This window comes from Haliotis cracherodii, unplaced genomic scaffold (assembly GCF_022045235.1).
Source record: "Haliotis cracherodii isolate W230 unplaced genomic scaffold, xgHalCrac1.p SCAF_4, whole genome shotgun sequence".
Classification (NCBI taxonomy): domain Eukaryota; kingdom Metazoa; phylum Mollusca; class Gastropoda; order Lepetellida; family Haliotidae; genus Haliotis; species Haliotis cracherodii.
In genome coordinates this window covers 58,610,076-58,679,190 of record NW_027266297.1, presented here as the reverse complement: position 1 = coordinate 58,679,190, position 69,115 = coordinate 58,610,076, and the positions used below count along the sequence as shown (strand labels likewise).

The following is a 69,115-nucleotide window of genomic DNA, read 5'->3' as shown; positions in this document are numbered from 1 at the left end:
CCACTGTTTTATTGGATCACATTCTTACATTCTACCTTGCCCAGTGTATTAATGTTGTAGAATCACTCAGATCCCACTGTTTTATTGGATCACATTCTTACATTCTACCTTGCCCAGTGTATTAATGTTGTAGAATCACTGAGCTCCCACTGTTTTATTGGATCACATTCTTACATTCTACCTTGCCCAGTGTATTAATGTTGTAGAATCACTGAGCTCCCACTGTTTTATTGGATCACATTCTTACATTCTACCTTGCCCAGTGTATTAATGTTGTAGAATCACTGAGCTCATACTGTTTTCTTTTGGATCACATTCTTACATTCTACCTTGCCCAGTGTATTAATTAATGTTGTAGAATCACTGAGCTCACACTGTTTTCTTTTGGATCACATTCTTACATTCTACCTTGCCCAGTGTATTAATGTTGTAGAATCACTGAGCTCCCACTGTTTTATTGGATCACATTCTTACATTCTACCTTGCCCAGTGTATTAATGTTGTAGAATCACTGAGCTCCCACTGTTTTCTTTTGGATCACAATCTTACATTCTACCTTGCCCAGTGTATTAATTAATGTTGCAGAATCACTGAGCTCACACTGTTTTCTTTTGGATCACATTCTTACATTCTACCTTGCCCAGTGTATTAATTAATGTTGCAGAATCACTGAGCTCCCACTGTTTTCTTTTGGATCACATTCTTACATTCTACCTTGCCCAGTGTATTAATTAATGTTGCAGAATCACTGAGCTCCCATTGTATTCTTTTGGATCACATTCTTACATTCTACCTTGCCCAGTGTATTAATTAATGTTGCAGAATCACTGAGCTCCCATTGTTTTCTTTTGGATCACATTCTTACATTCTACCTTGCCCAGTGTATTAATGTTGTAGAATCACTCAGATCCCACTGTTTTATTGGATCACATTCTTACATTCTACCTTGCCCAGTGTATTAATGTTGTAGAATCACTGAGCTCCCACTGTTTTATTGGATCACATTCTTACATTCTACCTTGCCCAGTGTATTAATGTTGTAGAATCACTGAGCTCCCACTGTTTTATTGGATTACATTCTTACATTCTACCTTGCCCAGTGTATTAATGTTGTAGAATCACTGAGCTCCCACTGTTTTATTGGATCACATTCTTACATTCTACCTTGCCCAGTGTATTAATGTTGTAGAATCACTGAGCTCACACTGTTTTCTTTTGGATCACATTCTTACATTCTACCTTGCCCAGTGTATTAATTAATGTTGCAGAATCACTGAGCTCCCACTGTTTTCTTTTGGATCACATTCTTACATTCTACCTTGCCCAGTGTATTAATTAATGTTGCAGAATCACTGAGCTCCCATTGTTTTCTTTTGGATCACATTCTTACATTCTACCTTGCCCAGTGTATTAATGTTGTAGAATCACTCAGATCCCACTGTTTTATTGGATCACATTCTTACATTCTACCTTGCCCAGTGTATTAATGTTGTAGAATCACTGAGCTCCCACTGTTTTATTGGATCACATTCTTACATTCTACCTTGCCCAGTGTATTAATGTTGTAGAATCACTGAGCTCCCACTGTTTTATTGGATCACATTCTTACATTCTACCTTGCCCAGTGTATTAATGTTGTAGAATCACTGAGCTCACACTGTTTTCTTTTGGATCACATTCTTACATTCTACCTTGCCCAGTGTATTAATGTTGTAGAATCACTGAGCTCCCACTGTTTTCTTTTGGATCACATTCTTACATTCTACCTTGCCCAGTGTATTAATGTTGTAGAATCACTGAGCTCCCACTGTTTTATTGGATCACATTCTTACATTCTACCTTGCCCAGTGTATTAATGTTGTAGAATCACTGAGCTCCCACTGTTTTCTTTTGGATCACAATCTTACATTCTACCTTGCCCAGTGTATTAATTAATGTTGCAGAATCACTGAGCTCCCACTGTTTTCTTTTGGATCACATTCTTACATTCTACCTTGCCCAGTGTATTAATGTTGTAGAATCACTGAGCTCACACTGTTTTCTTTTGGATCACATTCTTACATTCTACCTTGCCCAGTGTATTAATGTTGTAGAATCACTGAGCTCCCACTGTTTTATTGGATCACATTCTTACATTCTACCTTGCCCAGTGTATTAATGTTGTAGAATCACTGAGCTCCCATTGTTTTCTTTAGGATCACAATCTTACATTCTACCTTGCCCAGTGTATTAATTAATGTTGCAGAATCACTGAGCTCACACTGTTTTCTTTTGGATCACATTCTTACATTCTACCTTGCCCAGTGTATTAATTAATGTTGTAGAATCACTGAGCTCACACTGTTTTCTTTTGGATCACATTCTTACATTCTACCTTGCCCAGTGTATTAATGTTGTAGAATCACTGAGCTCCCACTGTTTTATTGGATCACATTCTTACATTCTACCTTGCCCAGTGTATTAATGTTGTAGAATCACTGAGCTCCCACTGTTTTCTTTTGGATCACAATCTTACATTCTACCTTGCCCAGTGTATTAATTAATGTTGCAGAATCACTGAGCTCACACTGTTTTCTTTTGGATCACATTCTAACATTCTACCTTGCCCAGTGTATTAATTAATGTTGCAGAATCACTGTGCTCCCACTGTTTTCTTTTGGATCACATTCTTACATTCTACCTTGCCCAGTGTATTAATTAATGTTGCAGAATCACTGAGCTCACACTGTTTTCTTTTGGATCACATTCTTACATTCTACCTTGCCCAGTGTATTAATGTTGTAGAATCACTGAGCTCCCACTGTTTTATTGGATCACATTCTTACATTCTACCTTGCCCAGTGTATTAATGTTGTAGAATCACTGAGCTCCCACTGTTTTCTTTTGGATCACATTCTTACATTCTACCTTGCCCAGTGTATTAATTAATGTTGTAGAATCACTGAGCTCACACTGTTTTCTTTTGGATCACATTCTTACATTCTACCTTGCCCAGTGTATTAATGTTGTAGAATCACTGAGCTCCCACTGTTTTATTGGATCACATTCTTACATTCTACCTTGCCCAGTGTATTAATGTTGTAGAATCACTGAGCTCCCACTGTTTTCTTTTGGATCACAATCTTACATTCTACCTTGCCCAGTGTATTAATTAATGTTGCAGAATCACTGAGCTCACACTGTTTTCTTTTGGATCACATTCTTACATTCTACCTTGCCCAGTGTATTAATTAATGTTGCAGAATCACTGAGCTCCCACTGTTTTCTTTTGGATCACATTCTTACATTCTACCTTGCCCAGTGTATTAATTAATGTTGCAGAATCACTGAGCTCCCACTGTTTTCTTTTGGATCACATTCTTACATTCTACCTTGCCCAGTGTATTAATGTTGTAGAATCACTGAGCTCCCACTGTTTTATTGGATCACATTCTTACATTCTACCTTGCCCAGTGTATTAATGTTGTAGAATCACTGAGCACACACTGTTTTCTTTTGGATCACATTCTTACATTCTACCTTGCCCAGTGTATTAATGTTGTAGAATCACTGAGCTCCCACTGTTTTCTTTTGGATCACAATCTTACATTCTACCTTGCCCAGTGTATTAATTAATGTTGCAGAATCACTGAGCTCCCACTGTTTTCTTTTGGATCACATTCTTACATTCTACCTTGCCCAGTGTATTAATGTTGTAGAATCACTGAGCTCCCACTGTTTTCTTTTGGATCACATTCTTATCAGTTATTTTGTCCTGAGGTTATCATTAAATTAATCTACAAATAGGTACAAGTTGAAGTTCAAAATGATACATATTGAAATCTAAAATCGAGTGGGACATGTACAAGGAAGAGCGGTTTTTAAATATGAATTTAAAAGAAAAGAATACAAGTATTCATCAAGCAAGCAAATACTTATGATGAGATATTTAAAATTTGTGTAAAATATCGCATAAATAGCAAAAGTGAAATTCTCACTTTTTAAAATATATAATTATCAATATAATTAATACCCAGTGAATATATATTGATATTCGAAATATTATTTATTATTCTTATTTCCCGTCCTTGCTTTCTTGAAATCCCCCGTCTTTCTGTGTTTTGCAAAGGTAGTCATAACATCCTTTGTTATAGTGTAGGCTATAGGCTCTTTAGGATTTTACGAAAAGCTCTTCCAAATAGATGACGATCATACATTTACGTGCTATGTTATAAGGACATATTATTGTTTTTCATATTAATTTACATAATAACTATATCACTAAATCTAGAGCCAGAACTATAGATATATCTATTCGTACTCCAGTACTTTTAATAAAACATAAGTAGGTATTTCGCTAGTTGCAATATCAAACAATTCCTAAATACGACAGTATCAATGCCGAAAATATGTACATACCATCATTCTAGTTATCGTTTCCTTCAAATAATTGGGACACTTTCTTAAAACTGTGCAAGGTGCGATGGAGCGAGGTACATGTACGTGTTGTGTGTCGTAACCGGTTTCACTTATTGTGTGCGCAGCAAGCTGTGCGCGTTTGCAGACAACTGTAGATAGGAGTCGAGCTTAAGATATTCGTACCTCCAACGTTGAAGATTTCGAGCTTAGCTAAGATCGTGATCCTAAATCCAACCCGTTTGACAATCGCTCTAAGATCCGTTCGGGCAAGTGGAAAAGTGCGATTGTATGTTGATTGTAGGCGCCTAAGATCAATTGCAACTAAGATTGTTCTGTGCAAGTGGATCCCGGTCTCTAGTCCTCTATTCTAACCCTAGATTTGTGTACAAACACATAGAAAGGACATATCATACTTCTTGAAAAATACAGAAGGTAAATGCCACAATTTTTATGAAAATTATTGATTCATTCCAATAATTTCATATACATTGAATCTCAGAATGAATAGTAGAATGGTACATCACATACCTGAACCATGTTTATGATTCATGACGTTTTATTTATTTGGCTCTAATACTTAGCTTCAAACTGGAACTGTGAAGATCCGGGGTAGAATAGGTCTTTAGCAACACATACTTGCCGTAAAAGGCGACTAAGCTTGTCATAAGATGCCACTAACGGGATCGGGTGGTCATGCTTGCTGACATGGTTGTTGGGTGTCATCGTATCCAAATTGCGTGGAACGATGCTCATGATGTCAATCACTGGATTGTCTGGTCCAGACTTGATTATTTACAGACCGCCGTCATATAGCTTTAATATTGTTGAGTGCGGCGTTGAACAACAAACAAACAAACACACCTTCAAACTGACTGAATGTGTTGTTTAAGCGTGTCAGTGAGTAACGAAATAACCCCGCTTCGAACAGTCTTGCAGTTACGTCACATCCTGTCCGCGTGTATTCCAGGAACGTTAAATGACGAACATGGATCAAAATCAGGGCTAAGCATTGATTCCAACGTATGACCTCGCGGCAACTTATCGCATTATTTAGAATGACAAATACCTTTAGTAATTAAATCAAATATGAAGATTCCGGGGTAGAATAGGTCTTCAGCAACCCATGCTTGCCGTAAGAGGCGACTAACGGGATCGAGTGGTCAGACTCGCTGACTTGGTTGATACATGTCATCGATCCCAAATGCGTGGGTCGATGCTCATGATATCAATCACTTGATTTTCTGGTCCAGACTCGGTTATTTACAGACCTCCGTCATATAGCTGGAACATTGCTGAGTGCGGCGTTAAAAAACCAACCAACCAACCAATCAACTTTCTGACCGCCACTACAGGCCATTATCAACATTTCATCATATTAATTGCATATCGTTCATAACTCTTCAATAAAGAATATGCAGCGGGTTTAAATTTACTATTGGAAATAGACACTAAATTGTAAAATATCTACAAACCCATGACTGTTAAAGTGGTATTGGTGCATTGTTTAGTTTCATAGGTCATATGATATTCAAACTGTGAAACAATGCACCAATACCACCTTAACAGTCGGGGGTTTGTAGATATTTTACAATTTAGTGTCTATTTCCAATCTTATGATATTCAAACTGGCCCGTGAAGATCCGGGGTAGAATAGGTCTTCAGCAACCCATGCTTGCTATAAACGGCGACTATGTTTGTCGTAAAAGGTGATTAAGCGTGTCGTAAAAAGGCGACTAACGGGATCGGGTGGTCTGGCTCGCTGATTTGGTTGATGCATGTCATCGATCCCAATTACGTGGATCGATGCTCATGATATCAATCACTGGATTGTCTGATCCAGACTCGTATATTTATATAGACTGCCGTCATATAGCTGGAATATTGCTGAGTGCGGCGTTAAACAACCAACCAACGCAACCAACCAAGGTACTGAGCGATGTAACATCAGGTGTACAGACCTGGCTGAGATCCGACTCCCTTGACTGACATCATTGAACATCCTAAATCCGCAGTCGATGTAAGTTCCCGGATAAAACAAACTTCAAAGGGCCGTATTAATGTCAAAAAAGCTGACTGTAAACGTTTTTTGAAATCGTCATTTCTTGATGGGTTTGGATAAAGGCGTTGTTTATTACGCCTTCTAGATATCGCATTAAATTGTTTTCCAGTTGTCATGACAAGTCCCTGAGTGCTTCGTCTGTGGAGTCAGTCTGTCACCAGACTGCTGCCGCCTGAACAATGAAGCTTGTTACTCAGTGACTAGAAGCCGTTTGTTACTATATTGCCGACCCGTGAAGATCCGGGGTAAAATAGGTCTTCAGCAACCCATGCTTGCTGTACAAGGCGACCATGCTTGTCGTAAAAAGGCGACTAACGGGATCGGGTGGTCAAGCTCACTGACTTGGTTGATGCATGACATCGATCCCATTTGCGTTCTGTTGAGTAGGATGTACATAAAACGGCAGCTCTATATATTTTCTTCTCAGATAGTCATACTTTAAACAAACAAATAGAAAGTGAAACCCATTTCCAATCAAATTGAAATCACATTGCTCACATATTCTCACTTCCTCTAGCTATGTTTCTATGTCTGTCCATTTCAATTATAGGTCTACGAAAGCTGCATCTAAATTGTGTTAAAGCTATTCTAAATCTTTTCAGCTATTATCCAAACAAACAGTATTAGCCACAATCAGTGTCGAACCTTTGTGTCGTCGGATGTAATTAGGGACCGACAATTTGATATATTAGTTGTTTTCGTCTTGTTTTGTCTTGTGTTTTGTGTCAGTTGTATAGACATTAGATATTATCAAAGCCGTATATATTTTTACGACCCTAAATATGTTTCTGTGTAAACACCTTACAGCATTGTAGTTGAACAGTCTGAAGGTAATTATTTCAAACATTTTCGGGGACAATCCCCGCCCCCAAACCTAAACATGTGGTCCGTTGCAAAAGAAATTAAGGGGCCAACTATTGAATCTGAACAATTTAGGTAACAATTTAAGCAAACTGGAGCGGTATTTTGTTTTCATAATGTTTCACGCTGCGATGTTTTCATTTTTAAAATACTTGGCTAAATTTTTTAAAAATATTTAATAAGAAATATAATTTGAAAAGCGTTTGTTCTCACAACGTACATGCATGTAAATTTAAATTATATATATGTTGATGGTGTAAACCGTGGACTATAATTGACTTTAGTTTGAGATTATGTCAAGAAAAGGCTGATTTTTTAATCACAGCTTAATAGCTATTTTGACCACCGACCCTACGGTTTATACTAAACTAAATACCAAACTATTACTGAAACTACGTGAAGATTCCGGGGTAGAATAGGTCTTCAGCAACCCATGCTTGCCGTAAAAGGTGACTATGCTTGTCGTAAAAGGCGACTATCGGGATCGGGTGGTCATGCTCGCTGACTTGGTTGATGCATGTCATCGATCCCAACTGCGTGGATCGATGCTCATGATATCAATCACTGGATTGTCTGGTCCAGACTGGATTATTTTTACAGACCGCCGTCATATAGCTGGAATATTGCTGAGTGCGGCGTTAAACAACGAACCAACCAACTGAAACTACGATCCTAAGCGTATATCTGATTCCATTTACGGAAGAGCTATGAACAGTGTGAGATTTTTGTATCATTTTATATTCGGTTCCTAAAATACACCACAGTGCAACGTGCAAACACACTTCTTTCTTTGAACAAAGCAGCAACAAATATTTTGTGGATATTAACGTGCATGTCAACGAAAGTTGCATCTTTCAAATATCTTGTCGTCTTACCAGTATGTATCAGTAACATTAACTCGGCATTGCATTCAGTAAGACCCGTGAAGATCCGGGGTAAAATAGGTCTTTATGCTTGCCGCAAAAGGCGACTATGCTTGTCATAAGAGGCGACTAACGGGATCGAGTGGTCAGGCTCGCTGACTTGGTTGAGGCATGTCATCGTATTCCAATTGCGTGGATAGATGTTAATGATGTGAATCACTGGATCGGGTAGTCAGACTCGTTGACTTGGTTGATACATCTCATCGTATCCCAATTGCGTGGATAGATGTTCATGATGTCAGTCACTGGATCGGGTAGTCAGATTCGCTGACTTGGTTGATACATCTCATCGTATCCCAATTGCGTGGATATATTTTCATGATGTCAATCACTAGATTGTCTGGTACAGACTCGATTACTTTACAGACCGCCGTCATATAGCTCGAATATTGCTGAGTGCGGCATTAGACAAACAAACAAACAAACCAAGCATTAATTAAGCATGCACATTTACCAATAAACCCGCACTCACGAACTCGCGCACAAAATGTAAACTAAACTATTACGTTCGGATCATTTATAAATATTGCTTTCGGAATTAATAATGTTAGAACTAATCTAATGTATATTTCGGTCATCGTTGTTTCTAGAATCGACGTTTTCAAGAACGTTACAGTACTATGTCATGTACAAAAGACTAACGGGATCGGGTGGTCAGGCTCGCTGTTTGTTTGTTTGTTTGTTTGTTGTTTAACGCCGCACTCAGCAATATTCCAGCTTAATGACGGCGGTCTGTAAATAATCGTGTCTAGACCAGACAATCCAGTGATTGACATCATGAGCATCGATCCAAGCAATTGGGATCGATGACATGCATCAATGGATTGGGATCGATGACATGCATCAATGGATTGTCTGGTCCAGACTCGATTATTTTACAGACCACCGTCATATAGCTGGAATATTGCTCAGTAGTGCGGCGTTAAACAACAAACAAACTAACTAAAAGACATGTTTATTTTTCTAACACTTGGCAGCCACGTCGTTCTTGTAATCGCAGAGTTGACATGATCTCGTGTCCTTGCAGTTTAAGTAAGTCGATCAGTTAACATACACTCTCCACGCCCATGTGGGTGTTCTTGTAATTGCTATAAATATATTTTCCTTGTAATTCAAGGATGTCGGTCAATTCTTACGTAACTCCAAGGTCATCACAGCTTTTTGTTTGCGACATAAGAGAGAAAATATAATTTCTGCGTTTTTCTTGTGTCTCATAAACCATCACGTGTGTGTGTTTGTGAGCACAGGGGATCGGGGTACTCCCATGTTTATCTCATTCTGAAAGCATGAACAATAACAACATGTTTGATCTTTATAGTATTTCATCAAGTTCAAACACACCCCTTTAAAAATCCAATATCAACGTTTAATTTAAGTATCACGGACCTTTCATTAAATTCATCGTGTCTAAACAGAAAGAAATGTCATGTTAAAGAAGATGAATTGTATGCGCGATGTCCCGCCTGTGCCCATGATCACCGGATTGTAATCGCCACTATTGTGTTCAACTTGTCTCTTCACACCTGGTGTTTTAAATTTGCCACATACAATATTTCATGATGATGTTTTGCAGCATCTGTTATACCCGGGGCTATATGGATGATAAGTTTTGTTGTGTATGACTATGTCCTGTATCTTTGAACGTAAATAATAAATGGGCATGCCACTTAACAAATGTTTTCGACATCAAATTTTATAGCAGATCTATCAGTACACCTTTTATACCATTACAATTACCGTGGTTACGGATTGAAATAAACAAATTTTACAACAGTTATTAAAATACGGGGCAAATATTCCGTAATTTACTAAAATGATTTTAACAGCACGTGTACATCAGTTTTTGCTAAGATTCTTAACATAAAACTACTGGATGACCATTTATGTGCAAAATTAATGTATTTTCCCGGATATGATTCGTTATGCATCAGCGATTGTATACAACTCTAAGATAAACAGGGCGTCCATTCGGTGATTTGAGTGGTCAGGAATTTGTTATCCGCCCATCCCCTACACTTATATATATATATTGCGTATGATTCTCAAATCGACAGCAGGGGGACGTGGTATCGAGTGAACAATGGTACTCTGTAGCATGTGGATGCTTGTGGTCTTGCTGGCCGGTGTAACTACCGTGACGGCGGAGAATGGTAACGCCACCATGGGTAACGCCACCATGAGTAACGAAACGCGCCGCATGGTCGGCCAGACCATCAACATGGGCTCATTGATGAACCTGACCAATATTCAGCTGACACTTGGGGGACTGCCTCTCAACCTGACCGGCTTCACACTCACGTTTAACGATGCTGTACGTATGCTTAGTTTTGCTTGTTTGTTTGTTTGTTTGTTGTTTAACGCCACACTCAGCAATACCCCAGCTATATGATGGCGGTCTGTGAATAATTGAGTCTGGACCAGACAATCCTGTGATTGACATCATGAGCATCGATCAAGTCAGCGAGCCTGACCACTTGACCCCGTTAATCGCCTTTTATGGCAAAACGCTTAGTCGTAAACGCGACATGGAGCAAATCAAAAAATATTTTGTTATCAAGAGTCTCAAATAATAATCGAGACGACAAATAATGTTTGTAAGCCTCTGTTCCTATGTACATGGTTGGGCTATTATTTAAGATACCTAAATAATTATCATCACGGTAACGATAGATACCTCAATTGCGAATATCGTAAATATCTTCGCAATATCGCTCTCAAGATAATTGCGTTTATCATAAGAAATGGTTAAACTTAACTTTCGACAACTAATGTCATCAGCATCTGGCGTCTCTCTCCAATCTCACTTTTCTCTCTCCCTTCCCTTCTCTTTTTCCCTTCTCTCTTTCTCCCCTATCTTTTCAGGAGTACATCTTACATGCAATTATCTTTTTTTTCTTTTCCGAACTTTGCAGTTAATACTCGACAGCATACTCCGGGGAAGATTGATTGTGGACCTGCTATACATAGCAGGCAAATTGGCAGACATCGAAGGAATGATTGCGAGCGCCCTCAACCTTCCTCCCGTAAGTTAACATGTGATGCTTCTGTTCTCAAAGGTGTAGTCATATAAGTCCGAAATATTGCCGATACGATGTAAAATGTTAACTCACTCTCTCAAAGAAGACGTCCAATATATGTCATGTTTCATCAGTAAACGCCCCCATTATTGCTAGTCTATCTTTTAAAGTGAAGTAGCATATTCACTAACTTACTCATACATTATTCCTCAAGAAACAGCAAGATATCAACAACTGTTATGCAAATTAAATGTATTTTGATTTTGAATACTTTCGCACCCTTTTCGTCACACACATTTTGTTCCAATCCACATACAGCAGCAGTCAGGCGTTGCTTGTTGCAACATTTTCTAATTTCATTATTGCTTCAATACACAAGAAACATATGCATCGTTTAGGGACGATAGCCAAGTGGTGAAAGCGTTCTCTCGTCATGTCGGGTTCGATGTGCCACATGGTACAATATGTCAATCCTATTTATTGTCTTCCCGTTCGCAATGTAACTTACAGCGAAAAGCCTCACTCACTCACTTTTAATAACCCTGATCATCTGACTTAGTACACACAAACACCCCACACACCAACCACACTAACACTTCACAAGCACCACCTCATCACCTACACACACAAAACCCCTACACAAATACATGTAGTCACACAGTCACACCCTTCACACAACACACACACACACACACACAGAGAGTTTTACCCTATGACCCTCTGCTTCCAAATATCCTCTCTTGACAATTTCAGACCAGCATCGCAATTGAAAGTATATTCGACCCTGCGGACGATATTCCCCTTGATCGTTCCGACGTTGATGCTATCATCCAAGATCTGAATGACGATCCCACAATCCTTGACCTTCTGAGAAATTCGTCCAGTTCGGCAAGAAGGAAACGGAAGGCTCTGGTAGATTCAAAATGGCCTGGCACCGTCATTCCTTACCAGATTACATCCGACTTCGACTCATGTAGGTATCTTTTTGCTGAAATTATTTCATCTCCGTGGGTTTAACAATCTCATTGAAATCAGATATTAGTTCTCGCTACCGCTAAACAAAGATCTGAGGACATCCCATTAGAGGTCACGTCAGAACGACTTTTCATCCGACCAATCAGAGCGTCGCTTACCAGATCATGAAAGTAACAGTCGGAATGTGATTTCTAATCTTGCAACCTCGCAAACTTTAACACGGGGTATTCCGAACGATAGTTACGGGCTTGACGACTGAATCAATACAATCTAGGCCATCTATTAGCCATTCCAGAATGTTCTTTGTTCAGCTTACAGATTTTTTATCGAGAATTTGTCAAAATATGTTGTCGCGTAGTCGCCAATTTGAAATTAATGCCGTAAAGCACGAGTGAGCTGCCTTCTGATTGGCTAATGTGAACTTCTTGTCAGACATTTCATTGGTCGGTCAAAGTACGCTCAAGGTCGGTCTGACGTGACCCGTAATGGGATGTCCTCAGATCTTTGTTTAGTGGTAGCGATAACTAAGGTCTGAATTTAATGAGATTGTTGGTTTAACAGCAGTCTATGCTGGTTTTCAGAGGCGATTAAATGATCGGTGCTCAGACTCGGTGACGTTTTGATAGCCTATCAACAGATCCCGATTGCGTAGATCATTGCTCATAACATTGATCATTGGCAAGGACTCGTTTACAAGCCGCCGTCATAACCCTGGAATATTGCTGAGTGTGGCGTTAAACAATAAATAAACACATAGATGTATACAATCCTCTGTAGCCTTATTAAGTACTTGTTTAGAAGGACACACGCTCGGGCAAACTGATACTTTTCTTGAGTCCTCCGAACACCATCACTGTTTGGATTCCGTAATAGAACTGGTTACCAGTCAAATATGCTTGCCCACAGAGTCGTCTAAAATAGATGGGATGGTCACGTTTGAAGCTTGGTTTGTTTGTTGTTTAACGCCGCACTCAGCAATATTCCAGCTATATGACGGCGGTCTGTAAATAAACGAGTCTGGACCAGACAATCCAGTGATTGACATCATGAACATCAATCCACGCAAATGGGGCCGATGACATACATCAACCAAGTCAGCGAGCCTGACAATACGATCCCATTAGTAGCCTTTTACGACAGGCATAGTCGCCTTTTACGGCAAGCATGTGTTGCTGAAGACCTATTCTACCTATTCTAAATATACATGTATCTCATTATAAATATACGTGTTTCTCATTATAAATATACGTGTATCTCAACATGTCGGTTATAATTGTCAAGATAGGGCTTCCTTTGACAAATGAACATTCTTGAAAAACATTTGTATTTACGTTAATGAAGATTTGGAAAAAATGTTAGCATTATTTTTTCGTTCATTAGCAATAAAACTTGATTGAGTCACCTATCACGGTCAATCGGGTTTCTGGAAAATTATGATAAGGTGGAAGTACTAATAAACGGATTTAATAAGAAAGAAACATCAATAAATAGAATTAATCGGGTATTTAGTATTCTAACACATGCTATGATATGCAGCGTTACTCCTGATAGTACTGATTGACATCAGTAGAGATTTCAGCCATGTTGACGGCCATCTTGGCTTTTCTACTACCAGGGAGCGCTGCTGAGCTGGATCCATATGCAGAAATGTTCGGAACGGTTCAATGTATATTTGTGTTGTTATAATTCTGATATGTAACCGCTCCAGATATCATGCCAAAAGATTTTAAAAAAATGATATTTCTCAAGAGAAACCTTGTCCAAATTGTCGCCACAATTTCTATAAGTGTATCTAGTTAATAAGCTAGAATGTATGCATGCCGTATGTAACTGAAACACTCGAGAAACATTGGGACGACATTGGACCCTATCTAAATTCCCCCAAATATACTTTTGTGCTACGTACAATGACTCCAAGATTGTTTGCAAGAACTTTATTGAATCCAACAGGGGCTTTCCTAACCCTATGGATGTACTTAACATGTATTTAGGGTCCAAAGTTTTATATCTGAGGCTGTAAAGTAAAACCTTATTTTTACAAGAAGCGAGACTCTGGCTGCCGTACGCAGCTATAACACTTTATGAACGACAACCTGTAAGTAATCGAGTCTGAACCAGACAAACCAGTGATTGTTATTTGATAGAATAGGTCAGACACTAATTGGTAACAATTATCTGCGGAAACAGATTCCATTGGGCGTGAAAGTCAGAACAGTGATGTAAATTTAAAATGAATGGATCGCTGAAAATCAGGAACGTCCCACTTGGCTTAGGACCCGTGAAGATCCGGGGTAGAACAGGTCTTCAGCAACCCATGCTTGCCGTAAATGGTGACTATGGTTGTCGTAAACGGGACTAACGGGATCGGGTGGTCAGGCTCGCTGACTTGGTTGATGCATGTCATCGATCCCAATTGCGTGGATCGATGCTCATGATGTCAATCACTGGATTGTCTGGTCCAGACACGATTATTTACAGATCGCCGTCATATAGCTGGAATAGTGCGGCGTAAAACAACAAACCAACAACCAACAAACCACTTGGCTGAGGTATACAATCACCCAATATACCAAGTCACATCCCCTCGTATGACATCCCCTCTTCTAACCGGGAATACCCATTGGGTCACACATACAGAAGTCATTGACTTGTATCTAATTTGCCTAATAACGGTGTTTCAACTTCAGTCCCGGCCAGTAGACAGGCCATATTGGACGGCATCGCCTACTGGGAGGAAGAGACGTGCCTGGACTTTCAAGACGTTGGGGCTGCCGCGGGATCGAAGATCGTGTTCAGACGACTTGTTGGGTAAGTGCCTTGTAGGGTAACTCTTACAAATGAAGGGGGCACGGGTGGCCCAGTCGTCTAAGGCGCCGCGATTCATGAAAAGTGAGTGCAGAGTTGCCTCCCTTTGGCACGCCAGAAACCGATGATTGTGGGTTCGAATCCCGGTTCGCACCGATTATGTTTCTAGGTTTATCAGAACCATACCCATGCTCGTAGGTTTCACCGAAGGGTAAACGTCTGATACCTGCTTCACTTCGGGCTTTTCTCCCACATTAAGCTGACACGCCGTGATATAACTTGAATACTGTTAAAAGCGGCGTTAAACACAACTCACTCACTCACTCACTATTCATCCTGTACATGGTGGAGCAGGATACGCTCACCTTTTCACGAACACCTGGTATCATCACTATTTGATTTTGATTCATAGACTTATGATATAGTCGGAATCGTACAAAGGACTCAAAGGACTGCTTTTAATAGAGAATGTTTATGATTAGGACAATTTTGTTGTTGCTGTTATTTAAAAATCTCCTTCGTTTTTCGCCACCAGGTGTTGGTCCTACCTGGGTATGAAGCCCTATCCTCAGACTGTATCCATCGGTGATGGGTGCAATCAGGTTGGTTCAAGAGAACGTACATTTCATGTTTAAGTTCCGTCCATTTTGTGAAGACACGGGGTGGGATGGTTGGTGGTGTTGACGGTGGAAGGTTTGCTTTTGGAAGAAATCCTAAATTGGTTCCAGTAAATACACTATTTCGTTCAAACAATATAAACCCAAAACGAATATCAGGCTGTGGTCTATACTAACCGTTGTTCAGATGTTGATGTTATGTTAGGCGCTTTCACCAATCCATAGTATAGGGTACTACTGGCAATGTCGTCTTGTGCTCCACAGTCCGCCGTGCTAATTTGCCCACCTTAGATGTACAACAAGTCTTCGATCTTTTCAAATCCCAGGTTCGCTATGCTTTCCCCAAAGGTTGTGAATGTCTGTATGTAAGTGTGAGACCTGCATCATTTTGGGCCGGCCTCCAACATTAAGCTGACACGTCGTGATGTAACTGAAATTCTGAGCACCGAGACGTTTATAGACATGATAATAATTGATGTTGTTAAATCGTTCAGTGTTGTCAAGGCGGTCTGTAGCTGAATTAAGCAAAACACAAAAACCGTGGCACGGAGTTTGATCAACACCTTGGGTGCTTGATAAGGCACAGTCAGATTACCCACTGTAGACAGATTTCAACAACAACACATTTGATTGATGTAAGGAATACATAGAGGATGAATGAAATATCCTATTTATTATAAACTTTTTGTGCAATGTAAAACCTTGAAACGTAAATTCTCCCTACTTAACACGCAGGGACGGTTCACCACCCCTTCTATTTGCGACTAAAAAAGTAGTTTCGAAAATGTAATAAAAATATATTTAGGGTCACGAAAATTCTTTGTCATACATTTCGATATGATTATATACAAAATCATCTTTAACAAAAAATATTTTTCAAAACTAGTAGACCGCTGTTGGAAGCGAAAGAATACATGCTGGTCAGGTAACAGAAATGGCGCTTTGCGATTGACGTGTTCAATGAGAAATTAACAGTTTATAACGAAACATTTTCGAGAGAATAACAAACGGCAAGAAGTGATATTAACTCAATAAATGACCACCTGTCATTATTTTGCCTTGTCAATGTGGACCTAAAGTAAAAAAGACGTCAACAGTTTGTGTATTGGTCAGACACTTACGATAAAGGGAGACAATTTAAGGGGAGTTAACTCTTGTATGACAATAGTTCCGTCAAAGAGTTATGGTCACTGCAGTGAAAAATCACGTGTTATGTTCACTGCAGTGAAATACCAAGTGTTATGGTCACTGCAGTGAAATACCAAGTGTTATGTTCACTGCAATGAAATATCAAGTGTTATGTTCACTGCAGTGAAATACCAAGTGTTATGTTCACTGCAGTGAAATACCAAGTGTTATGTTCACTGCAGTGAAATACCAAGTGTTATGTTCACTGCAGTGAAATATCAAGTGTTATGTTCACTGCAGTGAAATACCAAGTGTTATGTTCACTGCAGTGAAATACCAAGTGTTATGTTCACTGCAGTGAAATATCAAGTGTTATGTTCACTGCAGTGAAATACCAAGTGTAATGTTTACTGCAGTGAAATACCAAGTGTTATGTTCACTGCAGTGAAATACCAAGTGTTATGTTCACTGCAGTGAAATATCAAGTGTTATGTTTACTGCAGTGAAATACCAAGTGTAATGTTTACTGCAATGAAAACATCACAGTTCTCAACTTCAGAAAACTCAGCCTTTCACACTGAAGTATATTATAGATGGATCCAATTCTTCATTCAATTCTGTACAATTCATTTATCAGTACACTGAATGTGTGTGTTTAAGAAAGCACTTGTAGCCAGAGAGATTGGCCATGCTCTCGGATTCGTGCCGGAACATCGGAGACCAGACAGAGATATCTACGTGAGCATCAACTGGAACAACGTGCGTCCTGGCCAGCTTCACAAGTTCCTCAGGAGCACCTGGAGGCGCATCATTACACTGGGCGTACCTTATGACTACTCCTCTCTACTGCACTACGATGCGTTCGTGAGTTTCATTGAAAAAATAGCTGTATATCCATAGCTGTATCAAACAGTATCTGAAAGCTTCGCTTTATGTCCGACCCGTGAAAATTCCGGGGTAGAATAGGTCTTCAGCAACCCATGCTTGCCGTAAAAGCCGACTATGGTTGTTGTAAATGGCGACTAACGGGATCGGGTGGTCAGGCTCGCTGTCTTGGTTGATACATGTCATCGATCCCAATTGCGTGGATCGATGCTCATGATGTCAATCACTGGATCGTCTGGTCCAGACTCGATTACTTTACAGACCGCCGTCATATAGCTGTAATATTGCTGGGTGCGGCGTTAAACAACAGACCAACCAACGACCAATCGCTTTGTGTCCAGAGTAACCCACGTATGTCAAGATATTTGTTTTCTTCAAAAATACCTATCTGTATATAAAGGATTTGTCCTTCTTTGATGTTTATTTCATATGGCCATGGGCTGTGGGCTTTGCTGTGGTTTAACAAACTGTTATCTGAAAGCTGCCACCCGAGGAGCATTCAGGAATGTAGCTCGGTAGTTCTTCCAGGCTTTGACGAGAACCGCCCAAGATACAAACTATACAAAGAACACAAGGGTTTTTAGGAACCTGAAAAAGTTTGTAATGTTAAAACTGATAGAAACGGTAGAGGTGTAATTCAGATCTGGTCTGATAAGGTTAAATGTTCACAAGGGGGAGGTGAGGTGAAATGGGGTTTAACGTCGCGTCCAAGATTATTGCACTTATCTAGCGACCTGCATGTACGTGTGTGTGGCTGCTTGTACTCGTCCGGACTGAAGCCGATTTATAGTGCTAGCTCACTGAGATACCATGCCGCAGTTTAACATGAATACCCCACTCAGACACAGTATACTGACTCCGAGCCGACCAGTCCCAGTTGTAGCCCCTTAATGCCGAGCACCAGAGTAACAACAAGTAACATCTTTTAACGTCTTTTGGTATGACGCGGTCGGGGATCGAACCCGGACCTTCCGCTCTCCGGGCGGACGCTCTACCACTAGACCACGGAGGCGGTCTGTTCACAAGGAGGGGAGGGGTGGAGGGGGGTGGTTGTAATGGTTACACGTTGATTTGGCATTACGAATGTGTCCAATCTGTAATATTGGAAAAGAAAAGGACTGACACAATTTCTCGTTAATAAGTGCTTGTGATCCAAAAATAATGCTACCAATGATATGGGAAAATATTGATTCATCAAATACCATGTATATTTGTATGTATCAAACTGTATATATTGCATTGTAAGTGTAATGTCCAATGGGCTGTCGCCGATATAATTACGGGAAAAACCACATGGCTTGTATTGTAGTAACTTCATACACGACATTCCTAGTAAATGCTACAACATAGTTGTTTCCTTAAGCTGTATTTAGGACCATCTATGGATAAATTGTCGTCACTTCTTTACTGTCTTAATCATCATAATAATATAACACTGGGGTTGTTTTATAAATTATACAACTTCCTTTGGAAAATTGAGGCAGACAGTTTTATGCAGCATAAAATAGACTCATATACGGAATGATATTTGACTAATACATACACTCAAACAGATATGGGTATAAACTTTGTGAATATGATAATATTTTCCTATAAAAGCAATACGCAAAGTATTACAAGATTCACACACAAATCATTTTTATTATAATATTTTTCTCTCAGGAGACAATGTGGATAAAGTCTTTCATCATAGGGTATGTCATGGTATCTTTCAATTCACCGTTATGTGCTAAACATAATTACAAAACTATGTCTTTCATAGTGATGTGACGCAAAACAAAACATTGACGATACACACGAAAGTTCACAATGGAAATCAAGAGGCTTCAGGAAAAGGGATAGTATGCGAATTATCCTTTTTGCATTTTGGTTTTGATGCGTGTACGGTGAACACAGCATCACATGCCATACATTTCCATTTCAGATGTTCAATAGAAATGGACAGAAAACTATCACCGGGCGGCAACCTGACGTTGACAGGACTTTTGGTTTCAGCAAAGCACTCTCCTTCTACGATGTGAAACTTGCAAACTTGAGATACTGTTCAGGTGTGTTATTTGCATATTTCTGCTGAGGTTTTAAATTGTACGGTATGATAACTCTGGGGACGCTTGTTTCTTATGGTCACAGCCTCGACAGCACCCTGTGCAGTAGAAGATGTCGACGACAACGTCCTTGTGGGCGTTGTTCCCACAAGACACTGCCAGGCCATCAAATAACTGACACCTGAAAGCAGCGTCAAACACTCTTTTACTTACTTTTGTAATTTTATGAAACATTTTGTTTCTATATGTATCATAATATTGATGTCTATCTACAAATGCAGCCTAAAACTAATCACGCATTTCCTCAAGAACCTATTCATGTGAACTGACGTAAGGAAAGTCACAAGAAACACGTGAAAATTCCGGGATGAATAGGCCTTCAGCAACCCATGCTTGCCGTAAAAGGCGACTGTGCTTGTCGTAAAAGGCGACTAACGGGATCGGGTGGTCAGGTCGCTGACTTGGTTGATCCATGTCATCGATCCCAATTGCGTGGATCGATGCTTATGATATAAATCACTGGATTGTCTGGTCCAGACTCGATTATTTACAGACCGCGATCATATAGTTTGAATATTGCTGATTGCGGCGTTAAACAACAAACCAACCAACCACAAGAGACAGTCTCTTATTGATCCTGTCGAGTGGTAAACTGTTAAAGGTGTCGAGCTTACTGCAATTACAAATAATCAACACATTCAAAAGGGAGATTATGATCCATTTTGTGGGGCCCCTTTTGCTGTATAGACGTTGTAATTAGTATCCTGAGACATAATATCTGTGTAATATAATCGTTAACTGCTTGACTGATATTGGTGATACAATTTAAGTTCTGCTTGAACGATAAAAATCAAACTTGTTGGTACTCCAAACTGCACTGAGCCTCACCACCTCTAATAATCTTAGGGTGCACGGGTGGCCCAGTCGTCTAAGGCGCCGCAATTCTCTGTGCAGAGTTGCGTCCCTTGGGCACGCCAGAAACCTATGATTGTGGGTTTAAATCCCAGTTGGCCCCGATTATGTTTCTAGGTTTGTTGGCACCATGCCAGTGCTCGTGGGTTTCACCGAAGTGGTAAACGTCTGAGACCTGCATCACTTCGGGCTGACACGCAACGATATAACTTGAAGACTGTTAAAAGCCGCGTTAAACATAACTTACTCACTCACACTAATAATTTTAATGTTTTGTGGACACATCAGGCAGTTGTCCACAGGGACTCGAGACGCCCATGTGTTTGAAGGACGGATACAGAAACCCAAAGAACTGCTCCTATTGCAAATGCACAGATGGCTTGACAGGAAGAAACTGCACGTTGGTGGAGCCAGGAAGGAATGGTAAAACCCGGATCAAGATAAAATAAAGACTCGCGAAGATCCGGGGTAGTATAGGTCTCCAGGAACCCATGCTTGCCATCAAAGGCGACTATGCTTGTCGCAAGATGCGACCAACGGGATCGGGTTGTCAGGCTTGCTGACTTGGTTGATGCATGTCTTCGATCCCAATTGCGTGGATGGATGCTCTTGATATTAATTATTGGATTGTCTGGTCCAGATTCGATTATTTACAGACCGTCGTCATATAGCCGGAATAATGCTGAATGCGACGTTAAATAACAAACAAACAAACAAACATGATCAGAAAAATGAAACTATCATAACTGGTAATATGCATTAATGACATAGGCAATGGAGTTAAGCGTGTCCTGAAGTATATGAACACCTCAGACGAATGTCATTTTCGTGTTAAAAGTGTGTATTTGGGAATAAGCCTCCAGTTTGGTCTTCTCTGTCCGGTACTCTCCCTGGCCTGATTCCTTTCACAGTGTTTCTGAACATAAGTGATTGTAATGTAGGTGATGTTCGCATCAACCATGTCTCATCACGAAAGTTGTGAGAATTAATTACATGCACCAGTAATAATCCATAACAAACAATCACTCCAGACAGGTCTGAACATCTTCATCGTATGATCGTTTGGTGATTTTATGTGAAGTTTTTTTTTTCTATCTTGACACATTGCTCTATTTGCAGCTGTCTGTGGTGCGACATCGCTGGTGGCAAACCCGTCGTGGCAAGTGGTGACATCCCCTGGCTTCAGCACCACGGGGTATACAGCATTCTCTGAATGCTCTTGGCTTTTAACGGTAACAGAAATTCTGCAGAAATGGTTATGACCATTTGGTCTATCCTGATCAAATGCACTCAGTTTAATATCATGAACAAAGGCAGGTGGTGCTAACATCCTTGCCAAACATGTTTGGTAGCCAACAAATCATGTGGCTCTTACCCATACAACAAATTTGCTTTCTCTCCATAAATTCATTTGTAAATTTGTTAGCTGAAAATATGGCAGTACTGTGTTTCCTTTTCTCGGCCCTCCCGTTCATCTCTTCTTGTCACAACTGGTCTTGTCAACGAATTATTGTAAAATCGTTTCGGAGCGGGCATTCGATTTACAGAATTATTATCCGTGGTCTGTCAGCAACACATCCTTGCTCGTGGGTGCTTGTGTGTCCGCACAGCGGACAGGCAAATAGCGTAACATTGTATTAATTTATCACTATAAAGTAGTAACGACACCAGTTGTCCTGCCCTACCGCCAGAACCCGCCACTTACACAATTGGCTCAACAAAGTAAATGTATGTTGCCTGACGTCTCACTGCAATACCCCTGCAATGAGACGGCGGCCGGTAAACAAACCAAGCAATCAGATGATGGACCAGAAACCTGTAAGAATTATGTTTTGACACAATACAATCATGGTTCATCTAGGCACCCAACAACACTACCATTGCGATGCGCTTCAGTGGACCATTTGAATTCCCTTGTCAAAGTCCTTGCATGGACTTTGTGGAAGTGAGGTTTACTGATCTAGCCAGAACGGGGCCAAGGTTTGTATGTCTTTAAGGATTTCTCATGATTTTAACTATGATTTTGGTTTTCGTCTGGAGTATATTAACGTTAACGCGTCTATACAGTATCAAACTTCAACAAGGGGCGGTCGGGTAGCCTAGTGGTTAAAGCGTTCACTCGTCACGCCGAAGACCCGGGTTCGATTCCCGACATGGGTACAATGTGTGAAGCCGATTTCTAGTGTCCCCCGCCGTGATATTGCTGGAACATTGCTAAAAGCGGCGTAAAACCATACTCACTCACTCAAACTTCAACAAATGAAACAATAGAGATACAGACAATGTTAAGTTGATGAATAATTACACTTCATTAACTGGTATTCACTATATTAATGTAGAAGAACTCTGTTAGGACATTAGGTATTGAACCAATCAAGCTAACGGATATATATGGTAGACATATTTAGGAAAAGAGTTGGAAAGGATTTAATACATATGACACTGTTCACATCACCAGATATTGCTGCGCCACGCGTCCTCTGCAGTACTTCCGGTCCCATGGGAACGAGGCTCTACTCCTGTTCAGAGCCAACTCTAGTTTGAGTCGACAGGGATTTGCTCTCGAGTACAGAACGGGTTAGTGAACATCACAAATGGAACGTTTCTCATATCCGTTTCTTTTAGAAGACGGCGTTTTAGTAAACACACCTCCATACGGCGTTAAGTCCATAAGTCCACACAGCACAACACTGTTGAATGTATTGCCCGCAAGTAAGTAGCACCACCCCTGCTTACACTGAGACATACACTGCCGGGCAAAACAAAGTATACATCTGTGTTTGATGGTGGCGAAATATGACACAAACAAGTCATTCGATGGTCTTGTATTTGATATGGATATCGTAGGCGATATTACATGCATCACATCAATGAGTATCTCACAACACGTCAGTCTAGCAACGTTTTGATTACGTTTGTAAGTGTTGGTAAAATCCAATTTTAAACAGTATACTTTCTTATGCCCGGGAGTTTAGTTTAGCCAATAACGTATTGTTAGCCATTTTGACATATGTTACTTATTTTATTGACGTTGCAATCAAAATGTCAGTATTAGGTAGATACAAACTATACAAAGAACACAAGGGTTTTTAGGAACCTGAAAAAGTTTGTAATGTTAAAACTGATAGAAACGGTAGAGGTGTAATTCAGATCTGGTCTGATAAGGTTAAATGTTCACAAGGGGGAGGTGAGGTGAAATGGGGTTTAACGTCGCGTCCAAGATTATTGCACTTATATAGCGTCGTGCATGCACGTGTATGTGTGTGTGTGTGGCTGCTTGTACTAGTCCGGACTGATGCCGATGTAATATTTATAGCCCACTGAGATACCATCGTGCAGTTTAACATGAATACCCCACTCAGACACAGTATACTGACTCCGAGCCGACCAGTTTAGCCCCTTAATGCCGAGCGCCAGACAGGGTTACAACAACCATCTTTTAACGTCTTTTGGTTTTTTCGAACCCCGGACCTTCCGCTCTCCGGGCGAACGCTCTACCACTAGACCATGCAGGCGGTCCCATTAATGTAAGCAGCATAATGAGTATGACAGTAAGTAATGTGTTGTATTACACACGTCCCACTTGCTAAAGGATTTTCTTGCTTGCATTTGCCACAACTAATACATACCGCTAACAATGATTCGAATTTTATACCAAATTATATCAGTAAATACAAACATGTGTTATGGATGAATAATCATGACATCAATACTAACTTGGCATTAATTGATATTACACATTCGATGTAAAAATAACGAATAACTGATGAAATAGCATCTCATACTGATGTGGCTAATATATATATGGTGTCCACAAACAGAACCCTGTGGTGGATGTTCTGGTGGCGACTCAGTACAGCCGTGTTTGGTGACGCAGAGAGTCATGTGTCCGAACGTCTTCAGTGGCAACTGCAACTTTTGGGGCTTTAGTCGCTGCACAACGTAAGTTGACATCTGACGTATATATAGAACCTCTTTAATCTGGAAACCCCACTGTTGGGCCGTTACATGCTCAGATTACTAAGAAAGACGAAACTATGTAGTTTTACATTTTTTATCATCATGTAAATCACAAAGTTGTTCAGAGACAGTGAATCCAACCGATGCACGTCATAAATCGTGTATTGTTATGACCAAAACAACGGATCAAGCGGTCTAAGGCACTGCAAAAGAGCTTGAAGATGTTGTTTGTCGTCCTTTGTTCGACCAAGGATCGACTGTGTGTTGGAGTCCCGGATTTGATCAGACAATTGTCTTGCTTTGGCTAGCCAAGTACTCATTGGTATGATTAAACGAGGGCTTCTTTGTCACTCTCTCACTCATTAATGACCTGTGAAGATCCGGGGTTGAATAGGAATATTGCTGAGTGCGGCGTTAAGCAAAAAGCCAAAACCCAAACTAAAACTCATTAATGATTGTTATGCAATGTGACTGATGATCTACAATATTTGTTCCACAGTCGTCGACAGAATACATGCTACCGGGTAGCACAGACCTGCTGCGAGGGCTACAGACTCGTCAACAACACGTGTTACCGTCAGTTACCTTCTTGCAAACGTTGTTTAAAATCTCATTAAAATCAGATCTTAGTTCTCGCTACCGCTAAACAAAGATCTGAGGACGTCCAATTACGGGTCACGTCAGAACGACCTTTCGTTAATTTTGACAGACCAATGAAATGACTTGACAAGAAATTGACATAAGCCAATCTGAGGGTAGCTTTCTCGAGCTTTACGACACTGGTTTCAAACTGGCGACGACTTTCGAAACATATTTTGACGTATTCTCGATTAAAAATGTTAAAACTGATAAGAAGAACGTTCTGGAATGGCTTATAGATGGCCTGGACTGTATGGATATAATCATAAAACCCGTAACTGTCATTCGGAATAACCGTGTTAAATATTTCGTGGTTGCATGATCAGAAAACACATTCCGAATGTCACTTTCACGATCTGGTAAGCGACGCTCTGATTGATTTGATGAAAGGTTGTGCTGACGTGACCCGTAATGGGATGTCCTCAGATCTTTGTTCAGCGATAACGAGAACTAGGATCTGATTTTAATGGGATTGACGTTGTATATGTATATTTAGTTGATGATATGGAAATTCGTCCTAGAAGACTATCTTCGCCTGAAATGATCTGCGTTAAGTCCTGAGTCGTTTTTAAGATCCTCAGTTCATTCATGGACACGTGATTTGTTATGCCGATTGTTTTGGTAGGTTATTTTATACTTACCCAGCGCCATTGTAATAAAATAATGAAGAAAACCGTTTTTATGATAGAACATGTGACGATATTTACAATGCATGCAGTGCTATCGGAATGTTCTCAGCAATACACGAATGTGAACTCTAATGTCAGTTTTCTTAAAGTGACCAATCAGCTGTGAAAATCGCTAAAGTGCACGTGTTCCTATATTGGAATGTCACTTGCCTTGATTTTTCAGTCCTACAGAGAATTAGTATATTGATTTGAACGCCGAAACGCGCCAGTTCACTGGCTCCTTAGATACGGGTACATCACTGAAACAGCTGATGTCTTCAGGCATGGAAAGGGTTATTATTTTGTGCGATTTTCGCAACAATTTTCGGTGAAGTGTGAAAAGTACCATTCACCATAACATTTTAGAACTCTGCAAATATATTGATCCTTCAGCGATAGCCAAGTTCCATGGCATAGCATAGGGTGGAGTTACAAATCACGTGTTGGTAGTAACATAAAGTTTACTAAATCAACTTTGAAACAGCAGTCGTCCGGACTAGTTTGTTTTGTTGTTTAACGGTGCATATTTAAGCTGTGGCGGTCTATAGATCATGAGTCTGGACCAGACAATGCAGTGATTGGCATCATAGAAACTGAGCCACATAATTGGGAAACGATGACGTGCAAAACAACCAAGTCACCGAATCTGACAACCCGATCCATTTAATTTCTTAGGACTCTTGGACCTATATTCGTACCTCGAATATCCACGGTTAGGTGACGCCGATTCCGAAGGCCAACTATCGGGGTATTAATGTTAATGTTCTATCCTTTTAAGGTACCTTGTCCAACTGGGCGGCTTGGTCCGCCTGCAGCACTACTTGTGGTGGGTGTGGCACGAGGACCAGGACAAGGACCTGTATTCGTCCCCCTTGCAGGTACAGGAGAATCATACTTACCGTATATTTACAAAAGAAACTAATGTTGGGCACAACTGTAAATCGATTAATAAATTAAATATCTAACGAAGGGCGATGAAAACAAAATATCAAAATATGTTATTAGAAAAGATTTAATTATAATTTTCTACCGTTTCAAATAGTCTATATGCAAATAGTCTGGTCAGTTGTGAGTATGTGCCCAACAGCACTGTGTCAGTGAATTGGACGCTGTTGTGAGCATTTTTGTGTGCCACGCCGTGCATATTAACAGGCATATTCAGATATGTGTAGATGTATTTTAGTTATATGAGTCACCTGCTATCGTTCTATCTGTATTACAGCGAGTCGTTAACCGAGATGGAGAGATGCAACACTCAGATCTGCTCGGGGACGACCGTGACAAGGGTCTGCTCCGCCAGCTTCAATTGCGGGTGGTGGTTCGTCAGAAGGCAGTGTGACAGGTGAGATACACACCGCATTTCGAGTAAACCATGAACTCATCCTAAGGCTTCCCATATTCCCTTCTGTGTTCCCTCATCTCTCACCGGCCCTGAATTTTATTCAAACGTGAAATACAGTAAACTACGGTTATAACGAACTCAAAGGGACACCTAATTTTAGTTCGTTGTAGCCGTAGTTCGTTATATGCATATATACAACATAACTACAGCAAAAAGTTCGTTATATCCGTCAGTTCGTTATAAGCGTGTTCGTTATAAACGTAATTTACTGTAATATCGTTTTCTTATATCAATTCTCTTACGGTTTGAGACTGACCCAGGGAAATTTACGTTTTTGATCAGATTGGTGCAAGATTACAGACTCTCAGAGACTTCCCCCAAGCTTCTAAATTACAGGATACTTAAATGAAATAGAACATCAAATTGACAAACACAGCAACATATTTAGCAGGGAGAGAGTATTCGGCGTCACGCCAGTCATCACTTTTTGTAAACAAGAGGGTTAGTTGGTTGGGAGTTCAATTTCATGCACTGATGATCTGCCATCGTGTGGAGAGCTTCGCGAACGAGCTATTGCCATGAGGAGCTTGACAATTTACGGCAGGCGATGCCTTGAGGTTGCCTAGTTGCGAATTGGTATTCATGGTTGAAATGCCGAAAATGTGTTCAAATGCTTCCTTAACAAGAAGACTTCCACATTCCATGTATAGGCCATGTAGGTAGTTTAGTTTCACGTACAGAGTATGAATAATACTTCAGAATGTAACATACTGTTTTATTTCGGATTACAATATCTTTATAGTAAAGTACAAATTCTTGTACATTTTTGGCAAAATCGCATGCAGGCTTTGAACCCACACTCTTAGAGCTTGACACATTATGGTGACATGTTTCACTTTACAGTGTTCTAAACTATAAAATATCATACAATATGTTATACACTTTTGTTTTATTTTTCCCAAACGCCCGCTGTCTTTCTGGTTGCGTTTGGAGAATAGAAACACACAAACATATTGATGGTCTAACAGGAAATCCTGAATTTGTTGTCTATTATTGAGCTATGTTGAAGGACATTGTCATTTATGGCCATATATGATGAAATACGACTGAGATCGTACAATTTAGAGTATTTTTCAGCAAGTGATGAAACGTAAACGTATGTTTATGTATTGTAGTTTCACTGTAAACTGTTGTATTGCTTCTATGCTGTAACGTGTTGTATCGATGGCTTATTATAATTAATTTTTGGAGCTTGATCATGACTTCTTGTATTTTGCTTCACTGTAGAGTCTCGCATTTTGCATCAGTGTTAATTGGTGTTTTGATGATTATATATCAGTTGTTGTGTTGCTTTTTTCCAAAACATGTTTAATATGCACCGAAACGTGTTGTAGTGTTGTCTCAACGAAACTTAGTGATTCAACACCGTAACTTGTTGCATTGATGCTTCACTGTAACCTGCAGTCATTCTACCCCGTAACTACACCATACAGTAAACTACGTTTATAACGAACACGCTTATAACGAACTTGCGGATATAACGAACTGTTTTTCGCTGACATTTGCTGTGTATATGATGTATATATGCTAATAACGAACAACGGTTATAACGAACTAAAATTGGTGGTCCCCTTGAGTTCGTTATAACCGTAGTTATATAGTTGTATATAAGTTGTTGTCCCAAGGTACCATGTTTTAGTGACGCTTCGACATTAACAGTTGGACTAATGCTTCAGCGTAACTTGTTTTATAAGAAGTCATACAACTGTATGGATGACAACTTCTGGTTTATTACATTTAGCAAGACCCGCGAAGATCCGGGGAAGAATAGGTCTTCAGCAACCCATGCTTGTCGTAAGAGGCGACTAACAGGATCGGGTGGTCAGGCTCGCTTACTTGATTGATGCATGTCATCGTATTCCAATTGTGTGGATCGATCCTCATGATGTCAATCACTGGATTGTCTGGTTCAGACTTGATTATTTACAGACCGCCAATAGCTGGAATATTGCTGAGTGCGGCGTTAAACAAAAACAAACAAACAAACATTTAGCAACGTTTAGATGAAGATACTTGCACCGTCATCAAACCGAAGTGATCTTTCTTTGTATTTCGATGTATTGATCCATTATCGTAAGTTGAAGCGATGCTTCACAGTAAGTTGCTTTAGTGATATGTCATAGTATAGAGATGGAGTGATGCGTCATCGTAGCTTGTAATGCGTGAGTTAAAATTATTGGTCAGTATTTCAGCCACAAGTTCTACATTTATAATTTATAAAATATTTTGTTATGATGCTTCTCTCTAATATGCTGTGGCTCAATTGACTCTAGAATTGTAAACTGACTATAGTGTTTTCTCGTGCAGGTACTTCACGTGCTACAGACTCAACAGATGCTGCGCTGGACGAGTCGAGCAGAATGGCTTCTGCAACTAAAGATACCATTATTGTCTCACAATAAATGATTATGAAGTAAAATGTATTCAACACTTTGTTATTTATTATTGGAAGTGGAGTGATCTTTACAATTATTCGTGACGTGCTCATGAGTTTTGCGAACACCAGATGCCATCACCATAACTTTGCAGTAAGACATGTGAATATGTTTTTTCTTTCAGCACTACGTATTTATTACACAGAAGCGGTCTCGTTTTTCAGTTTTTGCACACAAACGTAAACATCATATTTTGGTCAGCCATATTCTGAATTCTATCAGTCATAATATCTATAGTTTAACATTATGAACTTAAAGTAAATATAACACATCAACGCCTGAGAATAACCATGCGATTATTCGCCAAAACAGATAATTTCTTTTGGCGTAAAAGGCAAATTAGCGGTGAAAGTGACAAGAATTGATCACTGAAAATCAGTGATAATACCAAGTGTTGGAGGTATCAAACCAATGTATATATACAGTATATAGTAACCTCATTTGGTCTTCTTACGACCAGTTTTGGATCAGTTCTAACAAAGAAATCCAACAGGGTGTTGATCAGGGTTAGGGTTAGCGTGGACTGCACATGCATAGAGATGATTATGCTCGATGACACACGATCATACGGAGCCTAAGATAAAATAAAGAAAATCCACGAAGTCATTTCAGAATTGGATCATGCTCATAAACAGTGGATCGTCCTCAATCTCAAACACCGTCGTCATATTGCTGGAATATTGCTGAGTGCGGCGTTAAACAAAAACAAATAACATGCGTATCTGATCACCGTCTGCATGATGGTAATGTGCAAATATGTGACTTCAAGAAAACAAAATTAAAAATAAGGCAACTGACTGAACTAGATTCAAAATGTATTTCTTCTTCGAAGTTGAAAAAAATTCATATTTAGATCTATGTACAACGATTCAGAGTGACAAAACCTATCCTCGTGGAAAGAAGGATGGCTTCAATTCCATGGCCAAGAATCATCTTTCTCTTTATATGTCATTTCACTATTTTTAGGTACAATCGAGCATGCTCTTTCAACAATGATTTAATAGATCGTCATACCACTCTCAAAAGTTGTTTGACTAGGGCTACCAGATTCAAAGCTTTACTGAAGCTTTCATAAATATTTATGGTAGACAAGAAAATGACTTTTCCAAATTGGGTGCGTCAGTGACAAATATTAAGTTTGATGCAATTCTCTATTTAGATAAGTATATGAGCCACCTCTACGGATAGTACAGATTAATATCATGAGCATCGATCCACGCAATTGGGATAGATGACATGCATCAACCAAGTCAGCGAGCCTGGCCATCCGATCCCGTTAGTCGACTTTTACGACAAGGCAAGACCATGGCCAGGTACAGGTACCAACTGAAAGTACAAACAAAAAACAAAATATGTTGTCCAGTGAGAGCACATATTTCTCAATTTCTGTAAATGAATAAGTCTGTACTCCTCCTGTTGTGTTATCTCCTTGCACTGTAAAATCATTACAAAACCCAGTACGAGTGACTCCAGTGAAAGTTTGTCTTGGTGAATGTCAGTGCAAATTCGAACATAAATAAAAATGCATGTTTCCAAAATGTCTGATTCATGATCATCCTGATTTTTTAAAGACTGTGTAATTGGTTTGTGTTTCATCCGAATGCATTGCCTTGTCCTGTACATAATTCCACTGTTGCTGAAGGTTCTGAAGGTCTGTGTCATATCAGTGTGAGGAGTGAGCCTATCTTGATCTCCAATGACGGGTACACCCAAGGAATCAATACTGGATCCGCTGCCTTCATCAAATCTCCTATCCCTACAAATCTTCCTCACTGTTGACCAGAGTAATCCCATTCAACACAGTACTAACAGTGGTTTGAATGTGGATATCTGCACAAGGTACTGAAACTCAAAAGGCATAATTCACTGGTTGGCTGACCAGGCGATAAGCAGTCGCCATTATTATACTGATGGTGAACTTCCTGCATGTTGAACTCACTACTGTTAATACTGGCCGGTATGCAATAGTCCAGTCAGAATCGCAATGGAGTTATCCCTTGAAAGTGTTCTGGTACAATTTCCTTGAAATTAGCACATGGCCTAGGCATGCTATGTCATATCATTCCAGATGAAGCACACCACCCGTCATATGGTCATGTAACATTTAGTCCTCATGTCTAGTACATCTAGTCCTCATATTATTAGCCTCGAAAAGAGTACAGGGTTGTACGTCCTAGTTATACTGTAACAGATGCAGTTCAGCGAAGCCAAGTGCCAAGCCAATATAAAACAAGTTTTAAAGGAGTTGTTTATTGGGCCCTCGCTAAGGAGTTTCCTATTTTCTCAAAAACGTGGATAAACATGTCAAAGAAGTCGTAAGAAAAGAAAATGTCAGTCATCTGGTACAAAGAAAACCTTGCTGGCAAAGAACACCTTGCTGGCTGACACTGTACCAGGGTAGGCTCTAACGTTGGGGCTTGAGTAGATTTAAGTAATCGAAACTGATTGTGATGGAATTTCAAACAATGTCTACTGACAAATAAGTATTAATGTCATCAAAAAGGATGAAGTGTTTGGTAGATATCTTTTATGTAGAAGTATATGCTTATTACCTGAGATTGTTAGTGGCTGTACCCTTCATGGGGGTTGAAGTAGCGTAACATTATTGTCCCCCTGAGATGGTATGTAAGCCCACTTCATTCAAAGTATTTAATATATTCCAGTTTTTGAATTGTAGAATATTTGTTTGTTTTAATCTTGGGTTAACCTTCTCCATAATCACCAGTGACTAAAGGGATGGTGTACATCCTGCTGGAGAACCATGCAGGTAGCAAAGGTACTGTAAGTCCCCATGGTCCCTGGTATGGTAGCCTAACTTTAGTTGTTGGTAATCTAGCCTGTTTTTATAATGTGTCGTTTGTCATAATCTGATCATTTTATTGTTCTAAAACTAGTTTTTTACAATTATAATCTGTGATTTATTGCTGGTTGTTGTACTGTCCTTCGAAGACAGCTTTTTATATATAATATCAATGCGTAAATTGTTCACGTCACGATATGGCTAAAATACATTGCCTATGTGACTTTAAATATTAACTCACTCACTCATACTAAAAACAAAACCGAAAGTAGGACATGTTGAGTTGATGAAAGTCCCGACACGTCAGTTCTACTGATCAAACTCAAGTGAGCTGCACCACTTCCAAGCGTCCTTCATGGAACAGCCTGTTTTCACCCAGTGACAGAACAATGGAGGAAAGTGTTTCTGTTTTCGAGGAAAAACATACCACAAAGCATTCAAAGAAGATTCAAAAGGCTTTGTAAGATTAGATACAACTAATACAACGTAGCATATCAATAACAGATGCCAATATAGTGCCGCTGACATACATGTATACAGTACCGTGCAGTGTGTGAGGTGGGGTGAGGTGAGGTGAGGTGAAATCGAATTTAACGTCGCGTTCAATATTATTGCACTTATGTAGCGACGTGCATGCATGTGTGTGTCTGTTTGGCTGCTTGTACACGTCAGTTCAACTGATCAACACTCAAGTGGGCCACACTACTTCCAAGTGTCCTTCATTCAATAGACTGTTTTCATCAATGGCCAGTGACAGAACAATGGAGGTAAGTGTTGCTGTTCTCCAGGATAGTCATGTTACAATGCTTACAGGAAATTTCACAAACCTTCCCAGATGTCTGAAGGTAATAATAATTTTTAAGTTTTAAGTTAATTAACAATATACCTGAAACACAATACCATTCCCGCTAATATTGTATGTGCTAAATAGTATTATGTGCTTGTCAACTTATCAAAATGTCACCACTGTTTAAATATCTAATACTGAGTCGTATATCAATATAATATGTAGGCGTTGTGTGTGCAGCAACAGCTGCAGGATGTCAAATGTGCAGCTAATATTCATGTATACAATGATGTTAGTACAAACTCTAGTGGCTTTATCAGCGTACAAATGGCTGACCTTGGAGCGGGATGCAGGGGAATGCAACACATTTAATCGATTCTATCACGAATAGTGGAGAGTAAGTCTAACACACCCTGGTCTCACCAAGCTTATTCTCTGTACAAAAATATTTATAAATCTTGTATAATACGCATTGAAATTGACTAATTTAACACACGTCCACGTTTTCCATAGCCTTGGGTCACTATGACACCGTTCATATGGTAGTCGGTGCGCAGGGGTAGAATGGTGGTCATAGATTGGTCTGCTGAAAAGCTCCATGCATTCCTCAAAGTATCCTCCCCGAATCCGCATAAATAAGTCAAATGCAATCTTGTTGAATTTCCATTCTAACTGAATATATAAATTCGCCTCATAGCTATGTGGGTCACAATGACCCTGAACATGTCAGGAGTCAATTGATATTTTTAGATCATGATTACACCAACTGAGAAATCGTTGATCCCATGTGGCGCAGAATAGATTATCTTTCACATGCCCATCTTCGAGAAGTTTATTTGTCGCTATACGGCTCAGACATTACCGATACGACGTTAAACCCTTAGCCTAGGACGCTCTTCGATTTGAAGGTTTGTTTGTTTGTTTGTTTGTTGTTTAACGCCGCACTCAGCAATATTCCAGCTGCATGACGGCGGTCTGTAAAATAATCGAGTCTGGGTAAAACAAAAGACTTACCATTGAACAGATTCGACCTTATTTGCCTGGTAAAAATATTTATCTTGTATCAATTCTGACAACAACATCTCTTACACACGAACACCTGTTACTCTCAATGGTGAATATATGATGGGTGGAAAACAGGATCACATTACGTTTAGAATCCAAGTTATTGCATTGATGCATTGATGCATGTGAGTGCCAGTGGAGAGGCAGGATTACTCTCACCTTATATCATCACTACCAATATTTGATAGCATGCTTCATCTTACAGAGGCAAGGGAGTTAACTGACTATAAAAGTCCAGTTTCCACCCTTGCCGAACTAGGCTGGAATTTCCAGCCTCGATCGTAGCGCCACCAGTGGCCATTACGAGTTATGGCCGTTCTATGTACCTTCAATTGACCAATCAGATTCCATCTCTCACATCGCTTGCATTACTTAAAACAAAATTGCGGCGCCTAGTCAAGACTATCTGCTCGATAATAAAGTCTATATTGTAATAAAACGGGTCTTACCCCACGAAGTGCATGAAATCACGTGAGCACCTCGGTTCAAAGCATGAAAGAATATCTGTCAACCCCGGATGTTAACGAACCGGATGTCTAGTTTGTTACGCGATTTTGATTGGACTATGCATAAACTCGTTAGTCCAGCCAAAATGTTACTCCATAAGTGCAGCCTAGTTCGACAAGGGTGGAAACTGGACTTTTAAAGTCAGCTACCTCCCTTGCCTCGGGAAGATGAACATGCCTATGATATTGTCGGAATCATACAATGGACTCCTTTAAGAGATTTCTTATGATTACGGAATTGCTTGTGTCAATTTTATTTATTACAATATGTAGATGACTGTCAGCAGAGATTTAATGGTAAGATATTTCTAGGTAAACCATTTATCAATCTTACCGCCTGGTATTTTCTGGTTTCTAAGATTTGGATTTTCCCATGAACCTTTGAAAATCATACAAAATATATTTGCATTTTTAAGAAATGTTGGTATGTCATAGTTTAACCTTATATCTGTTGATATTTTTCTGTTGATAAGTCTTCATGTATACATATGTTTCAGTTTCCTCAAATCATAGATCTAAATGTGGGAGGGCGGCACCTGAGCACCCGTATTTCAACTCTCACCAAGTACCCTGATTCCAAGTTGGCCGATATGTTCAGTGGGGAAGATGTTATGCCAAAAGACAAAGATGGCCGGTTCTTCATCGATGCGGATGGCGACGTATTCGCTCACATTCTCAACTTCCTGAGGTACGAGATGCTGCCCCCTCCCGACCAGGCAGTGGCTGTACACAAATATGCAAAAATATTTGGCATTAAGCTTTTGCGTACTAAACATTTACAATGGGGACCAGTGTTTGCGCAGGCTTTGAGAGACAACTGGAAACGTGGAATAGCCGGATATGATGACTGCCTGAATCAGTTGCGGGAAGGCCTCATGGCAAGTCGGTATCAAAGTGGTGTCTTGTACATCCAGTTCTCGGATTCCTCTCAACACATGTTCACTCTGTGCAAGGTGGCTGGTATTCCTGAGGGGCATCAGGTCATCAACGTCAAATACTCCTCCTCCACAACGGATGGGAGCAATCTTGTCCATTTCCTCAATGAGGATCTGAAGCGTATCGGTGTTCACCTTCAGCCGGGGGACTTCCGACCAGAACCAAAGTGTGGTTGTCGCGTGGCTTTGCGGTACATGATAAAACATGAGTAACTGAGGTACCCCTAATTTTCACATTGTGTGGTTTGGTACGATTAATGTATATTTCCCAGTCGAATAACATACATCATGCTTGTAGGCGGCGTAATCGTCGACTAAGCACTGTGCCACACAGGTATTTGAGAAGACGAAAAATAATAAATAATGAATTGATGTAACTTGTTTACACTAATAAACAGCCGACTATTTTCTCCTGACATACTTTCAAGCTTGACAAGCTTTGTAATGGAGAGTATAAGTGTTCCAGACTGGGGAAATTATCCACAGAAATGAGAGATCCACGTATGTTGTAGAACTGACAGAATCATGAATTCAAACGGACGATTTGTGGACCTCGCAAACTAAGAGATGACCGTCTGTACTCCTAAATTTGTTACTCTTAAATACATTGTTCCAGATTTGTGACCCTGCTTCACCATCAGGAAAACATCTTGTCATCCTTCATTGATAGATACTTTCAGGTGAAGGTTTTATCGTGGATGAATTCTGTACATTTCATCCTGAGAATCTTAGCTGCTTAAAGACTTATGGTCATTTTAGGGAGATCAACCACATTTCCGTTTTCATAAAACATGACAATCCAGTGAAGTGCTAATGTTCCGGATACGTGGTCTCCTGGCAGACTTCTCGGATGTATAGCAAGGGTGCGGCTGTGCAGTCCGTTGCCCGTTAAGGGCCGTGGCTAGCTGATGGGGCTCTTCGGGAGTGTTTCTGTCTTCTCTTACTAGTACATATAGGATTACCTTAGTACATATCATATGTGGGTCTGTCAATAGAGGATAGTCCGAGTCCAACGTTAGGGTGGAAGTATTTCTTCATTAACTCTGACATTAGCGTCTTGGTAGATGAATCGGTCGTGTTCAGAATTTGTTCTAGATTGGAAGCGATGAGGCAAATGAGATAATATGTTTTCAATTTCCTAATTAAAACTGGTTATTGTTCTGTTCGGGCGAGATAATCTCTGTGATTTGTTAGACGTTAGAGATTCTGTGTTCTGGTTTTCAGCAACCCACGCCTGTCGAAAGAGGAGACTTGGTTGATGGATATCATCATATCCCAATTGCATGGAACGATTCTCATAATGTCTGGTTCTTACTCGATTATGTATAGATTGACAACAAACAAACAAATTCCTTGCGAGTTGAATGAGGTAGTGTGTGATGATTCTGACAAGCTTAATTAAGGATTGAAGTTGTATTTGTTGACGTTCATCAGCTGATAAAGACAGTGCTTCTCGTGAGCAAATCCCATGATGCGCGGTTGGATTTCATGAAGAAATACAGGGTACTGTGGAGCTCAGTCAGCTTGGTAGTGTTCACCTTGGCGAGGTCACCCGCTACTGTTAATATTGGTGTACATTTTGCGCGCCATACTTCCAGTAAGAGGGACGACAATTCACTTGCACTTACACTGACACTAATCACGGTGAAATTATACAATGTCACTGCACCATTTCTGAGATATTATGTTGGTAAAGGAACATAGTTATTTTTTTATATTGTTTGTGTCACTGATTCACTCCACACACACAAAGAGTATTCAGTCAGCAATCACTATGTGACTCACCTATGAGTGGCATCAGTTTGTTTGAGTATACTGCATGAAAACAAAGGTCACTGTACTTTCTCTGTCGCTGTATATCACATGTATTCCATGCATGCGCGAGTCCTACTAAAGCAGCTCCATCCATCGCTGTTCGCATGTGGCTACAAAAAGGGAAGACCACTTCATGTTTCCATAGTAATGCTGAATTTGTATATGGATATTTCAAAGACGCACATGTTAGAGGAACACCACACACAGCAGCACACATAGTCATTGATAGAGTTTGCAGTGCAGTTGATATGCCTGTACCTTCAGTAACGCAGTAGTTCAAATGTTCAGATATGGTCTGCTTCGATAAGTCAGATAACACAGTTACACCTTCAGGACGTGTGTCGATTCATTGGAGGCTGATCTGATCATAACGGATTGATGCCATTCATGCACATGGAGTTCTATGCATCTTGCACAAGTCAGGTTGTCATTGACGAGTAGTATGACATGCATACATCAGAAAGTAGTATCGCTCACTTACAGAACCGCCTACGTGGTCTAGTTTATAGACCTTGGAAGATGGTACTTGGTGTTACCCTGCCTGGCGATGGGCATTACGGCTCGGACTCGGCTCGGCTTGGTATTCATGTTAAACTGCGGCATAGTATCTCACACGACCAGCATTCAAATCGGCATTAGTTCGGACTAGTACAAGCAAACACACAAATACACACACACACACACACACACACACACACACAGACACACGCACAGGAACACACAGACACACAAACAGTCTGTGCACTTGCAACATGGCAAACATACAGTTAGGAGAGACGTTCATCCCGCCTCATCGCGGCAGAAGAATCCCATGTTTTCAAAGATAATGTAAATCAAACAAGCAGAGACTGAATTAGGGAATAAGGTTAAACACGGCTTTGAACAGTATTCCAGTTATATCAAGGCTTGTCAGTATGAAGAAGGGTAAAAGCCAGAAGTGATGCAGGTCTTAGACGTTTACCACTTTGGTGAAACCCACAGGCCCGGGTGCTGACACATCTAGAAAGATAATCAAGGCGAACCGGATTCGAACCAATAATCATGGATTTGCCCAAGGGACGCAACTCTGCACAGCGACTTACGTCGCCTTAGACTACCAATCAAAAAGGGTCATTCTGTCATGTGTGTGTTTCTAGAAGACGTGTCCTGCATTAGTGTCCACAACGATTGACATCTCTCATGTAAATAAAATAATTGAAATAACATGGCAATTTAATGTTTTATAAAGAATTGGGCAGCAACAACAACCACATCTTTGTTATCCCTTAACCGAGAAGAGGTCAAACAATTTGCGAGATGGAGAGTGGACCGAGGGGACTAGAGCCATAATATCGGCCATGCCAACATTTCATATCACCGACTACCAATCCAAAAAGAAAGTGTTTTCACAATGATCCACTACCAGACAGGACTCAGAACTACAGACCAGATAGTGAGGATAAAACAGAGGATAGTGATGATTTTCTGATGATAGACGACGGTGGCAACGACCAAATAAAAGGATTCGCTGCAGACAACAACATTCGTCATCACTGCGACGCTTAGGTAATTTATAGTGATGGAACGGCAGGGGTGCCAATTATAATGTTCCTTCAACTGTTCATCATTCACACATTTGTGGACGAAGACATGTTCCGTCACGTTTTTTCCCTCCCTCCCGACAAGAAGCATACTACGTACGACAGGATATTCCATTTACTTTCAGAAGCTGTTACTGTGAGAGGATAACAGCTTTCGCTCCAAACCTTACAGGTATGATGAATTCAATTAAACCTGATATGCGGTTATTCTTTTTGAAGTAAAAATATTTTGATATTGCAAATGGATAAACGTGTAACGTACTTTTTGACTAACTATTGATGTTTTTATTTGCAGATGAACTTTGAAGACGATGCCCCAAAATGTTGCCATGACCATATTGCCGTGTGAGTGGGTGGGCTGCTTCTTCCACTTCACGCAGGGAATATAGAGAAGAGTGAGTGAGTGTGTATGGTTTTACGCCGCGTTTAGCAATATTCCAGCAATATCACGGCGGAGGACACCAGAAATGGGCTTCACACATTGTACCCATTGTACCCATGTCGGGAATCGAACCCGGGTCTTCGGCGTGACGAGCGAAGGTTTAAAGCACTAGGCTACCCGACCGCCAGACGAGCCCCGGCCGATGCAGAGCACTTGCCGACTATGTGACCACCAAATGGATTTTAGGGCGTCTGCAACTACATCAGTGGAAGCAAGTTTTATTTACTATTCAAGACTCCTGTCCAAAGTACATGTCACAATATATTTTATTGTTGATTTACAATGTATAAACTCTGATGTATACACACAAAAGACATTCTGTTGTGGACAACACTTTAGACATGCTTTATGTATAATGAACATAACGTTTAACATATACGGCAAATAAATATTTGTTATTTATAAATGTGTTTATGTTTATGACTCCATACGACCCCAAGCTAAAACAACTTCCGACTTTAATGCACGGAACGAAGCCGTGTCCATGAGTATACATGCATTTCGCTAAAAAGTGTCTTGTATGTGGAGCTACTAGATTCTACGGACGCTTCGTTTGATATTAATCACTGATATTGCGTTTCTCAGCACTCCCAAAAGTGAAGCTACAAGATTTTATGAACGTTACGACTAATTTTGAAATTTATTGCAGTGTTAAAAGTTCTCAAAGACATGCTATTTATCTCAGAGAGGAGTTTATGTAAAATTAAACTTGAACTTTGTAATTTAAAAATATATTTGTGATCTCGTACTTGAGTCTCTAGCCTTGGTTTCATTAATAAATGTAAAGTGTACAGAATATAGTTGTGTTCAAAACCTATATTTTATCTGGTGCCAGAAGACCGCCTCCGTGGTCTAGTGTTAGTGCGCCCGCCCGGAGAGCGGAATGTCAGGTGTTCGATCCCCGTCACACCAAAAGACGTTAAAAGATTGTATTTGTTGTTACCCTGTCTGGCGCTCGGCATGAATTGGCTAAAACAGGGACTGGACGGCTTGGGGTCAGTATACTGTTTCTGAGTGGGGTATTCATGTTAAACTGTGGCATAGTATCTCATTCAGCTAGCACTATATATCGGCATTAGTTCGGACTAGTACAAGTGCAATATAAGTGCAATAATCTTGGACGCAACGTTAATCCCCATTTCACCTCACCTCATACAGTTAAAAATCACTAAGGCAATTTCTCTATAACGGATTTCTTCTTTCAAAACCTCAAGTCGATGGCCGAAAATAAAATTCAAATTTATTTTTGTCTTTTGTGTAACTATATGGTTGGTTCGTATTAAAAAATTAATAAATATAAATCATTTTCATGATGACCAAGATCCTGGACAATAACTTAAACGTGTTGCCATGGTGATTATAAGATCTTGCGTCGGAACATGCATGATGACAATATGCGACATATTTTATTGGTTTTCAGACTCGGCGGAAATAGATATGTACTCTCAATTGCGATTATTTTTTCTACTTTCCTAATTTTTACGGTCGACGGATCTGTAAACTAATTAATAAAAAAAACACGTGACAAGTGGTTATAATCTGTTTACTTGAGCTCAACTGCTACAGAAAAACATGCATTCCATGCAAATGTTGACTTTTATGCAAGCCCCATGCATTTCACTACCCAAGAATGGGTATAAAAACGTGTGCGTTTACCTGATTTCATATGCATTGTTTAGCATCGTGTTGTCAACAACTACTAAAAAAAATAAAAAAAATACGCAATTATTGAACATTACGAAATGCCACGCCTGTCCAAAAATGAGCGTCTGCGAACCATTGGTATGCTTGAAGCAGGATCGAGTCAACGTGATGTTACAAGACAATTTAACGTCCACAGAAACACCATTTGGTGTTTATGGCAAACGTTGGCAACAGACGAATGCAGTCAGAGACCATCCTCGGAGTGGCAGGACAACTGGATTCGAACAACACACCTACGAAATCGATTCGAGCCATATCTTCACAAACCGTACGTCGCCCCCTCAGATGTGCATGGATTGTCGCCAGAAGACCCGCCAGACGTCCCATTTTTACAGGAAACCACCGTCAAGCACGTCTACAGTGGTGCAGACAGCGTTTTCGCTGGACGGCCTTGCAGTGGGGACAAGTTCTATTCACTGACGAGTCTCGTTTTCACCTCAGCCACAGCGGTGGACGGATTCGAGTGTACCGACGTCGAGGTGAACGTTACGTCAATCATTGTGTCATGGAAGAAGATCGGTTCGGGGGCGGCAGCGTTATGGTATGGGGTGGGATTACAGCAAGACAGAGGACCCGTTTGATAGTGGTAGAGGGAAATCTCAGTGGACAGCGCTACCGGGACGAGATCATCGGCCCTGTTGTTCTCATCATGGCTCAGGCATTACCTTTCAACATGACAACGCCAGGTCTCATATTGCCCGACTTGTTCAGGATTCCCTTCAACAAAACAACGTGAATGTCATCCCCTGGCCGGCTTGCTCCCCTGATCTCTCACCAATCGAGCACATGTGGGATGAGATGGATCTGCGCCTTCGACGTCAACCACGAGTTGCACAGACACTCCAGGAACTTCGAAACATGCTCTAGAAGATATGGACAGATATCCCACAGGACTTTGTGCGACGCCTGGTTCATACCATGAGACGAAAACGTGTTGCTTGCATCGCAACCAGAGGTGGACACACACGCGATTTGTTAATTGACATTTTGGCATGTTCATGTTTTTTTATGAAATCACGCATTTTCTGAAGTCAGTATGGCAAATTAAACCATTTGAACACTTACAGGAGTCTTTTATCTGTTGCAAACCGAAATTGTTCTCAAAGACATGCTATTTATCTCAGAGAGGAGTTTATGTAAAATTAAACTTGAACTTTGTAATTTAAAAATATATTTGTGATCTCGTACTTGAGTCTCTAGCCTTGGTTTCATTAATAAATGTAAAGTGTACAGAATATAGTTGTGTTCAAAACCTATATTTTATCTGGTGCCAGAAGACCGCCTCCGTGGTCTAGTGGTAGTGCGCCCGCCCGGAGAGCGGAATGTCAGGTGTTCGATCCCCGTCACACCAAAAGACGTTAAAAGATTGTATTTGTTGTTACCCTGTCTGGCGCTCGGCATGAATTGGCTAAAACAGGGACTGGACGGCTTGGGGTCAGTATACTGTTTCTGAGTGGGGTATTCATGTTAAACTGTGGCATAGTATCTCATTCAGCTAGCACTATATATCGGCATTAGTTCGGACTAGTACAAGTGCAATATAAGTGCAATAATCTTGGACGCAACGTTAATCCCCATTTCACCTCACCTCATACAGTTAAAAATCACTAAGGCAATTTCTCTATAACGGATTTCTTCTTTCAAAACCTCAAGTCGATGGCCGAAAATAAAATTCAAATTTATTTTTGTCTTTTGTGTAACTATATGGTTGGTTCGTATTAAAAAATTAATAAATATAAATCATTTTCATGATGACCAAGATCCTGGACAATAACTTAAACGTGTTGCCATGGTGATTATAAGATCTTGCGTCGGAACATGCATGATGACAATATGCGACATATTTTATTGGTTTTCAGACTCGGCGGAAATAGATATGTACTCTCAATTGCGATTATTTTTTCTACTTTCCTAATTTTTACGGTCGACGGATCTGTAAACTAATTAATAAAAAAAACACGTGACAAGTGGTTATAATCTGTTTACTTGAGCTCAACTGCTACAGAAAAACATGCATTCCATGCAAATGTTGACTTTTATGCAAGCCCCATGCATTTCACTACCCAAGAATGGGTATAAAAACGTGTGCGTTTACCTGATTTCATATGCATTGTTTAGCATCGTGTTGTCAACAACTACTAAAAAAAATAAAAAAAATACGCAATTATTGAACATTACGAAATGCCACGCCTGTCCAAAAATGAGCGTCTGCGAACCATTGGTATGCTTGAAGCAGGATCGAGTCAACGTGATGTTACAAGACAATTTAACGTCCACAGAAACACCATTTGGTGTTTATGGCAAACGTTGGCAACAGACGAATGCAGTCAGAGACCATCCTCGGAGTGGCAGGACAACTGGATTCGAACAACACACCTACGAAATCGATTCGAGCCATATCTTCACAAACCGTACGTCGCCCCCTCAGATGTGCATGGATTGTCGCCAGAAGACCCGCCAGACGTCCCATTTTTACAGGAAACCACCGTCAAGCACGTCTACAGTGGTGCAGACAGCGTTTTCGCTGGACGGCCTTGCAGTGGGGACAAGTTCTATTCACTGACGAGTCTCGTTTTCACCTCAGCCACAGCGATGGACGGATTCGAGTGTACCGACGTCGAGGTGAACGTTACGTCAATCATTGTGTCATGGAAGAAGATCGGTTCGGGGGCGGCAGCGTTATGGTATGGGGTGGGATTACAGCAAGACAGAGGACCCGTTTGATAGTGGTAGAGGGAAATCTCAGTGGACAGCGCTACCGGGACGAGATCATCGGCCCTGTTGTTCTCATCATGGCTCAGGCATTACCTTTCAACATGACAACGCCAGGTCTCATATTGCCCGACTTGTTCAGGATTCCCTTCAACAAAACAACGTGAATGTCATCCCCTGGCCGGCTTGCTCCCCTGATCTCTCACCAATCGAGCACATGTGGGATGAGATGGATCTGCGCCTTCGACGTCAACCACGAGTTGCACAGACACTCCAGGAACTTCGAAACATGCTCTAGAAGATATGGACAGATATCCCACAGGACTTTGTGCGACGCCTGGTTCATACCATGAGACGAAAACGTGTTGCTTGCATCGCAACCAGAGGTGGACACACACGCGATTTGTTAATTGACATTTTGGCATGTTCATGTTTTTTTATGAAATCACGCATTTTCTGAAGTCAGTATGGCAAATTAAACCATTTGAACACTTACAGGAGTCTTTTATCTGTTGCAAACCGAAATTGTTTCAGATTTGGTAAAAAAACATTACTTTGCATTAAATCTTATTCAATGTCACAGGAAATTTTATTGTTCAGTATATAGATTTAATACCAAGGGAGCATCCATTTGATTTGTAAGGCGGGATTCTTTTTGTGTTAATCAATTTTTACCTCAGTTTTTCCAACAAAATACTTATTATCTTAGCTCCATTAAGCAATCTATTCATTTTTATTATGACAAGGAAATGTTGACGTTTTGGTATTTCCGATTATTGTATTAACCTTTTGACCACAACAAAATACAGTTATTAAAAATTAAATTTGATTTTGTGCACCCACTGGGAACAAACTATTTATTTTGGGCCCAATTAATTTCGGAACAAACAATTCAACCACACACCCACACCCTAGAAATCAAATGGATGCTCCCTAAGTGAACAATAAACACATTCAATGAACACGTGATTATTTCTCAGGGCACCAGTTTTGTAAGATTGAATCTCCCCAGATTATCAATGACAAATCCAGCAAATTGTTAAACCTCCAAAAATCCCGTGCGTTATTTTCCAAAGTCCTGTTTTGAAACATCTCAAATGATTATTTATTTTATGGGATAAGTTGGGGTCATTATCAAACGAACAGTCTAATATACTGAAAATCAGTGTCTAACCGTGACGTAGCTAAGGCATTTTATAAGTTTTGGCAACTTTAGAGATATAAATTTCGAAACAATTTTGCGAGGGCACGAGGCCTAGCCAAGCGGGATCAGTAGCCATATCTGTGCTTGTAGACCTCTGTGGCTTGAGACCTTCTCCATAAATCAAAATGGTTGGATTCGGCCGAAATATGTTTGAACTGTTACCTTGTTTCGATTTGTCGCTGTGTGTACATCTGACTACACTTCTTAACGTTATGAAAGGACAGACCGACTGTCAACAACGTCTGACCGTGGCCGTGACGTATCATAGTCTAGGGTTAGACTAGCTTCACTTTGACAAAGGGCAGTTACTCTAACGGACAGACCGATGGATTGACGCGAAAGGCAATTGAAAACAATTGTTGTTTTGCGCTTATGTTGCTTCGCCACTGTATAAGAAAAAGGTTTCAGTTGGAACTATATTGGCTACTGTCACTGTCCGACTGACACATCACTTACCCTATGACGTAATAAATATTAATGCGCTTATTCCAGGAAAACTCGCAAAGTTTCGGTAATGTTTGTGAGAGAGGGAAAGCGATTTTGAAGCACGGAAGTAAAGAATGACATTATATGATAAAGAGGTTATCACGCTTGTGTGTTTGGGGATGGTAAATATCCTGTATTAGGAATAAACACTATGTATTTAGCTCGCCAAGGCTCGCTAAATACAATGTTTATTCCTAATGCAGGATATTTACCATCCCCAAACACACTCGTGTGATAACCTCTATTTACATGTATGGAAACGTCATATAACAAACCAGATGACGTCACTATTGAACGTGACGTCACTATCCCTATCCTTATGACGTCACTTAGTTTTACACCAGCCCGCTCATTTCTGATAACATGCGGGCGGTTTAATGATAAATCTATCCACTTTAGCTATAATGTTACATATTGCATAAATGTGTTGACATTGTATGCACATTAACACATGTCATCATACATTCATTCATACATGCTGAGTTAGGCCATCTTTAAAGGTCTTATGGTATGACGCGGCTGGGGATCGAACCCCGGACCTTCCGCTCTCCGGGCGGACGCTCTACCATTAGACCACGGAGGCGGTCATGTAGAATACAGACTACAGATGGTAGCATACATGGACCTCTGGTTTCACCTCCTATTCTAGCTTATGTAGATTACAGACTACAGATGTTAGCAAACATCGACCTCTGGTTTCACCTCCTATTCTAGCCTATGCAGATTACAGACTACAGATTGTAGCATACATCGACCTCTGGTTTCACCGCCTATTCTAGCATATGTAGATTACAGATTACAGATGGTAGAACACATGGACCTCTGGTTTCACCTCCTATTCTAGCATGTGTGGATTACAGATTACAGATGGTAGCATACATGGACCTCTGGTTTCACCTCCTATTCTAGCCCATGTAGATTACAGACGACAGATTGTAGCATACATGGACCTCTGGTTTCACCGCCTATTCTAGCCTATGTATATTACAGACTACAGATGGTAGCACACATCGACCTCTGGTTTCACCTCCTCTTCTAGCCTATGTAGATTACAGACTACAGATTGTAGCACACATCGACCTCTGGTTTCACCTCCTCTTCTAGCCTATGTAGATTACAGACTACAAATGGTAGCACACACCGACCTCTGGTTTCACCTCCTCTTCTAGCCTATGTAGATTACAGACAACAGATGGTAGCATACATGGACCTCTGGTTTCACCTCCTATTCTAGCCTATCTAGATTACAGATTACAGATGGTAGCACACATCAACCTCTGGTTTCACCTCCCATTCTAGCCTATGTAGATTACAGACTACAGATGGTAGCACACATCGACCTCTGGTTTCACCGCCTATTCTAGCCTATGTAGATTGCAGACTACAGATGGTAACACACATGGAAATCTGGTTTCACCGCCTATTCTAGCCTGTGTAGATTACAGACTACAGATGGTAACATACATGGACCTCTGGTTTCACCGCCTTTTCTAGCCTATGTAGATTACAGACAACAGATGGTAGCATACATGGACCTCTGGTTTCACCTTCTATTCTAGCCTATGTAGATTACAGACTTCAGATTGTAGCATACATGGACCTCTGGTTTCACCGCCTATTCTAGCCTATGTATATTACAGACTACAGATGGTAGCACACATCGACCTCTGGTTTCACCTCCTATTCTAGCCTATGTAGATTACAGACTACAGATGGTAGCACACATCAACCACTGGTTTCACCTCCTCTTCTAGCCTATGTAGATTACAGACTACAGATTGTAGCACACATCGACCTCTGGTTTCACCTCCTCTTCTAGCCTATGTAGATTACAGACTACGGATGGTAGCACACATCGACCTCTGGTTTCACCTCCTCTTCTAGCCTATTTAGATTACAGACAACAGATGGTAGCATACATGGACCTCTGGTTTCACCTCCTATTCTAGCCTATGTAGATTACAGACTACAGATGGTAGCACACATCGACCTCTGGTTTCACCGCCTATTCTAGCCTATTTAGATTGCAGACTACAGATGGTAACATTCATGGAAATCTGGTTTCAGCGCCTATTCTAGCCTGTGTAGATTACAGACTACAGATGGTAACATACATGGACCTCTGGTTTCACCGCCTTTTCTAGCCTATGTAGATTACAGACAACAGATGGTAGCATACATGGACCTCTGGTTTCACCGCCTTTTCTAGCCTATGTAGATTACAGACAACAGATGGTAGCATACATGGACCTCTGGTTTCACCGCCTATTCTAGCCTATGTAGATTACAGACAACAGATGGTAACATACATGGACCTCTGGTTTCACCTCCTATTCTAGCCTATGTAGATTACAGACAACAGATGGTAGCATACATGGACCTCTGGTTTCACTTCCTATTCTAGCCTATGTAGATTACAGACTACAGATTGTAGCACACATCGACCTCTGGTTTCACCGCCTATTCTAGCCTATGAAGATTGCAGACTACAGATGGTAACATACATGGACCTCTGGTTTCACCGCCTATTCTAGCCTATGTAGATTACAGACAACAGATGGTAGCATACATGGACCTCTGGTTTCACCTTCTATTCTAGCCTATGTAGATTACAGACTACAGATGGTAGCATACATGGACCTCTGGTTTCACCGCCTATTCTAGCCTATGTAGATTACACACAGCAGATGGTAACATACATGGACCTCTGGTTTCACCGCCTATTCTAGCCCATGTAGATTACAGACTACAGATGGTAGCATACATGGACCTCTGGTTTCACCTCCTATTCTAGCCTATGTAGATTACAGACAACAGATGGTAGCACACACCGACCTCTGGTTTCACCTCCTATTCTAGCCTATGTAGATTACAGACTACAGATTGTAGCATACATGGACCTTTAGTTTCAACTCCTATTCTAGCCTATGTAGATTACAGACTACAGATGGTAGCATACACGGACCTCTGGTTTCACCGCCTATTCTAGCATATGTAGATTACAGACTACAGATGGCAGCATACACGGACCTCTGGTTTCACCTCCTATTCTAGCCTATGTAGATTACAGATCAAATTACGTGCCCCGTGAAGTACCGTATCCTTGGTAACATCGTTCTTTCTCTACTGTCACTATAGGTGACGTATCCACATCAATTATTGATCTGTGAAATTGTTTCTTTAAACTTGTCGAATAATTGATTGTTATTACATGGGAAAAATATAACAATGTGATTTCAACCATCTCTCACGCAGAGAGTTTTCCCCCGAACACAATACAACCACTGTGTCCATGCAACAGCAGCCACAAAGTTATCCGAGGCGTCACTGTGCTTTTGTGGAATGTTTCGAGTCACGTGATTAAACTGAAGCATATTATTATAAAACTTTAAATATAAGTCCTTGTTACTGCTGCATTGGGTTTGGATAATCACACACTGAACCGGATAATTAAATGTGCCTTAGTTAAACCATAAATTACCAATATCTGTCGTGTTTTACGATGTTCAAAACGAACTTTGTCGCTTATCGTCAGAGTACAGGCAATTAGGTGGAACAGCCCATCGGATAGCCCTGTTCGAGGATTTTCAATTTTAGGCACCGCTTTTTAATGTTCCTTTTTAAACCAATCTATAATAAAACACAAGATTGGTCTTAAATTAGGCATGTTATACAAGTAACGAACATTGCTCTAACCTCGTGTGTACTGTATGTAGTAAAGTATATTTTTGCACTGAACTATTATAACACATAATGTAATATTCATCTCTATTTTTAACCTACGTTTGTAAGTACACATCATGACCTTCGCGTGAACGTTTGTGGCATGTTTCTGGTGGATAATGTCAAAAGGCGTCTTCATGCATATTTGAGGAAAACTAGTCTCTTAATACTGATCATAGTAACTATGTGATTATATAAGATTCTGATATTTGTTGATGAGTTATACATGTAATTGTTATGAGGGCGGTTGGGTAGCCTAGTGGAAAAAGCGTTCGCTCGTCACGCCGAAGACCCGGTATCGATTCCCGACATGGGTACAATGTGTGAAGCCCATTTCTGGTGTCCCCCGCCGTCATATTGCTGGAATATTGCTAAAAGCGGGGTAAAACCATACTCACTCACTCACTATAATTGGTATGATTTATTTGTATGTGAATGTTGTATGTATTGCCTTTGTGTATTCGACCGCCTCCGTGGTCTAGTGGTAGAGCGTACGCCCGGAGAGCGGAAGGCCCGGGGTTCGATCCCCGGCCGCGTCATACCAAAAGACGTTAAAAATGGTATTTGTTGTTACCCTGTCTGGCGCTGGGCATTAAGGGGCTAAAACATGGACTGGTCGACTCAGAGTCAGTTTACTGTGTCTGAGTGCTCTGTAAATAATCGAGTCTGCTAATGAACCAGACAATCCAATGACTAACATCATGATCATTAATCCACGCAATTGTGATACGATGGCATCCATCAACCAAGTGAGCGAACCTGACCACCCGGGCCTATAAGCGCCTCTTTCGACAATCAGGGTTGCTGAAAACCAATCCTAACCAGGATGATCACGGAGTTTACGAAATGTAATGGGTCACTTTTATTTCACTCAGGAATAAGGACCAGGTGTGTTCAAGTGCAACCCCTGCTAATGTCAACTTGCTATCCATTCATGACACTCCCAAAACGAATTTCCTTATTACCTTCATTTTGATATAACAGTTGTGAACTGGACACTGACATAAGGTATTAACTGTCTTGATACAGTGACTCGGATATTACCCCCCAGTAGATTGTCTGGTCCAGACTCGATTATTTACAGACCGCCATATAGCTGGAGTGCGGCGTTAGACAACAAACAAAGAAAACAAACGAACCCCCGGTCCCTTAGGAGTCCCTTAGGAGGAGCTCTTAATGTTCCACTAATATCACGGAATGGACCTCAAGGACTGAATCCATGTAGGGAGTGGATGATGAGCGAATGCTTTATCAATTGGTTTATTCCATTATGTTTGTTTGTTTGTTGTTTAACGCCGCACTCAGCAATACTCCAGCTATATGACGGCGGTCTGTAAAATAATCGAGTCTGGACCAGATAATCCAGTGATTGGCATCATGAGCATCGATCCACGCAATTGGGATCGATGACATGTATCAACCAAGTCAGCGAGCCTGACACCCGATCCCTTTAGTCGCCTTTTACGACATGTATAGTCCCTTTTACGGCAAGTATGGGTTGCTGAAGACCTATTCCACCCCGGAATCTTCACAGGTCTTATCCCATTTTGTCTTGATCTTTGAATTGCGTCTCATAATAGGTTTCTGGGAAAGACACACGACTTGAGAGGAGTCACATGCCCTTAAAAGTTTGAGATCCTTTGTGTCTACCAAATGCTTTGACATAAATATCAATTTGTATCCCTCGTAAACGAGGGGCACACAGACAGGTCTTTGTTTGCCTCCCCTATTCATGGTTTCTTGAGGAGAGCCATTGTTGTTTGCTACACATTGACATTTGAGCACAATCTTACTTCCTGTTTGAATTCCTTAATACCAGTGAATAAGAACTAAATCCGTTTGTGACAACATTTGAGTAACGTCACGATTTATGAGAATGCAATGGGTGGAATGCCGAAGGTAAATCAGACAGTGTAGAATAGCTTTTCACTAAAGAAAATGATCAGATCAAATCCGGGTCTAGAACCCACTACCAACGGACACTTGCACCACAAAGAGACGCCTCTCTTCTCAGCATATTGCGGTGCCTTAGATCACATTGAGGAAGCACCAGGGATAATATATCTCCTTCCCAAGCTTGATGACGACAAGCCCTTCCAGACAAACAATACTCAACCTCAGATGAAACATAAAACTGCTCTCTGGCCATACTACATTTATATATTTCCTCCATCTTCTTCCAATATTTAATTCATGTGATGAACATCTGAATCCAAAAAATGCAGTTCTATATTTGTACAAGAGTGGTTTCAAAAGATATGCTGCAGTTATAAAATGTGTTTTAAAAAATAAACCGAAGTACTGACATTTTGACAGAAAAACTAACAAACAATATGTTTAATGTTATCAGCACAATATAATAGTAATATTGTTCATTGGAACGCAATAGTTTCAGTCGTTATTTGGTCATAGCATTGAATGCTTAAGACGTGCATCTTGGAGAACAACAGGAGTCTTCTGTATGAGAAGTGTTTCATCTTACAAAGTGTTGGTGTTGTCCAATTTTGTTCGATTCTGATTGGCTGACGTCGAATCAAACTTGAATGTTATTTTCTCAATGACGAAAGAAAAAGGAAAAAAATGTACCAAAACTGTCACAAAAATAGTCTGGGAACTCCCATGAATCGGACGCCCATAAATTACGAGAGACTCTGTCAATACTATCAATACATCAAATGAACAAAGCCCATGTCCGTGGTCTAGTGGTAGAGCATCCGCCCGGAGAGCGAAAGGTCGGGAGTTTGATCCCGTCCGTGCCATACCAAAAGACGTTAAGAGATGGTACTTCTTATTGCCGGCATTAAGGGGCTCAATCAAGAACTGGTCGGCTCGGGGTCAGTAAACTGTGTCTGAGTGAGGGTATTCATGTTAAACTGCGACATGAGACTGTTGCTATGTAAGTGCAATAATATTGTAAGTTAAACCCCATTTCACCTCAAATAAACAAAACATATATATATGGCGTCTTAGTGATGCACGGGGAATGACGTAATGAATGAATGCGTTGGGCACCCGTTGCCGTGTTGTTCATTGCCTGCATGTATCACATACACAACGGAACATTCCGACCTATGTTGTACAAATTGCAGTACCATCTGACTTTCATTATGTGGGAATGATGTCCAGTACCGTCTGGTGTTCATTTGTGTGAACTGTACACACTGTTCCTTGTTTTATGTGGCGTCTTTACTTTGCTATCTGTATCTCTTGTTTTGTATTTTAGTTTCATGACCCATATGCAAATAATTATTTATTAGTATCATTTGTCTAACATTGCGTGTTGATGCCCTTTTTGCAGCGGATGTATCATGTTTTGACCAAAAGGCCTCCCACAGAATACTGTGGCAATGTACTAGGATATAGGGTATATATCAGTGTACATATGATTTAATCCCCGGGAATAAGACTAGTATTCTTCTACATTCAAGATACCCCGAATGTTTACTTCACAAAGAATTACTGACACATGGGTAGGTAACGTCACGACAATCCTCGGTGTGACACATGTACTTATTAATAGGACCCGTGAAGATCCGGGTAGAATAGGTCTTCAGTAAACCATGCTTGCCGTAAAAGGCGACTATGCTTATGTTGAGAGGCGATTAACAGGATCGGATGGTCAGGCTCGCTGACCTGGTTGATACATGTGATCGTATCCCAATTGCGTAGATCGATACTCATGGTGTCAACCACTGGCTTATCTGGTCCAGACTCGACTATTTACAGACCGCCGTCATATAGATGGAATATGGTTGAGTGCGGCCTTAAACAACAAACAAACAAAACAAAATCTATCAAAAGAGAACAGGGAAGAACCCCGTCAAGGAAGTACCGCATAACCCCCATGTCATCCTAGTAAGTCATGTCACGAGTCTTTATCGTGTCGTCTTCCATGGTTGGTGTCACATTGATCCGCATATATAGACTATTCACTACCCATGACAGTGTTTTATTACCACGCCTCTTTTGCAGTCGAGTGATCACTATCCACCATTCACATTAGTGAACATAAAACACATGACCAAACCTTATGGTGGTCTGATAGTATATAACTAATCATAAGGCATCTGATGTACAGATAGCGCCCCAGACGCATCTAGATCTGTAGCAATGGACGTGGCTCCTCTCAAACTCCTCTTCTTAGTTCTCCTTACTTATGTCCTCGCTAATGAGGAATCCAGGAGTTATGTACACAACAATGGTAGCAGCCATGCCCCTACAGGTGCCATAACAAACATGTCATCAATAGACAGAACAGATTCTGACCATGAGACAGCTACCAATCCATCAGCAGTTAAACCTGCTTCTGAAGATGAGACGGACGCCACGCTTCCAACAGAGAAATCTGCTTCTGAAGATGAGACGGACGCCACGCTTCCAACAGAGAAATCTGCTTCTGAAGATGAGACGGACGCCACGCTTCCAACAGAGAAATCTGCTTCTGAAGATGAGACGGACGCCACGCTTCCAACAGAGAAATCTGCTTCTGAAGATGAGACGGACGCCAAGCTTCCAACAGAGAAACCTACTTCTGAAGATGAGACGGACGCGAAGCTTCCAATAGAGAAAGCTGCTTCTGAAGATGAGACGGACGCCACGCTTCTAACAGAGAAACCTGCTTCTGAAGATGAGGCAACAGTTATGCCGACAACCAGAACAAGAGATGGAGCTCCGTTCGTGTCATCGAGGATGAGTTCTGATGTTAGAAAACTTCTCGGGAAAACTTTCAACTTCTCGACTCTTTTGGAAGCCACTGACAACGTTCAACTGACACTTGCAAACCAGACAATCAACCTGTCTGCATTCACTGTGGATGAAACAAACGTGGTGAGTTTCAGTACTTTCAGAGAACAAGTGACGGTTTCGTCACTATGTGCAATCTATGTATCATTTTACATCTATTGTAAAACTAAATGATGTGGAATAATGTCCACGTTCTCAATACAATAACTACTTTTGCATCTCATTTGAAATCAAAGGGTCAAGGGGTGGTCGGGTAGCCTAGTGGTTAAAGCGTTCGCTCGTCACGCCGAAGACCCGGGTTCGATTCCCGACATGGGTACAATGTGTAAAGCCCATTTCTGGTGTCCCCCGCCGTGATATTGCTGGAATAATGCTTAAAGCGGCATAAAACCATACTCACTCAATCACTCAGGATCAAGGTGAGCTGATGTTTGGGCGTCCACTGATATCACGGCATGTGGTCAGTGTGGGATAAAAACTGAGGTGATACAGACTTCATGATCACAAGATCTCTAAAATCACGAGCATGTTGCGCTAACATGCCTGTGATTATCATTGGAGTGAGTTTCTGATTCGAACTCATGGCCCGCTGATTATACAGAGAGGGCAACCCGTGCAGCTTCGTTAAGGATGTTAAGACAAATGTCACCCAAAACTTTATGTCATTCAATACCTGCATGTGGAGCATAGAAGGTCCTACTTGTGCATGATCACAGAGCGATATGTTTAATTATAATTATTATGATAGCTATCATAACCAAATCTAGAGTGTGAACCAAATCCTATTAGTACAACATCTAACCAAACAAATGTCGATTGTATATCATGTCGCCGATGTTTCAGATTTCACTTCAAAGCATATTAGGAGATGAAAGTCTGTCGGACACGATGTACGTTGCAGCTAAATTGGCAGGCATCGAAAAGCAAATTGCGGACAAACTCAATAAAACATTGGTAAGACAATACCTCCGCCTCCACTCCCACATTTTACCATGAACCTTCTTCGAAACTTTTTGTTTTGTTTTAATCAATATGCATCATACATGTCCGCATCCATATATAAGCAACATCCATAGTTTACATCAAATGAAAAATACCATTTAATCATGTGCAGTATAGTTATGCCACATAGTCTACGACGTGAGATGATAGTATGAAGCTTTTCGCAGTAGTTCAGTTATATGACGGGGTTCCAGCTCCATGAAGAAAGTGTAAATGATGCAGAATGTTAAAGCTATGCTGGCAGATCAGAGGTTTATGATTACTCTATGAATATATAAATACTCCTGAACCCTCTCCAAGTATGGCTATTTGGAACGTAAAAGAATAATTCCAAACAATATTTTCACTTTCTTTTCCGTTTTAAGACAACTTTAGCCTTGGAGGACATCTTTGACGCTGAAGACGACATGGTACTTACTAGAGAGGATGTGGACGAAATGGTCAGGGAAATAAATCAAGATACGAGTACCCTTGACCTTTCACAAAGACATGAGGAAAGCGAGTTCAACAGTACAAGACGCAAGCGGAAGGCCATGGAACACAGACAGTGGTCCACAAACATTCCATACATAATCAGCGCTGATTTCAATACATGTAAATACTTCATCTCAATGTAAATATCACCATATGCGGCAATGTATTTGTCTTTGCTCTTTGTGAATTATGAGTGTTAATAACAGTAAGTTCGACATAACCTTCAACTAATGTTATTCCGTACTAATGTAAGATATCGCTTTATATCATTGGACAACATATGCTTGCCCTGAAAGGTGACTATGCTTGTCGTCAGAGGCTATAAACGGGATCGGGTGGTCAGGTTCGCTGACTTGGTTGATGCATGTCATCGTAAACCAATTGCGTGGATCGATGCTCATGATATCAAGCACTGGAATGTCTGGTTCAGACTCGATTATTCCGCCGTCATATAGCTGGAATGTGGTTGAGTGCGGCGTTAAACAACAAACAAACAAAACAAAACCTATTAATAGAGAACAGGGAAGAACCCCCGACCAGGAAGTACCGCATAACCCCCTTGTCATTCAAAATCATTTGAATGAATAATTCACCCGCTTACGGCGGCGTTAAACAACAAACAAACATACAAAATAAGCATATCCTTGCTTTTGAGTGAGTTTTTAGCAATATTCTAGTAATATCACGGCGGGGGACGCCAGAAATGGGCTTCACACATTGTTCCCACGTGCGGAATCGAAGCCGGTCCTTCGCCTTTACCCACAAGGCTACCCCGTCTGTCATTGGTTTTGAAACGCACACCACACGAAATGCATTCCATATATTTTCAGATGCATCTGGAAAGAAGGCCATTGAAGACGCCATCAGACACTTGGAGGAAGAGACGTGTTTAAATTTTGTGAAATACAGCAGATATTATGGCCCTCATCTGATATTCAAGAAAAACAAAGGGTATGTTATGCGATAGGTTCCAAGCACTACCACAGCAATGTGGTGAGGGTTTTGTGTTTATAGTGTGTGTGTGTGTGTGTGTGTGTGCGAGCGCTTTTACTGATCCGGAATTATGCCGCATATATACCCCACTCCATTTATCCTGCATCTGAGTCGACCAAAGCTTGTTTTATCTCTAGCGCCGGACATGGTAACATCTTTTAACGTATTTTGTATGACGCGGCATGGAATCAAACCACCTTCCTTCGCCCACGGCCAAATGCTCAATCGACTAGACCACGGAGGCGGTCTCGGCACGGTTTCACGAGTACGGTTTCAATAGCAGTTGATAATTAGGAACATCTTCTAAAAGGCAGGGGACGGTCAGGTGGCCTAGTGGTTAAAGCGTTCGCTCGTCACGCCGAAGACCCGAGTTCGATGGGTACAATGTGTGAGGCCCATTTCTAGTGTCCCCGCCGTGTATGTTGCTGGAATATTGCTAAACATGGCGAAAAATCATACTCACTGACTCACTCTAAAAGGCAGCTCTCCCAGTAAACAATAGACTTTTAAATATATTTTATTTAACACTGTCTCTTTTTCATTCAGTCTCCTGATTTTACATTCCTGGACAGTAAATTTAATATTCTTGCATCTTCATAATTGTATTGTCAGAGGAAGGCCTAGTGCAGCGTAACCGCAAGTTCACGTTTCAGAACATATACTGTATTTGTAAATGTGCGTCAGCAGAATAACTCGGCATCCAGGGGGTTAATTAACACTGTCACATACTTGCTGTATGTTCATCTAAAGAAATATTACATTTTCGTTATCGTTTCAGTTGCAGTTCCTATATTGGCAAACGAGGAAGTGGTCAGACAATATCAATTGGAACTGGGTGCGACACAGTAGGTTTCGCGTCATCATAAATACTTTGTCGACTTCATACATTTGTCATTCAATAATATTAAATGATGATCACGAATGTTTGCAATATAGCTGCCGTAGTAGCTGATGTTTTTTCCATCACAAGGGATAAATATTTCAAGATTACATCTATGAAGGATCTTTTTAATATCAGTTCTCATTTAGTTATTGGTGTTTTAAAAGAAATTGAATTGTTCCATACATTTTGATTAATATATTGTGTATATAATATAGTGTTTTATAATTGGCAGAATAAATGTGATACCTGAGATTGCTAGTGGCTGTATCCTCGAAGGGGGTTGAAGTAGTGTAAAATTATTGTCCCCTGGAGAGGGTATGTAAGACCACGTCTTTCAAAGTAGATTTATTCTTACCATATCTTTTAACCGTAGAATATATGTTGTTTTAATTTGGCTAAATATGTTAATAATCGCCAACACCTGAAGGGATGATGTAAATCCAGCTGGGGTCCATGCAGGTAGCAAAAGTACTGTAAGTCCCCATGGTCCCCAGTATGGTGATCTACCTTCAGTTGTTGGAGATCATAGCCTGTTTTTATAATGTATTGTTATGTATCGTAATATCAATTTTATGATTCCATACTAGTTTTAAATATTTCTCTGTGATAAATCTAGTTATTTTACTGCCCATCATTGGCAGTTTTTTTTAAACGTTTTCAAAGTATTTATAATATTTAACCTTTGATAGTCACGGTATGGCTGAAATATTGCCGATGTGACTTAAAACTTAACTCACTCACTCACTAGTAGCTGATGTCAAAATATAACTGTTTTCCCATCAAACAGAAAGGTATTGCCGCCCACGAGATTGGTCACGCGTTGGGGTTTTGGCACGAGCAGGAACGACCAGACCGAGACACGTATGTCAGAGTATACTATGATAACATCAAGTCAGGGAAAAGTCACAATTTCCGCAGAGAATCCTGGCGAGATGCTCGATCGATGGGAATACCATACGACTATTCGTCTGTTATGCACTACGGAACGAAGGTATGCATGTCCACGACGGATATATGTTGCATAATTATCCTCTGATATCTATGATTGCGTTGGCATCATACAGTATGGGAATGGTTGATTTAAAATTTTATCAGTATCCGATACTGTGGATGTCTCTTCTTGGTAAATGAATTTATTTTTGTTTGTTTGTTCGTTGTTTAACGCTGCACTCAGCTGTCTGTAAATAATCGAGTCCGGACCAGACAATCCCGTGATTGACATCATGTGCATTGATCTACGCAATTGGGATACGATGACATGCATCAACCAAGTCAGCGAGCCTCACCACCCGATCCCGTTAGTCGCCTCTTACGACAAGCATCTGTAAAGTAAGATTGACGTGGGGTCAAGTGGGGTGAAGTGAGTGCGGTTGAACATTGTTCAATACCAATAGAATACTGCTGGTATTTGATGCTTGCCATGCTAGGCGCTCTCAAATAGGGATTCAAACCCTCAACTATTGGATTGTGGCAAGTGTACACTGTGATTTGGGGTGCATTAACGATTGAGCCACCCTGATCCCCTAACTCAGTAAAATGTGTTTTTAAGCAATATGGAATAAATTTGCTGATGTGTGGCATTGTTTTCGTGAACACTTGGTGTCATCACTGATTTTCTGTGATCCACTCATGTAATATTCACTGCTTGCCTTTTGCGCCCAATGGAATCTGTTTAAATCAAGATCGAGATTGGTTATTCCCTGACGTTGAAGTTCTTTGTTACAGTTAAACCAGTAATAACTGGTAAGAACTTTATGTTTGAAACGACACGGAATCTGTCAGGTTATATTGAGATAACTCACTTCCTCAAAATAATCTGTTACCGAAAAAGCTGAAAAAAGTCATTTGGTCTCAGGATTTATGCACAAAACAACACTGTTGGCTGGAAAAATAATCTGTTGTTGGAAAAAAACAAATTCTTGGCGCCTCCCTTCAGAGAGAATATATTGCTTGTGTTGACAAGCATACTGAACAAATATTCTGTCTCGAACCATAATCACACTGACTATGTAGAGGTCTGTTGTTGTTTTTTGAAAACTAAAGACTTTAATGTACCAATTGCATTTTTTCATTATGTATTTATCTAGGCATTCAGTAAGAATGAGAGACCAACAATCACAGCCAAAGAAAGTGATATGGAAAGGACTTTGGGTACCGGGAGCGGTCTATCTTTCTACGATGTCAAAATTGCGAATCTGATATATTGCTCATGTATGTCCAAACGTCTTCACACTCTACATTCGCCTTTGGTGAAACCATATTCTTTGCAGTTTCCCGAGTTTTTATGTTGAAGTGCAAGATTAAGAGGTAACATAGAATGTGACAAATGTCAAACGCCCGGGTTAGAGTGAGTGAGTGAGTTTGGTTTTACGCCGCTTTTAGCAATATTCCAGCAATATCACGGCGGGGGACACCAGAAATGGGCTTCACACATTGTACCCATGTCGGGAATCGAACCCGGGTCTTCGGCGTGACGAGCGAACGCTTTAACCACTAGGCTACCCGACCGCCCCCGTCCGGGTTAGAACAGATCCTGTATTAAATGATGGCGTTTGCATGGTTTCATACGATCGGTAAGCGTGGGAGTTGAAACTAAAAATGGTGGATATGGAATCTCTTTAAAATGGGGGTAAATTGTGGATACACTGGCAAGGTGACATAACCTTGCGTTGTCGTATGTTATGCCTTCAAAATGTAATATAACACATATTTCGTATAAAGCCTGCCTTTGCTTGAACAGCGGCTTGTCCAGGGGGTTTGTCATGGTCGGCGTGCAGACATGAAGGCTACAGAGATCCTAAGAACTGCAACCGATGCAAGTGCCCGGATGGACTTAGTGGGACATGCTGCACATCTGTGAAACCAGGAAAGAGAGGTAACGCTTTACTCTTCAGTTACAAACGTCTACATAACTGTTGTAGGTCATTGAAACGAACTTTTGGAAATTAGGCCTCGAAAGTAAAATACAACCATATATCTTACTTTAAGATCGTGACATTCTTTAACATAAATTTGCCTTTATAGTATATGTCAATGAAACCAAGCCTCGTCGGCCTCGTTAGAGCAAACTGAAACATGTCATGCATATATACCTCATCACTTGGTTGTTGTCACTCCAGCTTGATAACGGTGTCCATGTTTGCCGTAAAAGGCGACTATGCTTGTCGTAAGAGGTGACTAATGGTATCCCGTGGACTTTTAAAGTCCAGTTTCCACCCTTGCCAAACTAAGCTGGAATTCCTGGGCTCGATCGTAGCGCCACCAGTGGCTATTACGAGTTATGTCCCTTCTCATATAGACCAATCAAATTCCACCTCTCGTATCACTTGTATTTGCAGCCAAGACGATCTGATCGATAATTTAATATCTATATTGTGATAAAACGAGTCTTGCATCGCGAAGTGCATCCAATCACGTCAGCACCTTGAATAAAAACATGAAAAGATATGGAAAATATCTGTAGACAACGAGTTGGCGGTGCACATGCTTTTAAATCCTGCAATCGACTAAAATCTGCGTGACAGTTTACGAACCGGATTTCAATTTCGTTGCGCGATTGTGATTGGACTATGTAGAGACTCGTTAGTCCAGCCAAAATGTAACTCCATAATACCAGCCAAGTTCGGCAAGGGTAGAAACTGGACTTCGATACTCAGTTAACTCACTTGCCTCGGGAAGATAGGTCCGGTCTAGATGAGACAACATTAATTCGCTCACTAATAAATTCCGGGAGTGCCATGTTTAAAATGATTTATTACCTTTACATAAGGTCATACAATCATACGATACATTTCTGTTTCAGCGTGGTGTGGGAATAGAGATCGTTATGCATCTTCAGTATGGCAGACACTTGACTCTCCAAACTATGGAGTGTCAACGTATCCTGCTAATTCCGAATGCACGTGGCGAATAAAAGTAGGTGATATTTGTGAAGTATTATCATCATGTATTCATTAATGATTTGGAGCCGTGAAGATCCTGGTTAGAATAGGTCGTCAGCAACCCATGCTTGCCGTAAATGGCGACTATGCTAGTCGTAAAAGACGACTAACGGGATCGGATGGTCAGGTTCGCTGACTTGGTTGATGTATGTCATCGATCCCAAGTGCGTGGATTGACGCTCTTGATATTAAACACTGGATTGTCTGGTCCAGACTCGATTATTTACAGACCGCCGTCATATGGCTGTAATATTGCTGAGTGCGGCATTTAACAACATACCAACCAACTAACAATTAATGTTTTGCCCAATGCATTTCTAATTATACAACATTTACAGTAAAATGAACTTGTTATTTTGCTTCTTCTGATAGCAACTATGAATCTCCGAAAGTTCATATACTCTGGAACGATATGTCTGGCTAATAAGCGGAGAAAAGGAAATAAAGATTACAACGTTTTAATAGCATATACTCATGTAAAACTTCTTCTGGTCATCGAGTTGCCACAGCTACGCACACAAAATTAAATAATTGATGTCTTTCGTTATTTTTCGCCAAAATTGTGTTACATATCGATTTTTCTCCCAGATTAAATATTCATTTTAATGGTGTTACTAAAAAATGACTCTCCCTTTTTATTATTTTTTAGAATTAACGATGGAATTTTTTTCAGGTATCGGGAAGTTCAAAGAGAATCATGATGAGGTTCAAGGGAAAGTTCTCCTTCCCCTGTCACAGCACCTGTAAGGAGTATGTGGAAGTGCGGCACGCTGATGTGGCCAAAGCAGGACCAAGGTTAGCGATTTCTACAAGGATGAATATACATAGACACTATGAATGCTTTACTTATGATATTCTGAAGAACGTTGCGATGAAATTTCACTTTTTCTTTCTTTACAGGTTCTGTTGTTACACAAGACCAACGCGGTATTTCCGGTCCCACGGAAGTGAAATGTTGATACTGATGCGGGCTGATACAGGATACAGGCGAGATGGCTTCGCTCTGGAATACAAGATTGGTATACTCATTCTACTATCCCTTTTGAATCTTTTTTCCCCCAGGACATAAAGTTTTATAATTTAAACGCTATTCAACGCGGCGTTAAGATGCTAACCTCTCTCTCTCTCTCTCTCTCTCTCTCTCTCTCTCTCTCTCTCTCTCTCTCTCTCTCTCTCTCTCTCTGTGGACCCGTGAAGATAATGCGTTCGATCCCAATTACGTTGGTCGATGCTCATGATGTCAATCACTGGATTGCCTGGTCCAGATAATTTTACAGACCGCCGTCATATAGCTGGAATATTGATGAGTGCAGCGTTAAACAACAAACAAACAAATTTAACGACTCTCTCTTTCAGAACCATGTGGCGGCTGTTCATCCTCCACAAGCACATCCGGTCCTGCATGTTTGGACACACAGACATACACTTGTAGAGGCACCTACACTACCAGCTGTGGATTCTGGGGATGGGGACGATGCACTCGGTAATTCACACCTTAAGCACAAATTTCACACCTTAAGTACATAGTTCACACCTTAAGCACATAGTTCACACCTTAAGCACATAGTTCACATAACAAGTAAAATCAGGGATCTGATCGAACGCACGCTGGGACCGATAAAACACGCACAACTGCTCAGCGAATCATGGCGACTCAGATCAGTGATCCTTAGAACTTCATATGATAGCACTTGGCATCGTTCTCAACATTACACCTCTCTCATCCAACATAACTTACATTATAAATCTTCACTCACGTCATCCCGTTGTTGTCCATTGGGGTTAAATCTCATAAACAGGGATGTTGTAATATTCCCAGGATTTTTTATGATATCCCAGACATATTTGCTGTATAATATGTTATACTATCCCAGGAATTGTATATAATATGCCGGGGATTTTATTAATACAGTTATAACTTATAGAAATATATTTTGCATTTCAACACATTGTAATGAAATGTTTTGACAAATGTTTTCTGTTTATTCCCGATGATCGAACACGCAACCTTCGTATCTGTAGCCCAGTGAGTGTACCACTAGGCTACAAGCCCGTGAAGATCCGGGAAAGAATAAGTCTTCAGCAATCCATGCTTGCCGTAAAAGGCGACTATGTTTGTCGTAAGAGGCGACTAACGGGATCGGGTGGTCAGGCTCGCTGACTTGGTTGATGCATGTCATCGATCCCAATTGCGTGGATCGATGCTCATGATATTAATCACTGGATTGTCTGGTCCAGACTCGATTATTTACAGACCGCCGTCGAATAGCTGGAATATTGCTGAGTGCGGCGTTAAACAACAAACCAATCAACCAACCACTAGGCTTCAGAGGCGCTGATAAATCGCAATGCTTTTAAGATTGTCTTTTTGAAGTACCGTACGCAAGCAACATATATTTTACGCCCGTTTCCTAAGGTTCATGGAAAGTGTGTTTGATAAAATTAATGTTGTTTTAAGTTTCTTTTTTCGGTTTATAAGTTAGATAAAACACTTCCCCTCGGGTTTTTATGATATTTAAAACCCTTATCCGCGGATGCGGGTTTTCAATATCATAGAAACCCTTGGACATGCTATATCCTACACATCAAACACTGCGTAAATATTTGATAGACCCGTGAAGATCCGGGATAGAATAGGTCTTCAACAACCCATTCTTGCCGTAAAAGGTGACTATGCTTGTCGTAAGAGGCGACTAACGGGATCGGGTGGTCAGGCTCGCTGACTTGGTTGATGCATGTCATCGATCCCAATTGCGTGGATCGATGCTCATGATATTAATCACTGGATTGTCTGGTCCAGACTCGATTATTTACAGACCGCCGTCGAATAGCTGGAATATTGCTGAGTGCGGCGTTAAACAACAAACCAATCAACCAACCACTAGGCTTCAGAGGCGCTGATAAATCGCAATGCTTTTAAGATTGTCTTTTTGAAGTACCGTACGCAAGCAACATATATTTTACGCCCGTTTCCTAAGGTTCATGGAAAGTGTGTTTGATAAAATTAATGTTGTTTTAAGTTTCTTTTTTCGGTTTATAAGTTAGATAAAACACTTCCCCTCGGGTTTTTATGATATTTAAAACCCTTATCCGCGGATGCGGGTTTTCAATATCATAGAATCCCTTGGACATGCTATATCCTACACATCAAACACTGCGTAAATATTTGATAGACCCGTGAAGATCCGGGATAGAATAGGTCTTCAACAACCCATTCTTGCCGTAAAAGGTGACTATGCTTGTCGTAAAAGGCGACTAACGGGATCGGGTGGTCAGGCTCGCAGGTCATCCATCCCACATTGCGAGGATCGATGCTCATATCAATCACTGGATTGTCTGGACGGGACTCGATTATTTACAGACTGCCGTCATACAGCTGGAATCATGCTGAGTGCGGCGTTAAACAACAAACTACAACTGCAACAACATATTTGATTCTCAATAAATTTCGTACGAATACGTATTCCTTGTGTTCCAGGTATAGACTGAATACATGCTACAGGCAGGTGAAAACATGTTGTCATGGATTCAGACTGAGCGGCAGCTGGTGTTACCGTAAGTGTGTTGGTACATGTATATACAAGCATGACATAACAAGTGAACCCCGTTGATACGGAGTCACAACCTTCTGAACGATCAATGTATCGGAGATTACGTCATAAAAATGTTCCTTAATCTGGATTTGCCACTTGCGATGGTACTTTCCTGACTTGAGAGATCTCTCTGTGACTTAATTCATTACGACCCGTGAAGGTCCGGGATAGAATAGGTCTTCAGCAACCCATGCTTGCCATAAAAGGCGATCATGCTTTTCGTAAGAGGCGACTAACAAGATCGCGTGGTCAGGCTCGCTGACTTGGTTGGTGCATGTCATCGTATCCCAATTACTTTGATCGATGCTCATGATATCAATCACTTGGTTGATTGATCCAGAATCGATTATGTACAGATCGCCGTCATATTGCTGGAATATTGCTAAGTGTGGCGCTAAACAACAACACAGAAACAAAACTAAATCCTTTACTCTGTCTATGAGTTGGATTTAACGCCGCTTTGACGAGTATTCCACTTATATCATGGTGCCTTAGCTGAACGTGGGAGGAAGGTCCCAAGTGATGCAGGTCTCAAACGGTTGACACTTCTGTGAAGCAAGCATTGCTGCTGAAAAACCCACAAATTTTGACAGGTTTCTGGAGTGTAGGCCGAATTGCTGCGCCTCAGACGACTGGGTCACCCGTGTCCTCTCCTAAATTGTAGAAAAGGCTTCATGCCGCCTTACTTTAAAACTATGGATTCTAACGGACATAATGTACTTATCTTTGTGTCTTTTTCAGGCCGATGGTGGGGTTGAGAAGATCAAATGGAGATGAAATATGTCTGTATCATCTGGAAATATGTTAAACATATTTGTTTCAAAGAATTATTTAGCAAAAGAAAGATCCCATCTTAAATTGTCTGTATTTTAGTAAAAAGATGTATTTGCACTTCAAACACACAATTTTACTTGAAGGTTTAAGCGCTCCTTCGAATAAATGGATATTTGACAAAATAGAAACTTACCATCTCTACAAAACGAAGACGCCTCTGACCTCCTGAAGTGAAAAATGTATAACATGACAACCGAATATATCGAAACCGGTCATTTGTGTAATAAATTATTCATGAAGTGCAGCCATTTATCATTATTTGTTTGTTTAGGTTGGGAAAAATGCTGCCACATTTGTAATAAATTGATTATCTGTAACATTTTACCGTAAACATTGTTTTTATTCTTGTATAAGGTGAGGTGAAATTATGTTTAACGTCGCGTCCAAGATTATTGCACTTATATAGCGACGTGCATATACGTGTGTGTGTTTGTGTGGCTGCTTGTACTAGTCCGGACTGATGCCGATTTATAGTGCTAGCTCACTGAGATACCATGCCGCGGTTGATCATGAATACCCCACTAAGACGCAGTACTCCGAGCCGACCAGTCCTTGTTTTAGCCCCTTAATGCCGAGCCCCAGATTGGATAACAACAAGTACCATCTTTTAACGTCTTTTGGTATGACACGGTCGAGGATCGAACCCCGACCTTCCGCTCTCCGGGCGGACGCTCTACCACTAGTCCTTATTCAGGTATAAAGTCAGTATCCATGTCTAGTGATAATACAGAGTCAAGTCGTTCTAACAGGGTCCTGTCGGGATCTGTTGGTCCGGACTTCGAACCCCAGCGTCTTTCCAGTTTTGATCCTTGGTACTATTAGCTAAAGGTTATGTGGGATATGTCTACAAGCTGTGCCAAGCTCTATCCACTACACCATGGAGGTAGCCAGGGGATGAACCACCGACCTTCTGCTCTCCAGGCAGACGCTCTATCCACTACACCAGGGAATGAACCACCGACCTTCCGCTCTCCAGACAGACGCTCTATCCACTACACCAGGGAACGAACCACCGGCCTTCCACTCTCCAGACAGACGCTCTATCCACTAGACCATGGAGGTGGCCAGGGAATGAACCACCGACCTTCCGCTCTCGAGTCAGACAGTCTATCCACTACACCATGGAGGCGGCCAGGGGATGACTTTCTGCTCTCCAGGCAGACGTTCTATCCACTACACCAGGGAACGAACCACCGACTTTCTGCTCTTCAGAGAGACGCTCTATCCACTACACCTTGGAGGCAGCCAGGGGATGAACCACCGACCTTCTGCTCTCCAGGTACACGCTCTATCCACTACACCAGGGAATGAACCACCGACCTTCCGCTCTCCAGGCAGACGCTCTATCCACTACACCAGGGAACGAATCACCGACCTTCCGCTCTACAGGCAGACGCTCTATCCACAAGACCATGGAATCAACCACCGACCTTCCGCTCTCCAGACAGACGCTCTATCCAATACACCATGGAGGCGGCAAGGGGATGAACCACCGACCTTCTGCTCTCCAGGCAGACGCTCTATCCACTACACTATAGAGGTTTCCAGGGAAGGAACCACCGGCCTTCTGCTCTCCAGGCAGACGCTCTATCCACAACACCAGGGAATGAACCACCGACCCTCTGCTCTCCAGGCAGACGCTCGATCCACAACACCATGGAATGAACCACCGACCTTATGCTCTCCAGGGAGATGCTCTATCCACAACAACATTGAATGAACCACCGACATTCTACTCTCCAGACAGACGCTCTATCCACAAGACAATGGAATCAACCACCGACCTTCTGCTCTCCAGACAGACGCTCTATCCACTAGACCATGGAGGCGGCAAGGGGATGAACCACCGACCTTCCGCTCTCAAGTCAGACACTCTATCCACTACACCATGGAGGCGGCCAGGGGATGACCTTCTGCTCTCCAGACAGACGCTCTATCCACTACACCAGGGAACGAACCACCGGCCTTCCGCTCTTCAGGCACACGTTCTATCCACTACACCAGGGAATGAACCACCGACCTTCCGCTCTCCAGACAGACGCTCTATCCACTACACCAGGGAACGAACCACCGGCCTTCCGCTCTCCAGACAGACGCTTTATCCATTAGACCATGGAGGTGCCCAGGGCATGAACCACCGATCTTCCGCTCTCCAGGCAGACGCTCTATCCACTACACCAGGGAATGAACCACAGACCTTCTGCTCTCCAGACAGACGCTCTATCCACTACACCAAAGAGGCGGCAAGGGGATGAACCACCGACTTTCTCCTCTCCAGACAGACGCTCTATCCACTACACTATGGAGGCGGCAAGGGGATGAACCACCGACCTTCTGCTCTCCAGGCAGACGCTCTATCCACTACACCATGGAAGTGGCCAGTGAATGAACCACTGGCCTTCTGCTCTCCAGGCAGACGCTCTATCCACTACACCAGGGAATGAACCACCGACCTTCCGCTCTCCAGACAGACGCTCTATCCACTACACCAGGGAACGAACCACCGGCCTTCTGCTCTCCAGGCAGAGGCTCTATCCACAACACCAGGGAATGAACCACCGACCCTCTGCTCTCCAGGCAGACGCTCTATCCACAACACCAGCGAATGAACCACCGACCTTCTGCTCTCCAGGGAGATGCTCTATCCACAACAACATTGAATGAACCACCGACCTTCCGCTCTCCAGACAGACGCTCTATCCACAAGACCATGGAATCAACCACCGACCTTTCGCTCTCCAGACAGACGCTCTATCCACTAGACCATGGAGGCGGCAAGGGGATGAACCACCGACCTTCTGCTCTCGAGTCAGACACTCTATCCACTACACCATGGAGGCGGCCAGGGGATGACCTTCTGCTCTCCAGGCAGACGTTCTATCCACTACACCAGGGAATGAACCACCGACCTTCCGCTCTCCAGACAGACGCTCTATCCAATACACCAGGGAACGAACCACCGGCCTTCCGCTCTCCAGGCACACGCTCTATCCACTACACCAGGGAATGAACCACCGACCTTCCGCTCTCCAGACAGACGCTCTATCCACTACACCAGGGAACGAACCACCGGCCTTCTGCTCTCCAGGCAGAGGCTCTATCCACAACACCAGGGAATGAACCACCGACCCTCTGCTCTCCAGGCAGACGCTCTATCCACAACA

At 41.2% G+C, this 69,115-nt stretch overlaps 3 protein-coding genes across 4 annotated transcripts; all 3 read left to right on the top strand.

Moving 5' to 3' along the window:
• The first annotated feature begins 10,321 nt into the window (after positions 1-10,321).
• LOC139478218 (zinc metalloproteinase nas-36-like) lies at positions 10,322-29,671 on the top strand. Its single transcript, XM_071260610.1, has 16 exons — positions 10,322-10,552; positions 11,154-11,264; positions 12,012-12,231; positions 14,921-15,041; positions 15,574-15,640; positions 17,444-17,647; positions 19,593-19,716; positions 20,914-21,048; positions 21,745-21,857; positions 22,487-22,605; positions 23,084-23,202; positions 24,447-24,567; positions 25,085-25,161; positions 26,671-26,770; positions 27,115-27,234; positions 29,602-29,671. Exons 1-16 carry the CDS (start codon positions 10,322-10,324, stop codon positions 29,669-29,671), a joined length of 2,052 nt encoding a protein of 683 aa, XP_071116711.1.
• A 3,531-nt stretch (positions 29,672-33,202) lies between these two features.
• Positions 33,203-36,088, top strand: LOC139480264 (BTB/POZ domain-containing protein KCTD7-like). 2 transcript variants are annotated; one of them, XM_071263316.1, is made up of 2 exons: positions 33,203-33,296; positions 35,385-36,088. In XM_071263316.1, exons 1-2 carry the CDS (start codon positions 33,273-33,275, stop codon positions 36,033-36,035), a joined length of 675 nt encoding a protein of 224 aa, XP_071119417.1. In that variant the 5' UTR covers positions 33,203-33,272; the 3' UTR covers positions 36,036-36,088. The 2 variants fall into 2 exon arrangements, with proteins under 2 accessions (XP_071119417.1, XP_071119418.1); XM_071263317.1 differs by lacking the exon at positions 33,203-33,296 and adding an exon at positions 34,147-34,224.
• Positions 36,089-53,598: 17,510 nt separating this feature from the next.
• Positions 53,599-68,615, top strand: LOC139479529 (uncharacterized). Its single transcript, XM_071262374.1, has 18 exons — positions 53,599-53,880; positions 54,100-54,315; positions 55,075-55,185; positions 55,599-55,827; positions 56,538-56,658; positions 57,479-57,545; positions 58,371-58,574; positions 59,671-59,794; positions 60,324-60,458; positions 61,386-61,498; positions 62,198-62,319; positions 62,425-62,543; positions 62,881-63,007; positions 65,003-65,079; positions 65,859-65,865; positions 66,803-67,230; positions 67,695-68,194; positions 68,364-68,615. The coding sequence occupies exons 1-18, from the start codon at positions 53,599-53,601 to the stop codon at positions 68,613-68,615; spliced, it is 3,234 nt and encodes a 1,077-aa protein (XP_071118475.1).
• The last annotated feature ends 500 nt before the right edge of the window (positions 68,616-69,115 follow it).

Coding starts and splice junctions, on each gene's coding strand:
- LOC139478218 (XM_071260610.1), top strand. CDS start 10,322: ATGGTACTCTGTAGCATGTGGATGCTTGTGGTCTTGCTGGCCGGTGTA. Junction 11,265..12,011: donor GCGCCCTCAACCTTCCTCCC/GTAAGTTAACAT, acceptor TGACAATTTCAG/ACCAGCATCGCAATTGAAAG. Junction 26,771..27,114: donor TGTATTCGTCCCCCTTGCAG/GTACAGGAGAAT, acceptor TCTGTATTACAG/CGAGTCGTTAACCGAGATGG.
- LOC139479529 (XM_071262374.1), top strand. CDS start 53,599: ATGGACGTGGCTCCTCTCAAACTCCTCTTCTTAGTTCTCCTTACTTAT. Junction 61,499..62,197: donor AATGCACGTGGCGAATAAAA/GTAGGTGATATT, acceptor AATTTTTTTCAG/GTATCGGGAAGTTCAAAGAG. Junction 63,008..65,002: donor GGATGGGGACGATGCACTCG/GTAATTCACACC, acceptor CTTGTGTTCCAG/GTATAGACTGAATACATGCT.
- LOC139480264 (XM_071263316.1), top strand. CDS start 33,273: ATGGCCAGTGACAGAACAATGGAG. Junction 33,297..35,384: donor CCAGTGACAGAACAATGGAG/GTAAGTGTTGCT, acceptor CATATGTTTCAG/TTTCCTCAAATCATAGATCT.